The sequence below is a fragment of the Papaver somniferum genome, chromosome 6, assembly GCF_003573695.1.
Source record: "Papaver somniferum cultivar HN1 chromosome 6, ASM357369v1, whole genome shotgun sequence".
Classification (NCBI taxonomy): Eukaryota; Viridiplantae; Streptophyta; class Magnoliopsida; order Ranunculales; family Papaveraceae; genus Papaver; species Papaver somniferum.
Genome location: NC_039363.1, coordinates 71,221,211 through 71,293,299, shown reverse-complemented (window position 1 = coordinate 71,293,299; position 72,089 = coordinate 71,221,211). Strand labels below are relative to the sequence as shown.

The window sequence follows — 72,089 nt, the reverse complement described above, 5'->3', positions numbered from 1 at the left end:
TTGTTTGAATGATTCTTGTTAAGCAATTATTATTTCTTTTGATAGAGCATGCTTGGACCTAGGTTTTTGATGTTCTATGCTTCGGATTTACACCTGTTATTTTGAGAATCTACTTGTTGCATAGTTTAGAATCAAATTGAACGAAAAAATTGCATGAATATAAATATTAGATTAAATCATTTTGAATTTGGAAAATAGTGGAATCTTAGCCTCAGTATTTATTTTAGTATTGATATCATCTTTGATTGAGTTTGTTATAATTTTTAGTGAGTTTTCTATTTTAATATTAGGATTTAAGTCTAATTAATATCCTTCACAAGTCTGAGAATCGAATCACTTTTACCACTATCTACAAATCACATCAGCTTCTTGTGAACCATCTTCTTCATTTCCTTCCACAAGTCCTTTGCATTTGGATCTTCAATTTTGTCTATCTTTTCCTCGACTGTCTTCGTTTCTGCCGGGGTCAGTACCTATCCTTTCTTGTTCTTGCATTTAAACCAGTTTCCCAATTTTCCTAGCCGCGAACGCTGTTGTCATATTATTCCATTAGTATGTTAACTTTTATAAGTTTATAGATATACATCCAAATAATAAGAAGTGAACCAGAATTACGTACCACCAATGTGAGGATCTTTTGAAGTACATGTACAATAAGTTTTTCAGGAGTTGTGGAGGGAGGTTCTGCTTGTGGAGGCACTGTTTCGGTGGCCGGGCGTACAATATAAGGATGGGAGTACCTCAAATGACCTCTGAGGAAGCTTGGTTCCGACTCGTAAGCGTTTTCCGCCAATTCCCAACCAACCCTATCCAGCACTAGTTGCTGTTCTTCCCTTTCATTCCAATGTACAAGTAGAGGAGTTGGTTTGTAAATTACCAGCGTATGTTGTTCATCTGATAGGCATTGAGGAAAGACATGAGAGAATTTGGCATCAGATTTACCCGTAAGTTTTTTCTGTTTGTACCCAAGTTGGCGCATCACACGGCGAGGGTTATGCATAACAAATCCTTTTGGATGAAACAATGGTCCGTTATAAAATGCTACATTGTCATGCCTTGCAAAGTGAACTCCTCTTTCGTTCCTATATGGGTCAAACACAACATCTTCGACAACGATAGAGTCCAAAGCCTCTCTCATGGCGGGTAACTGAGTTCTGTTATTGGGATTCGATTTATTGTCAAAAAAGTATTTCTTAGCTACAGGACGTTGTGGTTCCAAACCATACGTTGACTACTCCAAATATTTGTACTCCTTGAACAATTTTGGGAAGTGTTCATAAGCCCACACCTACGCAAATGAAAGATCGTTCCAATGAAATGTATAAGAAAAGAACTAATTGGAAAACAAAATAACTAGTTCACATTACCTGTAATACAATGAAATTCCCATTAAATTGACAGGAAGTCGCCTTAGAAGATCTATGCATCTCCGCCAAAAAATGTGCCAAGAAAGCAGTGCCCCATGAATACTCATGAACCTCGTCCAAGGGATCCAAGTATTGTAAGTGGTTCATATGCACCCTGTTACCATTCGAGTCAGGGAATATTGCGATGCCCAAGAGGAACAACAGATAATCAGCGATGGTTTGCTGAATTTGTTCGGCATTCAATTCCTTGACCATCGTATTCCCAAACAAATCTCCTAGCTTGACGACTTTAATAGTCTTTGTCATGGTATTATTTGACATGTACATATTTGCTTTTGTCGTTGCCTCGTCCCAACCAAATAACTTTTTAGTCAGCTCATAGATCTTGGACCATTCTAGGGTCTTACCATCATCTTCTTTATTAACCGCTTTTCCAAGCATCTCTAGACCTAATATTCTTTGGACATCTTCAGGGATAATGGTCATCTCGCCAAAAGGAAAATGCATGGTATCAGTTGAAGCAAAAACCTCTCCAAGAAGCAATTACCCGTCACTTGATCGGTGGCCACATAGTTTTCTACCATGGGATACAACCCAGATGCTCTTACTGCCGCTTGAACAACCCCACACTCTCCTTCCAAATCCCATGTATCCATTTGTTGATGGCGGAAAACACGGAAGGCTTTCTTGTGGTCTGATAGACACATTTTTGTGTCCGATTTGTCTCGATTCTATATATTGTTAGGGCTCATTTTTGTACTTATTATGATGTTTTATTTATTTGTAGGTATTTTTGGCTAATAAACATTTTTGGAAAAAATTGGCTCGAAAAGTTGTCGGAAAGCACCCGGAGGACATTTGCTATTCCGACCCCTAATCTGGATAAGGGGAAACCATCTTCAACATTCAAAAACCAGGATTTTGGCAGGAAAAAAGTGCAGTTAAAGAACAGTTTTGGCAATCGTGATTTAGAGGAGTTTGAGGTCGATTAAACCTCTGATTTTCATAGGATAGACTCCTTATGGGTCTAGGAATCTGATATGGGTGTTTAAATCGTTTAGATTGGGCTCAATCGACGGATTTTTCTCATAACAGAAAAATATGGAAAGTCACGTGTGTGACCTGTTTTAGGGAATTTTAGAGAGATTAAAACGTTGTAAACCTTCCCAAAGATTTGTATCTATCTAAGGAAGAGTTTAGAATAAAAAGGAAAGCTCAGAAACGCGTAGAAATCCTAAAACAAGAAATTGCCGCAACTTGTCCATGAAGAGAAGGAAAGAGATTTTGGAAGATTTGGGAGAGATTTAATCGGTATTTTTGATATAAATAGATGTCTTGGGTCATATAGAAGAGGTGTCGAGAGTTTGGGAACCTAAGGAGAGCCAGAGAAGAATAAATCAGAGCTTTACAAAACTCTGTTTCTGCTGCTGCTGCTGCTGAAGAAGAAGAAGAATGCGAAGAACATTGACGCTCGGTAAACAGTCGCAGAACATTGTCGTTGTTTAATAGGTGAAGAACATTAAGCTGTTTGGGGCATTCTTATTTTAGGGTCTTAAAATCAGCGACAAAGCAACAGTTTTTCTGTAACAGTTCCATTGTAACAGCTGTTTTGAAATACCAATACACTGTTGCAAACAGTCTGTGTTATTACTTTTCACTCTTTTAATCATTTTTTGAGCAACAAACACACGTTTTGAGATCATGATTAATATGAGGAGCTAAACCCCATTGCCGGGGCGATAGAGGAAGCTATTTTTCCAACAAAAAGTGGTATATTCTATTTTATCTTTTTATTTGCAATAATTATATGATTATTTGCCTTGAACTATTATTGAATATGATTTTTATTTGAGTGATTGTGATCTATTTTGATGGAGTATGCTTAGTTTTAAGACTTTTGATGCTTCATACTTGGTATTTACAGTTATTACTTTTGAAAATCTACTTGTTGCAATATTTTAGAATCAAATTAAACAAGAAAATTGCATAAATATAAGTATTGGTTTAATCACTTTGAACTTGGAAAATAGTGGAATCTTAGCCTCAGTGTTTCTTTTAGTATTGATATCATCTTTGGTTGAGTTTGCTATAATTTTTAGTGAGTTTTCTATTTTAATATTAGAATTTAAGTCTAATTAATATCCTTCACAAGTCTGAGAATCGAACCACTTTTACCACTATCTACAAATCACATCAATTTTTGGCGCCGCCGTCGCGGACTTATTTTTAGGGTTTTAGATTTATTTTTTTTTATTTTTTTTTATTTTTATCCCTTTTTATGTTTTTGGGTATTTATCTTGTATCTACAGGTTCTGGATCATAAAGAAAATTGAGCCAAGGAGTTTGGTGATTTCATAAAGACTTGGAGCTAAAGATTAAAGCAAAAAGAACAGAAAAGAAGACAATTTTATTTTAGACAATTTTAGTTTAGGGTTTGTTTATTTTATTTTAAAAAAACTGTATTAGGATTTATTATTTTTGTAATTTTTCTTTATTTTTTTGGACTTTGGGACTTTGGGACATTTTTTTATTACCCTACGGAAGGGTACTTTAAATATAAATTGTTTACAGAGAAGGAGGACAATTACGATATTGTCTTTGCACCTTGGGTTCGTACACTAGACACCGGAATCGGTGGCCCGAGTCGACTACAACCGATTCATCCCCCGTCTGGAACGGGAGGTAAGATTCTAAACACTCGCGAATCCCCTGTCAGCGAGTTACTGGACACCTTCGTATGCATATATGTTGAGGACTGAATACAGACATTTATTTTTCTAGTAAAGGGCAAGGCCTGGCCATACAAGATAAGGGTTCGGATTTCATCACCGTTCTCTTCTTGCCCGCTTTAGGAACACGTAACCTACGCGAACCTAAGCCTAAAATTTTGACTAGAACGAGACCGATAGGTAACGAGCTTAACATGAAAGTCATTCGAAAAATATTGGTTACTCTTTTAAGCATACTTCGAAGTTCTTGACGGTTTCTGTAAGTTGAATGCGTGACTGCGCCGCCTTGTAATACCGGTGAGGCCTTGGGTATCAAAGCTCCACCGAGTTTCCCTCGCCTTTATTCAACTTATGTTATTGGATTGATTCCAGAGGGGTTTGCTTAAATTATAACGAATTCCCGTTCGAAGGATTAGAAGCTGGTCTAGAAACAATCTAAGTGGAGCCATCATGCCTTTTGTTTGCTAGAAATCAAAAGGTTTGATTTGGTCGAGTCGGCCTTGATCTGTGTTTGCTTACCCTTCCAATTTAGAAAATTTTATTGTATGCCTGAACGTAAAAGAGACGCACTAGGTAGATTTGTTAAAGAGAAACCTAGTAGTTCGAAGCGTCTCGATTACCTTAATCTAGAAAGTTCGGCTTTTGAAGAGTCCGTTTTTGAACGTTCTTTGACTGAGGAGAGAATCCCTGTTGCTCCGATAGCGCTAGAAATGGCAACTTTGAAAGCTCTGTTGAATCCAACTAGGACCACCCGTCCTTCGTGTATTAAGTTAGCTGAAACGGATGCACCCTATGAACTGAAACCTGAGACCTTACAGATGCTCCCAATCTTTTTAGGGAAAGAAAATGAAAACCCTTATTACCATATTAGGGATTTTGAGGAAATTTGTAGTACTCTAAGAATTAGAGGCTTAGATGATTGATGCTTTGAAACTTAGGTTATTCTCATTTTCCCTGAAAGATAAGGCCAAGTTGTGGCTGTATAGTTTGGACTCCGAGTCAATTGAGACATATGAACAACTTACATCTGCCTTTTTCAATAAGTTCTTCCCTAGGCACAAAACATCGTCTATTAGGACGCAAATATGCACATTTTCATAACAAGAGGGAGAATCTTTATACAGGTATTTGGAAAGGTTCAATGATTTATTATCCCAGTGTCCTCATCATGGTTTAGAAAAGGTTAGGCTATTTCAGATCCTTTATGAGGGTTTAGATTATTCCACAACGACCATGGTTGAGTCTCTATGCACTGGTGGATTTGAAAACCAAACTGTTGATGCGGCGATGGAATTTTTTAACGAAATCGCCGAAAAAACCCAGCAATGGGAAAATAGTAGGGCACCCCAGAAAACGATTCTTTTAAGTAGAGGAAACATTAATAGGGTAGAAGGAGGCTATGAATCAGATGCCAAAATTGCTGCTATAGCTAAAAGGTTAGAAGCCTTAGAAGTGGGCCAGACTAGTGGTAGAGTGGAGCCTTTTTGGGAAGGCCAGTAATTGAAGAGCAGGCCAATGCTCTTTATAATAACACTAGATTTTATAACCGTCAAAAGATTGACCCATATTCAGAAACCTATAATCCTGGTTGGAGAAACCATCCGAACCTTTCGTGGTCTAAGGGCCAAAGTCAAGGTCAGTTTAGTAATTCTAATGCTCCCCCAGGTTTTGTCTATACTAAGAATCCTTCAGGACTAGCTCAGTTTCAGAATCAGTCAGATAAGAAAATCCTAAGTTTAGAGGAATCTCTCGCCTTGTTAACTCAGCAAACTGCAAAATTCCAGTTATCCGTGGAACAGAGTCTACAAGCTAATAACAGGATAGGACAAGAAAATAGTCAGGCTATTTCCGAGTTAAAAACCTAGGTTGGTCTGATAAGTGATTCTTTGAGAGAAAAAGGTAAGTTTCCTAGTCAAACACAACCCAACCCTAGAGGAGTTCATGAATTGGGTGCAAAACCATCGAATCAATTGAATGCTGTTAGAACCCTTAGAAGTGGTAGAGTTGTAGACAATAAGGTAACCATGCCCGATAGTGAACATACTGTAGTTCACCCCTCAGGATCTCACCTCTCAGGACCAGTAGCTGAAGAGACTGATAAAGTTTCTGATGATGTGAATTCGGTTCCTGAAAGGTCTGATTTTAGGCCTAGAGCCCCGTTTCCTCAGCTATTAGTACCAACAAAGAAGGAATCGAACTTTAATGACATAGTGGATGTTTTTAAGAAAGTTACCATAAACCTTCCCTTATTAGATGCAATTAGGCAAATTCCTGCTTATGCCAAGTTCCTTAAGGATATGTATACGCGAAAGCGAAAACTTAGTGTCCATAAGAAAGCCTTTTTAGCTAGTCACGTAAGTTCAATCATTCAGAACACCACAACTCCAAAGTACAAAGACCCAAGTTCTCCTACCATTGCTTGCACAATAGGTACCTTCCAAGTAGAAAAAGCTTTACTTGACTTACGAGCCAGTGTGAACTTACTTCCATTCCATGTATACTTACAGCTAGGACTTGGTGAAATGAAACCTACTCAGATGACACTGCAGTTAGCTGATAGGTCTGTTAAAATCCTTCGAGGTGTTATCGAGGATGTTATTATTGAGGTCGACAAGTTTATTTATCCAGTGGATTTCGTGGTTCTAGATACCCAACCTGTCCCTGACCCAGAGAACCAAATACCTGTGATTTTAGGTCGCCCATTTTTAGCTACGTCTAATGCGATCATTAACTTTCGAAATGGTGTGATGGGTTTATCTTTTGGCAATATGACTATGGAGATGAACATTTTTAATGTCAGTAAGCAACCTCATGAGCTAGATAACACATGTGTTGAGGAGGTGAACATGATAGATGCCTTAGTTCAGGAGTCATTACCAAACATCTTGTCTGAAGACCCATTAGAAAGTTGTCTATCCCATTTTGGTTTAGATTTTGACGACGATAGCACTATTGAACAGGTGAATGCTCTATTAGATTTGACCCCTGTGTTAGACACTGATAGATGGAAAGCTAGGTTCGAACTGTTACCAGTTTCTGAGACTACCCTAATTCCTTCTTTAGAAGAGCCCCCAAATTTGGACCTTAAACCGCTACCCGATACTCTAAAGTATGTGTTTTTAGGCCCATCTGAGACTTTACCTGTGATTGTAGCTTCCAATTTGGATAGTGATCAGGAAAGTAGGCTAGTAAATGTACTTCAAGACAATAAGGAAGCTTTATGGTGGACTATAGCAGACATTAAGGGTATAAGTTCTACTGTGTATATGCATCAGATTCATTTAGAGGAAGACTCCAAACCTTCTAGGGAGATGCAACGTCGACTGAACCCTAACATGAAATAGGTAGTTCGAAAATAGGTGCTTAAGTTGTTAGATGCGGGTATTATTTACCCAATTTCAGACAGTAAGTGGGTCAGACCAGTTCAGGTTGTCCCTAAGAAATCAGGTATCACTGTAGTCCAGAATGATAATAATGAATTAATCCCAACCCGAGTGACCACGGGATGGCGTGTGTGTATTGACTATAGGAAATTGAACAAAGTCACAAGGAAGGATCACTTTCCCCTTCCTTTTATCGACCAAATGCTAGAGCGATTAGCTGGACATAGTCACCATTGCTTCTTAGATGGCTACTCTGGTTATAATCAGATCGTTATTGCCCCAGAAGACCAAGAGAAAACCACTTTTACCTGTCCCTTTGGTACCTTTGCGTATAGACGCATGCCTTTCGGGCTATGTAATGCCCCTGCAACTTTTCAGCGTTGTATGATGAGTATATTTTCTGATATGGTAGAACGGTTCTTAGAGGTCTTTATGGATGATTTTTCAGTGTTTGGTTCATCTTTCGATGAGTGCTTGCATCATTTGACATTAGTGTTGACTAGGTGTAAGGAAAAAAATTTAGTGCTTAATTGGGAGAAATGCCATTTCATGGTTAAATCAGGAATTGTATTAGGGCACATCGTCTCTTCGAAGGGTATAGAGGTAGACAAAGCCAAAGTTGACCTTATTAGGACTTTACAGGTCCCAAAAACTGTAAAAGATATTAGGTCATTTCTAGGGCATGCGGGTTTTTACTGTCGATTCATTAAGGATTTTCGCTTGATTTATAGACCTCTTTGCAATTTGCTTGCAAAAGATGTTAAGTTTGTCTTTGATGATGCTTGTTTAGAGGCTTTTGAGAAGCTTAAAATTTTACTCACTACTTCCCCGATAGTCCAGACACCTAACTGGAACCTACCCTTTGAGATTATGTGTGATTCTTCAGATTATGCTATAGGCGTCGTTGTAGGACAACGAGAAAACAAATTATTTCATGTGATTTATTATGCTAGAAAAACTCTGAATGATGACCAAATGAACTACACAACTACCGAGAAGGAACTTTTAGCCATCGTGTTTGCCTTGGATAAGTTTAGGTCCTACCTATTAGGTTTTAAGATCATAATCTATACAGATCATGCTGCTTTAAAATACCTTTTATCTAAGAAGGATACCAAACCTAGATTGATTAGATGGATCTTATTGTTACAGGAATTTTCCCCAGACATTAGAGACAAAAAGGGTGCATAAAATGTAGTAGCAGATCACTTGTCTAGGCTAGTTGTTAGTTCCCCTAGTGATTCCCTTCCTATAAGGGATAGCTTTCCTGATGAACAATTGTTCTTTGTTTCACAATCACCTTGGTATGCAAATATAGTGAATTATCTTGTTACTGGTTGAACCCCTCAACATTGGGGTAAGCAAGATCGTTCTAGGTTTTTAGCCGAGGTTAAGCATTTCTTTTAGGACGATCCTTATCTGTTTAAGTATTGTCCGGACCAGATTATTAGGAGATGTGTATCTGAGAGTGACCAGTCTAGTATTATCTTCTTTTGTCATGAACATGCATGTGGGGGTCATTTTAGTGCTAAAAAGACTGCTGCTAAGATTTTGCAGTGTGGATTTTACCGGCCTTCGTTGTTTAAAGATTCCCATAGTAATTGTGTTTCTTGTGAGCGTTGCCAGAAGTTAGGAACCATTTCCCGTAGAAATATGATGCCTTTGAACCCTATTTTAGTGATTGAGGTCTTTGATGTGTGGGGTATTGATTTTATGGGTCCATTTCCTATTTCGTTTGGTTATCTTTACATACTTGTCACTGTAGACTATGTGTCTAAGTGGGTTGAGGCGGTTCCGTGTAGAACGAATGACCACAGGGTCGTAGTCGAGTTTTTGAAAGAGAATATACTTACACGTTTTGGTACGCCGCGAGCTATAATTAGTGATGGAGGTTCACACTTTTGTAATAGACCGTTTTCTCTTTTAATGAAACAATACGGTATTACCCATAAAGTAGCAACCCCATATCACCCTCAGACAAGTGGTCAGGTAGAGGTTTCCAATACGGAAATTAAACGTATTCTAGAGAAAACAGTTAATCCAAATAGGAAAGACTGGTCGTCGAGGCTTACTGATGCCTTATGGGATTACCGTACTGTGTTTAAGACACCCATTGGAATGTGACCTTATCGATTAGTGTTTGGCAAGGCATGTCACCTTCCTATTGAGTTAGAGCATAGAGCCTATTGGGCTATTAAGAACTTAAACTTTTCATTTGACAAGGCAGGAGCTCAAAGAAAGCTCCAGCTCAATGAGTTGGAAGAGATTCGTAGAGATGCATACGATAGTGCTAAGGAATATAAGAACAAAATGAAACTTGTGCATGATAGGAATATTTTACGAAAGTCATTTTCTCCAGGTCAAAAAGTTCTTTTGTATGACACTCGTTTGCATCTATTCCCCAGGAAGTTGCGCTCTGGGTGGACCGGTCCTTTTGTGGTCCGTACTGTTTTTCCTCATGGCGCTGTTGAGATTGAGACACCAGATGGTAGTAGTTCTTCGAAGGTTAACGATCAGCGATTGAAGCCCTTTTTAGAGCCTTTTCCTACAGGTGATGTTGAGGATGTCCCTCTGGAGGACCCTGTTTACCTTGATTGACCATCGAGGAGATTTTGTATGTTGTATAATATTTTTGTAGGTTTTTGGTTACACTTCGCCAGGTACTATCTTTACGACTTCTCTCTTTAATATTTTCTCATGTTACTTATATTTTTGGTACTGTTCTTTGATTAGAAATATTTAGGACAATTTTAGATTTAGGTTTGGGGGTGGGATAGAACTTTTTGTTACCTTTTCGTTGCAATAAATAAACTCCAGAGCCTAGAAATTTATCCCTATTAAGGATGGCACTAACCAATCTAAGTGGATGGAAGCATTTTGGTTGTAGGAGTTGAGGAACCAATCTGACTAGATGGCAACATCTAAAGAGTCTATTCATAAAATCACAGAGCTCAGGTGTTAGAAATAACATGATAGTTTCACCATATCTCGTTGAGTCCTTTTCACTTCTATTTTTATTTTGTTTTTAAACTATGTTTCTCTAAGTGATTAGGTGGGGCTCACGATTCAAGTTGTTACCAATGCTAGGGTGAATTAGAGTGATTGAGATAAAAAAAAAGGAGAAAAAAAGAAAGGAGAAAAAAAAAGAGACCAGACCATCAGACCAACTGGAATAAATTCAATAAAGTCGACCACTGGAACCCTTGTATATGCCAGTTGTGTTGACCTAGAGTTAGGATTATCAATCACTGGTTCCCTTGTATATGCCAGTGTGTTGATATTAGTCAGACTAGTATCTCAGTCCATTAGGATAGGTTCATTTTGGCGGAGGCCTTCAGACAGATATGAGAAACACCGTTCACCTAGTAAACATCAAAACCATTTATGTTTTTCTATATCCATCTTCTTGATCTATCCATGTGATTAGTTTTGACTCCGGATATTGATGTCCATAGTGGGACTATCTGAGTAAAGCTCTGTCACTTCATATGAATTTTAGTATGCTTGAGTGCAAACTCGTGTACAACAATTGGAATTTCGCATCAGGGTACTTCCTCCTGTAGTCAATAAGTATGCCAACCAAGGAGATTCTTTAGTACCTTCCAAGGTTCTGTGTAGATAGCTAGGGTCTGGAGTATAAAGGTTTTGTGGGTATACCTCTGGTAAGCCCTCCGGAGACAACACTCCGCCACTAGGGACACCTAGGGGTTTAAAGTCTTATTGCATACGCTAAATGCAATCGACGATGCCTGCGACAGTGAGTTAGGATTTTATTTCTATTTTATTTTTGCTCGAGGACTAGCAAATAATAGGTTTGGGGGTATTTGATAGACACATTTTTGTGTCCGATTTGTCTCGATTCTATATATTGTTAGGGCTCATTTTTGTACTTATTGTGGTGTTTTATTTATTTGTAGGTATTTTTGGCTAATAAACATTTTTGGAAAAAATTGGCTCGAAAAGTTGTCGGAAAGCACCCGGAGGACATTTGCTATTCGGACCCCTACTCTGGATAAGGGGCAACCATCTTCAACATTCAAAAACCAGGATTTTGGCGGGAAAAAAGTGCAGTTAAAGAACAGTTTTGGCAATCGTGATTTAGAGGAGTTTGAGGTCGATTAAACCTCTGATTTTCATAGGATAGACTCCTTATGGGTCTAGGAATCTGATATGGGTGTTTAAATCGTTTAGATTGGGCTCAATCGACGGATTTTTCTCACAACAGAAAAATATGGAAAGTCACGTGTGTGACCTGTTTTAGGGAATTTTAGAGAGATTAAAACGCTGTAAACCTTCCCAAAGATTTGTATCTATCTAAGGAAGAGTTTAGAATAAAAAGGAAAGCTCAGAAATGCGTAGAAATCCTAAAACAAGAAATTGCCGCAACTTGGCCGTGAAGAGAAGGAAAGAGATTTTGGAAGATTTGGGAGAGATTTAATCGGTATTTTTGATATAAATAGATGTCTTGGGTCATATAGAAGAGGTGTCGAGAGTTTGGGAACCTAAGGAGAGCCAGAGAAGAATAAATCAGAGATTTACAAAACTCTGTTTCTGCTGCTGCTGCTGCTGAAGAAGAAGAACGCGAAGAACATTGACGCTCGGTAAACAGTCGCAGAACAGTGTCGTTGTTTAACAGCTGAAGAACATTAAGCTGTTCAGGGCAGTCTTATTTTAGGGTCTTAAAATCAGCGACAAAGCAACAGTTTTTCTGTAACAGTTCCATTGTAACAGCTGTTTTGCAACACCAATACACTGTTGCAAACAGTCTGTGTTATTACTTTTCACTCTTTTAATCATTTTTTGAGCAACAAACACACATTTTGAGATCATGATTAATATGAGGAGCTAAACCCCATTGCTGAGGCGATAGAGGAAGCTATTTTTCCAACAAAAAGTGGTATATTCTATTTTATATTTTTATTTGCAATAATTATATGATTATTTGCCTTGAACTATTATTGAATATGATTTTTATTTGAGTGATTGTGATATATTTTGATGGAGTATGCTTAGTTTTAATACTTTTGATGCTTCATACTTGGTATTTACAATTATTACTTTTGAAAATCTACTTGTTGCAATATTTTAGAATCAAATTAAACAAGAAAATTGCATAAATATAAGTATTGGTTTAATCACTTTGAACTTGGAAAATAGTGGAATCTTAGCCTCAGTGTTTCTTTTAGTATTGATATCATCTTTGATTGAGTTTGCTATAATTTTTAGTGAGTTTTCTATTTTAATATTAGAATTTAAGTCTAATTAATATCCTTCACAAGTCTGAGAATCGAACCACTTTTACCACTATCTACAAATCACATCATGCTCCTATAAAAACACACCAAACAATCTTCAATTCACCGGATGTCATATAAAAAAATTATAATAACAATATGCAAACGTCTTACATAAGTTGAATAGATCCAACGAGCCCAAGAGTCCTTGTAGTCAAATAAGAGTTTCGGATCTCTAGGCCGACCCCATGTTTGCCATTATTGCGTCTGGGAATCATGTCATATGTTTTTGGGAGGTGCTTTGGTGGGTCCTTTTACTTTTTATCACCGGATTCAACTTCAGGTTGTCCTAAGCCATGTGAGGATGATCCACCTGCTGGATCAGGAGGTACAAATTTTTCCCACTCAGCATCATCATCGCTGCTTGTGTCTCCAGCCAGGGGAATCTCCCGAATCATGACCTTACCACGTTCCGGATCATCTCGACTACGTCGAGGCCGAGAAGACTTAGGTTTTCCTTTATCAACAGCTTTTCCCTTTCCTTTCTTCGTTTTTGCAGCTTTGGACCTACGTACAAAATGAGATTTAACAAAATAAGGAAATCAAAACTGGCATGGCTGGTGAACATAACGATACTTCCGACATATGTTCCGGCATTGTAATCTAAAAGGATTGTATGCCGGTTTTCCGGTAACGGCATTGTATGTAAATAAAATCATATGCCGGTAATATGGGAATTGTTTACAGAGATTTAACAAAATAAGGTAATCAAAACCGGCATGGATAATGAACATTACGGTACTGCTGGAAGAGGTGCCGGTGTTGAAATTTATAGGGTTTCTATGCCGGTAATCTAATAACTTACATGCAATAAAAAGGGGATACAAGACATATAAATCGGCATTGTATTCAAATTTAATTGTACGCCGAAACTAAATTGAAATTTCAATTCACTAAATTCAATTTCAAATTCACTAAATTGCAAATCCAAATTTCCTTTTACCTAGTACAAACAATAAACATGCAAGTTTCAATTTGTGTTTTTTATATTACGAAATAAACCCTAAGAATGCTTCAATAAACATAGACATCACTTACCTCCTCATCTCTGTTATTTCCTCCTCATCATCTTGTTCAATAGATGCTTTGACTTCGATGTACCACCAGGATTAGGTTTTCTTTTTTCAGGAAGTTTGCGAGGACCCATTCTTCTTTGGGTTTGAAGAATTGAATGGATTTGGTTAGAGGATGAAACCAAATAATGGAGTTTAGTGGTTTTGGAAGTTCGTTTGGAATTGCGAAGTGAAAACAAATAAATAGAAAGATGGAACCATTTCCATTCTATAACCGTCAATTTTATGTAATAATGGAGTTTGTAACCATCACATAAATGGAATGAGGGAGTTTGTAACAGTTACAATGGGGGATAATTGGTGCGACGGTTACAATGGAGAATAATAAGGAGTTAGAATTAGTTGTCGAACTTTCATAAGTGGAATTAAGAGGTTTGTAACTGCCACATATATTGAGTTTGTAACAGTCATAATTCCGGCATGGACATATGGTACAATTCTATGTCGGCATTCTAACAATAAGTTTAAATTGTGTCTACAATACCGGCACTTGTAACGGTATAATATTTGGTTATTTTTCAATGCCGGCACTGGAAATAAACTTAAGGGAAAAAAAACATAAACTACATAATCTTAAGGAAATAAATAACATTAACCCAAACAGGCCCTCATACTAATCTTAAGGAAATAAAATTAGAAACATTAACCGCATAAACAACGTTACACATGAAATGAAAGATCTTAAGCTAATTGCAACTAACATCATTTCTTGGGACGAGATTCAAGAAACAAAGCAGCTTCGAAATGCCTAAAAGGCTCTTTTCTCCACTTAGTATATGCGTCCTGAGCTTGATACCTATTCCCTCTGAATCTTGCGAGAAAATCGTTGTATTTGCGACATAATTTTATGAGGGCAATTGTGCGATTCGTTACAAACACATCCCCGTAATCCATTTTGCGTTTCTTGCACTTACCGTCCAAAAACTTCGGCATATAAGGACCATCCTCAACAAGACCCTAAAAAAGGTTTGAAGGGCGGTGATATTCTGGGAGATCTGATACTATATAGTAATTTTTAATCCATTGGGTTTCTTCCTCAACATCCGCTTCTATCTTCGCTTGTTTTACACGTTCGTATATCTCTTTAGTTTCTTTGCGATATTTTGCTTCTATTGCTGCCTCTTCTTCTAATCTTTTCCTTCTAAGTATCTCTTCTTCCATTGTGGCAAGTGACTTGGTGGTTTGCTCCTTCCTTCTAAGTTTTTCTAGTATCATGGGAATTGAGTTGGTGGTGGTTGATGATTGATTCCCTATCAGAGTGGATAATTTGTTCTTCTTAAGTTTTTATTTTTCCATGGCAATGATGAAATCGGTAGTTGGTGATTGATTTGCCATCAGAGAAATGTGTTGGAGCTCACCTTTTTTTTTTTGAGGTATCAAGTGCAATGGGTGTATCCACTTTAAATAGATGAAGACACAACTGCTCTTTTCCACATTATCATTCCGTCATTGTCAGTAACTTAGATCCCACGCCGGAAATGGTCTTTACTGGTTTATGGTTTAAAAAAATAGCCGTTATGCATTGAATGTTCAATTCCGGCAGTGAACAGAAGATGTTCGACCATGCCGGTAGTGCATACCGGCACAGTAATGTATATAATTTTAAAGCCGAAACATATTGCACACAGAATTTTGACACTAAATTCCGGCATAAGATAATATATAGTTTCTATGTCGGAGAAATACCAATATTTAATTATGTTAACAAAGTAAGCCGGAACTATAAAATTTATTTCAAATGTAATCCTTGTCGCAGGAAGCACGAATGTACTTAGCACTGCATCAAGCCTTTAAACCACTTAGTGACTCAAGTGGACGAGTTTAGTCTCGTGAGGGTTTACATAGAGATGTACTCACAAAAACTTACCAAAAACTACTCTAAAAACCTAACAAAATACCACTAAACCTATCAATCTTGTTAGGAAGAATCCATCTCCGATTCACCCAGATGGTGGTACTCCGTGACTTTGCTTACAATATGGTTCACGTTGGCATCAAACATGAATGCTTCTCCTTTTTCTTATAAGTAACGCGTTTTCACGGTTTCATGCTACAAAAACAACACAAAAACTTAGTTTGTTACATAAAATTTGAAAAAGAGTGGATTGTGTCGAAATAATCATAAAGATACTTACAAGTTGTTGAGGGGACAATCTATTGCGGGTAGCGTGCTCGATCCGGTGTTTCATTTTTAGATACTCGACCATCGCATTTAGGATGATGTCATGTCGTTGCTCGATTTTTTGAGCAGTTCTTCCTTTCGGGTTACCGTAATCGTGAATAAATTTGTTAAAAATCTTCAACCACATGTAATCCCGCGTGCTGTTATCTATAGTTGAAGGACGAGTTTCGGCGTACCATGCTTGGGTGATTGCTAAATTTTCCTCGGAGTCGAACGATGCCATTTGTTGTATGTGGGATTAGGTACTTGTTGATGGTGGTTTTTAGCTTAGGGTCAAAATCGTAAAACTGTACATCTGACATGACGTCACTATGACCGTTAGCACATTATTGAATCAATCAGCAAGCCTACGTAAGAATTACCGGGGTACCCTTCTTTTTTATATGGGTCATGTTCCACGGCAGAACCCTTAACACTGACTGATGCCAAACCCTAATTCTCATGCTACCGCGCCAAGGCATGCCAACCATGCCAGCCACACCACTGTGCCAATGGCAGACCATGCCAGCCACGTCACCGCGCCAAGGCATGCCAACAATGCCAGGCACACCGCTATGCCAATGGCATACCATGCCAGCCACATCTCCGCGCCAAGGCATGCCAACCATGCCAGCCGCACCACTGCGCCAATGGCTTGCCATGCCAATCGCACCTCCGCGCCAATGACATGACATGCCAGCCGCACCACTGCGCCAATGACATGACATGCCAGCCGCACCTCCGCGCCAAGGCATGCCAACCATGCCAGCCGCACCTCCGCGCCAAGGCGTGCCAACCATGCCAGCCAAACCACTGCTCCAATGGCATGCCAACCATGCCAGCCGCATCACATATGCCAATGGCATGCCAACCACCTTGATGCGCCATACCATGCCGACCTTCCCTATGCGGCTACCAAAACGAAGGCGTGCAATGATCAATGGCCACCCTTCCATATTAGATGCAAATATTAGCCGTCCAAGGTCGCCAAACAACGCATGGTAACCTTTGGCCTAAACCCTAGTTTTGGCCACGCCAAGGCATGCCATGCCACATGTGCCAATGGCATGCCAACCACCTTGTCGCGCCATACCATGCCGGCCTTCCCTATGCGGCTACCAAAACGAAGGCGTGCGATGATCAACGACCACCCTTCCATCTTAGATGCAAATCTTAGCCGTCTAAGGTTGCCAAACAACGCATGGTAACCTTTGGCCCAAACCCTAGTTTTGGCCACGCCAAACCGCGCCAAGGCATGCCATGCCACACGTGCCAATGGAATGGCAACCACCTTGCCGCGCCATACCATGCCGACCTTCCCTATGTGGCTACCAAAACGAAGGCGTGCGATGATCAATGACCAGCTTTTCATCTTAGATGCAAATCTTAGCCGTCCAAGGTCGCTAAACAACGCATGGTAACCTTTGGCCCAACGCCAAAACCCTAGTTTGGCCACGCCTAAACCCCGCCAAGGCATGTCGACCATGCCACATGTGCCAATGGCATGCCTCGCCTAATCCATGCCATGCCGGCCTTCCCTTCACGGCTGCCAAAACGAAGGCGTGCGACAATCAACGACCACCCTTCCATCTTAGATGCAAATCTCAGCCGTCCAAGGTCACCAACCAACGCATGGTAACGTTTGTCCCAACGCCAAAACCCTAGTTTGGCCGTGCCTAAACTACGCCAAGGCATGCCGACCATGCCACATGTGCCAATGGCATGCCGCGCCATCCACCTTGACGCGCCTAAGCCATGCCATGCCGGCCTTCCCTTCACGGCTGCGAAAACGAAGGCGTGCGACAATCAACGGCCACCCTTCCATCTAAGATGCAAATCTCAGCCGTCCAAGGTCACCAACCAACACATGGTAACCTTTGGACCAACGCCAAAACCCTAGTTTTGGTCACGCCCAAACCGCGCCAAGGCATACCGACCATGCCACATGTGCCAATGGCATGCCATCCACCTTGTCGCGCCATACCATGCCGGCCTTCCCTATGCGGTTACCAAAACAAAGGCGTGCGACAATCAATGGCCACCCTTTCATCTTAGATGCAAATCTCAGCCGTCCAAGGTCACCAACCAACACATGGTAACCTTTGACCCAACGCCAAAACTAGGACTGTCAACGGGTCCGGTTCCTCCCGGGTATCATACTACACGGAACCGGACCCTATTATTTTTTTCGGTTCCGGGTCCCCACGGTTCCGTATCCGGTTCCTAAATTAGTTGGCCCAGAACCAGACCCTATTAAACAGCCGGGTACCCACCTGTTCCGGGTATTAAACGGGTATTTCATTTTCAGTTTTACTGCACAATAAAAATATGCATCAATGCAATAGTATGGGTTTCCAGTGCTTTAACAAAACAAGCACATAATAATTTCATCAAAACACACATGAAAAAACAGTGGTTACAAGTTTCCAAATCCCTCTCCACTTACAGAGAAAAAAGGCCTGAGCTTTAAGCTTGCGACTTTGGACTATGACAATGGTGCTAGGACTTTGAGCAAATAAAATAACCGATATCAATTATTAGCAATGGCTAACGTAAGTCAAACAGTATATATACAATAAGCTGGTACAACACCACATAGTTTATGATTCCATTTTTTTGTCAAAGTCCAAGAACCATATTGGTGATACTGTCAAATAACTTGATGCTAATATCAACTTCATATTCATTTGCCTGTCCAAGACAACAAAAATTAGAGAATTATAATCTAAAAGTAACTGCAGTAATGGTCCAGAGACATTAACATTTAAAACTAAAACCCAAAAGTGATCATCATCAGTAATGTTACGGGATGGCCTCTCTTATGTCTCCATCCCTGTTTGTTATGGCTATAAGGAGTTACCTTGCAATTGTACTGAGCTCATTCTATCCTTCGTGCGTCCATTCTTTTTGAAATTCCCAATTCCTAGTGACTACTGTCCCAAGTTCTATAAACCAATACAATTTAAATTAAGCTTCCAGAATAAGATACAGACAAAGACATCATTCCAAAATGAATTAAAACGACATATTATAATATGTTAGACGTTGGTTTAGTATGCCTAGGAGAGATTTCGATCACAAAGCCTCAGTAATCCAATAAGCAACATATCCCATATCTAACTGATCAAATTAACAAAATCCACCAACAAATCACCCCTACAATTACTAAATAAGTAAAGAATGAAATAAAAAAATTTACCCTTTTTTTCTTAATTCAGGTTTTTCATCAAACACTCCATGTGCAATTTTATTGGTTTCAACTTTAGGTGTGTCTCTCCTTGTTGTATTGAGCTCCTCATATATCTTCTTCACCTGCAAAATCATGCTTGAATACAAGTATACATGCAAACATTTTTTAGCTTTCACAAACACCGGAACATTCTCTGTTTCTTTTAGCCATTCACTTCCCACAAAAAGGTGAAAACAACTAGTGTTCTTCAGCATTTTTCTCATTTAAAATCACTATATAAAACTCATTCAGAATTGGAATTTAGCCACAACCAATCTTTCACCAGAACTTAAATTACTTTGATTCCTCTCTATTGACTACCAACATTAACGGAAGCAAAATCAAATAATTTAGAAATGATAGATTAAGCTAGAAAAGGAATAAAATTAAACTACAAAACGTATGAGATAGTGAAGAAATTATGGGAGTTCATGGAAATCGCTTCTTTCTTCATAATTTAGGTTCTCAGTTCAGAGATTGGGAAGTGAAATTATCATGGCTGATAACTTATTTTGAGGTTTTAAGCAGATTTGGTCGGGTACCCAGGAAACGCGGGTACCCGTCGGGTAGGACCCGTTTATGAACGGGTGTATTCGGGTAAATACCCGCCGGGTCCTAAATGGTTAATGGGTCCAACTTTTGGACCCGGAACCGGACCCAAATTCAGCGGGTCCGATTCCGGTTCCGGGTAATGGGTACCCATTGACAGCCCTATCCAAAACCCTAGTTTTGGTCACTCCCAAACTGCGCCAAGGCATGCCGGCCATGCCACATGTGCCAATGGCATTCCAGCCACCTTACCACGCCATACCATGCTGGCCTTCCTTATGCGGTTACCAAAACAAAGGCTGGCAACGATCAACGGCCATCCTTCCATCTAAGATGCAAATCTTAGCCGTCCATGGTCGCCAACCAATGCATGGTAACCTTTGGCCCAACGCCAAACCCTTTGTTTTGGCCACGCCCAAACCGCGCCAAGGCATGCTAGCCATGCCACATGTGCCAATGGCATGCCAACCACCTTGCCGCGTCATACCATGCCGACCTTCCCTATGCGTCTACCAAAACAAAGGCTTGCGAAGATCAACGACCACTTTTCCATCTAAGATGCAGATCTTATCCGTCCAAGGTTACCAGCAACGCATGGCAACCTTTGGCCCGACGCCAAGCCCTAGTTTGGTCACGCCCAAACAAAACCAAAACCCTAACTATTGGCTGAGCCTAAACTAGGCCATATTAAAGCCGTACCGGCCATGATTTCATGCCACTGGATACCAAACGAAGGTTGCAATAATCAACGGCTACCCTTCCTCTCAAGATGCAAAATCTCGACCGTCGAAGGTAACCACCGAGCCGGCAAGTCTCCCAAGCTCAACTTTCCGAACAACAACATGCTACATGTTTTCCACGAAAACACTCGAGACATCAATACATGTCACAAACTGGGGGATGCTCATTGGGTATTGGTTTGGCGGTTTACAGCGTGAGGCGTACACTACGCCCGTTATAAGACAGTGTCATAAGAATGAGGCGGTTAGTAAATACAGGGAGTAATGGTAAAATGCTTTCTTTTATAGATCATCAATTCCAGGCGTTACTGGTTACCACCTCCTCCCATTTACTCCATTTTCCATTTCTTACGAGAACAGAGTACGTTTCACTTCGACTTGTATAAATAGGTCTTACCTATTTCCACCGAACAACAAGTTCAGGTCAGGAGGATACAACACTCAGAAAATATTTGCTAGCTTTCCATCTGTTAGCTTCCCACTTTCTGATACAAGTCGTGAAACAACTACTCTTCCAGAATCAACTATTCTGGTTTCAACACTCTCTTCGCTTCCCTCCCAAAAACCAACCCTTCTCCTTCACTTTGTGACCGAAGCAAGTCTGGAATGGTTATTTCTTGGTTTAGAACGGATTTGTACAAATTGATCTCTTGAATCTAAAGTACTCCCTTGCAGTACATTGTTTAGGATTTAAACTCGTTTCTCACCCACACACCCGAAATTACCAAAAAATCAGCAGAAATCATTTTCACCCTCAAACAATTGGTGACCACAGTGGGAGGTTGATCTTTCAGTCATGATGTCAATTTTCAATCCTCGATCTCATACCTCGACCCAGACGTCAGGACAGTAAAATCAAACGATCCGTTCAGGAATCGACGACTCAGCTACTAGGCGGCTCGATTACCAGTCATGACACAGCAAGGGACGACTGGGGACTTCCGAGAGGTTAGAAGAAAACGATCCACCCAGGAATCGACAACACGACAAGGAATGAACGGGGACTTTCCGCAGTCACGGTGATGTTTCCCACAAAACTCGGTCTTACATCCGGGAGATTCATTTTTCACCAAAAGATCCAAAAACCGAGTAAGTCTTTCCTAGACAAAATACGTGGTTTACTACTTCAGGTTTTCACGGGAATGATGAAACCAATATCCATGTTATGTTTCATCTCATGCTCTCTGTCGACAAGCAATGCTCACGATTCAGTGGCTTTCCTAGGATGTTTGCACCATTCGCAATCGTAACCAAAAAGTATCGTTATTCTAAAAAGAGTTCGTTCCAAATAGTAATCCAAAACCCACAAGGTAACATTTGTCTGTCAAACTAAAAATACAGGAAATCAAAACCGTAAACTAGGCGTTTCATTTGCCTTTCAAAAAAAAAAACCTAAGATAAGAAGTTCAGAAGACAGAAATGCGTTGAAGGAAAGTTTTTCAACAATGGCTTGCTCTTCTTGGAAAAAGCCTCTTTCGTTCTTTGGAGAGCCGCCCTCTTCAACTTCAGCTTCCTGCTTCTTCACCATATCCGCAGAAGGACCTTCGACTGTTTCGACCAGCAACTTTTCAACCTCAGAGAAACCTTCAACGAACCAAGGAACATTGAACTCGAAGTTTACACACGTGTCACGATGGAACCTCCAGCTCGAGACTACATCCTCAGAAACAGTATTACCAGTCACATTGCACATGTCGTCAATCGAAGACAAGGCTTACTCCACACACTTAACCAACGCAAATCGACTAGTAATTTTCTTGGTCGTGGCGATATATCTGTAGCTTTCCCATATCCTGGTGTATACCGCCGCGTGTTTGGCTGGCACGCTAAATCTCCCGATCAATACATGATCCTGATGAGGAACCAGATATGGAGGGTTGAAAGTGGCGCCCGCGACTGCATCAGCAACCGGCAAGGGATTCCTAACAACAATTGCACCTGCGGCCACTGGAGTACTCTCCATTGTCTGAGTCACAACGACGTTTTCATCTCGATCAACATCCATTTCAAGGTCGCCCGGTGCGGCTGTCACAGTTGGAGACAAAGTTGTATCTCCGCCAGTTTCCGTCTCGGGGCCATCTTCAGAAACGGCTTCCCCCTATGATATCACAGATTAGATATTTCCAAAGAGAAAGGAAGAGAGGAAAGAAGAAAAAACATGCGGGAGACTCACTGATTCGCTTTCAGACCGACTAGAGGAAGATTCAACACTGCTGCCGGAAGAACTACTCTCGCCATCACTGGACTCTGAACTTTCATCCTTCTCGGGTTCCCCATCACCATGGATAGGCTTAGCACCGCCACCCTCCGTCTCGAGAAATGATGTTTTCTGACTACTTGCAAGTTTGGTAAAGGTGTTCACGCTGCTGAGACCCTGGGCAAGATACAAAGACGGATACTAAGAAAAGAAACAAGGATATACGCGATCCAATTAAAATCAAGAGGACAAGCATACGTACCCGCATATTAGACGAACTGAAAGTTGGTAGGGCTGTCGAATCTGACTTGGAACCGTCTGCATGGCTTTTAGACCTTCGCCCATTCACTTGGGGACTATCTGCATTCGGGCTAACGGATTTTCGCTTGGTCGAAGAAGGATCCCTCAGCAGTGGGTGCTCCACTAAAACCGCGGGAGAAGGCTTACCGCGACGATTTTCTACCACATCATTTACGAATCCATGGATAGCGAGAAACTCATCCTTCCAAAATATGTTATATTTGGAGGTTGTTGATGGATTTCGTTCCGCGAGCGGAAAAGGGAGACTTTTACCCGACACAAGAACACTAGCATCGAGAACAGTTGGAAACGAGTCTTCTGGAACAACCGGCTGACGAACGAGTGGGACCCCTTGGTCAAAACCCATATGCCGAGCCGCCCTATCGATATTGTAAGAAACTTCTTTGCAATATCCTAGAAAGAAAGACGACACATGACAGGGCATGCAGCTTCGCATGAACACCATCTCTCCAACACTCATATCCTCTTTATCAGAAGACAAATACATGCTCGGAGCAGGAACAAAGGTATTAATCTGAGTTATGGACGCATGCACCGGAGCCCATGGACGAAAATTGACCGTGTGCGAGTTGTCAAGGAATCCAACCAGGTTTGAACCAATCTTTGGGCGCCTATTCGACCAGAGCAGTATCCTAGAACCACCACAAGACTCGGAAAGTACGGCCAACGGTTTTGGAGCATACCTTTCGAAGTGCTCCCACAACCACGCTTGGATAAAGGCGGCATGAATATACGAATCCACTTTCATGTAGCCATTTGAAGTGCACATGTCCGCGACCAGATGATCCAAGTGTGTGTACAGAGAACCAAGAAACAAGCCGCCAATAGGGAGAACGACACCTTTTGCCAATTTTGTGGCAAGCTTGATAAGTTCCTGTCTTATCTCCTTATTACCAGAGCCGTCATCGAAAATATCTCTGGATAACCAAAGAGCCAAGAACGTTGCGACATGAAGTGTACTATTTTTATGATTTGGCTCCAACTCATCAGGAAACCATTGAGACACCCACCAGCCATAGAAGCACCTTGTATCGTTTTCTTTTCGAACGAATCCTTTTGATTTCGCAACCAGAGCGGCGCACATTTCTTCTTCATCTGCAGACAACTTGACATCGAGGTTTCCTATTACGGGAAGGTTCAGCAAGACGGTCACGCTCTCTAAAGAGATAGTCATTTCACCCCACCTGCATATGGCCGTGTGAGTGTCCAGACACCATATGGAAATAAAAGCAACCAATCCTGGAATATCTTTCCTAATTTGAAGCACCGCGGAATCCGCGACAGCATCAATAATCCGCGCCTTGGTCAAACTGGCTTTTACACACTCCTGGATCATCATGAATCACATCCATTTCTCAAAAGGACGCAACGGACTCACACAGATTTTAAAGTCAATGGGAGAAGCAAAATACTCTTTTCTCTGAATACAAAACCTTATTACACCTCCAGGCCAAACTGACCGGGCCTCTCCTTCACTTTCCGGACCAGTCAGAAGAATCGACACATACTTGGGATGATTTTTCCTAATTGTGGCGGATGTTGTAAAGAACTCATCATCTATGTTTGGCTTGGAATTGCCAACATCTTTCGATACGGCATAACTTTTCTCAAATAACATCCTAACGAAATTCTCTCACGCTACTTTCACCTTCGAAATAACTACAATGGAACAATACAAAGAGAAATTATTACGGAAAGTGCATGGAAATTATTTTATCAGACACAAGAGATCCATCCTGGACGCGAACCAATTTGTTGCAAATTCATAATGCGCATGAGCAAAGAAATGGGGACTGACATACCCTGCAGCAGGAAATTTGCGCCCGGACGAGGAGGCGCCCACCATGGGAATAATACACACGGCCACACCAGGAAAATGGAGAAAATCCTAGGAGCTAGGTTTTCACGGGAAGGGAATGAAAGTTACTAGATCATGCATGCCTACTTTGCACAGTAATTGAGGCGGCCAACATTACTACGGTATTCACGCCTAAATGTTACTACAAGTTCACGCAAAGCATATTTACGGCTAGGATTCATACCAACAAAAAATAAAAATATTTTTACAAGTTCATGAAAAGGTACGCCTATAGGTAGGGTTTGCACTAACACAAGAAAACAAGAAAAACAAGTTAAAGAGCAAGTGCTGGAAGACATACCTGGGATTCGCTCGTCTGCTTTACTGTTACCACACGACCATAATAAAAAAAATATATAAATGTATGAGATAAAAGGAGAGGCCGACTCCGTTTTATAGGCGTGGTACTTGGGAGTTTGAATAAGGAAAGGACTTACTATTTGAGTCAAGTAAGGAAAAGAAGCAACCGGGCCCGCGAAGACAAATCACCATGCCAAGCCGTCCGCGCATGCTTTGCCTCACCAAACCGCGCCATTGACTTGGCCCCACCATGCCAAGCCGTCCGCACCATGCCTTGGCCCCACCACGCCAAGCCGTACACATGCTTTGCCTCACCAAATCGCGCCTTGCCTTGGCCCCACCATTCCAAGCCGTCCGCGCCATTGCCTCGGCCCCACCATGCCAAGCCGTCCGTTCCATTACCTTGGACCCACCATGCCAAGCCGTCCGCGCCATGACTTGCCGCGCCAACACCAACAACTCTCCAAGCCAGCGTCATGATGTTCCCTAACCCAGCTAAGGTGATACATGGCTAGACTAAGCCGACGATCTTCATCTCACCACTTCACGGTATACACCATAAATAGGATCCACGCAAGGCCGCCAAACATGAGGATCATGAACTCTCCCTACCTCTCGAAAAAGGTTAGTTGGACTTTCCTGACCATCTTTTCACGAACTGTCATTTCGATTTTTGTCATCGCCTGTTACCATCTTATGATTACCTCGCAACAATGCTCATGTTCCGAGCTAAGCAGGGGACTTAATGTTGATGGTGGTTTTTAGCTTAGGGTCAAAATTGTAAAACTGTACATCTGACATGACGTCACTATGACCATTAGCACATTTATTGAATCAATCAGCATGCCTACGAAAGAATTACCGGGGTACCCTTTTTTTTACATGGGACATGTTCCACGGCAGAACCCTTAACACTGACTGACATCATATATGCCAAACCCTAATTCTCATGCTACCGCGCGAAGGCATGCCAACCATCCCAGCCGCACCACTGTGCCAATGGCAGACCGCGCCAAGGCATGCCAGCCACACCACTGTGCCAATGGAATACCATGCCAGCCACATCTCCGCGCCAGGGCATGCCAACCATGCCAGCCGCACCACTGCGCCAATGGCATGCCATGCCAGCCGCACCACAACGCCAATGGCATGCCATGCCAGCCGCACCTCCGCGCCAAGGCATGCCAACCATGCCAGACGCACCTCCGCGCCAAGGCATGCCAACCATGTAAGCCGCACCACTGCGCCAATAGCATGCCATGCCAGACGCACCTCCGCGCCAAGGCATGCCAACCACCTTGCTGCGCCATACCATGCCGGCCTTCCCTATGCGGCTACCAAAACAAAGGCGTGCCATGATCAACGGACACCCTTCCATCTTAGATGCAAATCTTAGCCGTCCAAGGTCGCCAAACAACGCATGGTAACCTTTGGCCCAAACCGCGCCAAGGCATGACATGCCACATGTGCCAATGGCATGCCAACCACCTTACCGCGCCATACCATTCCGACCTTCCCTATGCGGCTACCAAAACGAAGGCGTGCGATGATCAACGGCCACCCTTCCATCTTAGATGCAAATCTTATCCGTCCAAGGTTGCCAAACAACGCATGGTAACCTTTGTCCCAAACCCTAGTTTTGGCCACGCCAAACTGCGCCAAGGCATCCATGGCACATGTGCCAATGGTATGTCAACCACCTTGTCGCGCCATACCATGCCGACCTTCCCTATGCGGCTACCAAAACGAAAGCGCGCGATGATCAACGACCACCCTTCCATCTTGGATGCAAATCTTAGTCGTCCATGGTCGCCAAACAACGCATGGTAACCTTTGGCCCAAACCCTAGTTTTGGCCACGCCAAACCGTGCCAAGGCATGCCATGCCACATGCGGCAATGGCATGCCAACCACCTTGCCAGCACCATACCATGACAGCCTTCCCTATGCGGCTACCAAAACGAAGGCGTGCGATGATCAATGACCACCCTTCCATCTTAGATGCAAATCTTAGCCGTCCAAGGTCGCCAAACAACGCATGGTAACCTTTTTCCCAACGCCAAAACCCTAGTTTGGCCGCGCCTAAACCACGCCAAGGCATGCCGACCATGCCACATATGCCAATGGCATGACGCGACATCCACCTTGTCGCGCCTAAGCCATGCCATGTCGGCCTTCCCTTCACGGCTGCCAAAACGAAGGAGTGCGACAATCAACGGCCACCCTTCCATCTTAGATGCAAATCTCAGCCGTCCAAGGTCACCAACCAACGCATGGTAACCTTTGACCCAACGCCAAAGCCCTAGTTTGGCCGCGCCTAAACCACGCCAAGGCATGACGACCATGCCATATGTGCCAATGGCATGCCGCGCCATCCACCTTGCCGCGCCTAAGCCATGCCCTGCCGGCCTTCCCTTCACGGCTGCCAAAACGAAGGCGTGCGAAAATCAACAACCACCCTTACATCTAAGATGCAAATCTCAGCCGTCCAAAGTCACCAACCAACACATGGTAACCTTTGGCCCAACGCCAAAACCCTAGTTTTGGTCACGCCCCGCGCCAAGGCTTACCGGCCATGCCATATGTGCTAATGGCATGCCAGCCACCTTTTCGCGCCATACCATGCCGGCTTTCCCTATGCATTTACCAAAACAAAGGCGTGCGACAATCAATGACCACCCTTCCATCTTAGATGCAAATCTCAGCCGTCCAAGGTTACCAACCAACACATGGTAACCTTTGGCCCAACGCCAAAACCCTAGTTTTGGTCACGCCCAAACCGCGTCAGGGCATGCCGGCCATGCCACATGTGCCAATGGCATGCTAGCCACCTTGCCGCGCCATACCATGGTGGCCTTCCCTATGCAGTTACCAAAACAAAGGCTGGCAACGATCAACGACCATCCTTCCATCTAAGGTGCAAATTTTATCCGTCCAAGGTCACCAATCAACGCATGGTAACCTTTGGCTCAACGCCAAAACCTTTATTTTGGCCACGCCCAAACCGCGCCAAGGCATCCATCCATGCCACGTGTGCCAATGGCATGCCAACCACCTTTATGCGCCATACCGTGTCGGCCTTCCCTATGCGACTACCAAAACAAAGGCTTGCGAAGATGAACGACCACTTTTCCATATAAGATGAAGATCTTAGCGGTCCAAGGTTACCATCTAACGCATGGCAACCTTTGGCCCGACGCCAAGCCCTAGTTTGGTCGCGCCCAAACAAAGCCAAAACCCTAACTTTTGGCCGCGCCTAAACTAGGCGATATTAAAGCCGTATCGGCCATGCTTTCACGCCACTGGATACCAAACGAAGGGTTGCAATAATCAACGGTACCCTTCCTCTCAAGATGCAAAATCTCGACCGTCGAAGGTAACCACCGAGCCGGCAAGTCTCCCAAGCTCAACTTGCCGAACAACAACATGCTACATGTTTTCCACGAAAACACTCGAGACATCAACACATGTCACAAACTGGGGGATGCTCATTGGGTATTGGTTTGGCGGTTTACAGCGTGCGGCGTACACTACGCCCGTTATAAGACAGTTTCATAAGAATGAGGCGGTTAGTAAATACAGGGAGTAATGGTAAAATGCTTTCTTTTATAGATCATCAATTCCAGGCATTACCGTTTACCACCTCCTCCCATTTACTCATCTGTTTTCCATTTCTTACGAGACCAGAGTACGTTTCACTTCGACTTGTATAAATAGGTCTTACCTATTTCCACTGAACAACAAGTTCAGGTCAGGAGGATACAAGACTCAGAAAATATTTGCTAGCTTTCCATATGTTAGCTTCCCACTTTCTGATACAAGTCGTGAAACAACTACTCTTCCAGAATCAACTATTCTGGTCTCAACACTCTCTTCGCTTCTCTCCCCAAAACCAACTCTTCTCATTCACTTTGTGACTGAAGCAAGTCTGGAATGGCCATTTCTTGGTTTAGGAAGGATTTGTACAGATTGATCTCTCGAATCTAAAGTACTCCCTTGCAGTATATTGTTTAGGGTTTAAACTCATTTCTCACCCACACACCCGAAATTACCAAAATCAGCAGAAATCGTTTTTACCCTCAAACAATACTATATTAAGCTATTTATAGATGATTATTCTAGGGTTTAGGGTTTCTAAGTTGAGAGGCTCAAGGAGATATATAAGAACACACGAGTTTTGGGATTTTGGGTCCAAGTATTAGCTCTCCTTATATAGAGAAAAACCTCAACAACTAGTTTTTTTTAAATCACCCAAACTCCGGCATTGAAGTAAATGTGACATAGGATGCCGACACCCAGTTCCGGTATAGTTTACCGTCAGATGTTCATGCCGGTATAAGTGAATTTCTTCACAGAGAAATACACAACTAATTCTGACATAGTTGAACAACATGGTTCAGCACCGGTACATTATACCGGCATTGAATATATTATAGCGACCATGCCGGTATTTGTGAATTTCAAAAAAAACAACGGCTAGATTTTTGAAAAATAAGACCGCTTGAGATTTATTTCTATATAATACCCCCCCATTCCTTTGGAAAAATCTACACAAAGCACCCACCAAATAACAAAAATCCTTCTCTCAAGAAAGCAAGCACCAAAAAATAGATCAATCAAGCACGGTTAAAGCTTCATAAGCGATGGGAGATTCATCATCAAGATCTATTTGTAAAGTAAGTAGATTGAACATTACTAACAATATATGGACAGTTAAAATCTTCACTACTATGACACATAACTAATATAATCTTCTCTTACAGAATCATCATTGCAGGTGTCAAATTTGCAAGTCACCTTCTCATCTAGCCATGGACTGTCCTTTTATTTATTCAAAGTGTAGAAGCTGTGATGGGACGCGCCGATTTTGGATTGCAAAAACTGATGATGTTGAAAATGGAAGAATGTTTCTAAGGTGTTTGAATTACCCAAAGTGCGATGAGTTTCAATGGTTTGACAAAGCTGTTGAACTAGCAGAATCAAGAGAAAACCACAAGGGCTAATGCAAGCCTATTGATGGGTTTGATGGGTGCTATATGAAGGGAAAGAAATATGACGAAAGAGAAGATGAACCAATGAAGATGGTCCTTGACACCGAGATTCTAGACGATGTCTTCGAAGATATTCGAGAAAGGCTCAAAGGTTCCGCAATTGTTGAAAAAGGATGGCTTACTAAATAGGAGATCATTTTAAACAAAAGTGCTCAATTACCATGTTTTAGTATGTTTTAATTTAAAGTTTGAAATCTAATGTAATAGATTATTTAGGAATGAAATAAATAGAGCATTCGTAACCCATTTATAAACGATACCGGCATAGTATATTTATCAAAATCCAATGCCGGAATTATGCAAAACTATGCAAGAGTAAGAAAATCAGAATTACGGCGTAGATTCAATAATTTCTTTAATGTCGGAACTACCCATAATCTACACAGAAACTTGGTCATTTTCATCCATTGTGCCCGGCATGGTTTTGGAGTAAATTGTTCCGTGCTGGTACAAATGGTGGCATAGACTTTAAATTGCTTTTAATGCCGGAACCAATACCGGTGCTGGAACTTAAACATTTGAATGCCGACGCTTCTCGTGTAAAGAAAACTTACAGAAATAACATTTTACTAGAAATCTAAACATGTTCAACATAAACCAAACAAATAAAAAGTTCACCAAAAACACAACTATAGAGTTCAAAAAAGTTAGAAATTGTTCAAAACATAACAACCACCATCCAAATAACGAAACACAACTATAGAGTTCATCACTTGGTCTTTTGCTTCTTGGAAACGGGCACCTTCCTTGTTTCCCCAAACAAAGTTCTTTCACTTGGGTCTTCAATTTTATCAAGCTTTTCCACGACTTCCTTCATTTCTTCAAGTGATAGCACCTCTCCTTCCTCTTACTTGTAACCTAACATCTTCTTCAACTTGCCAAGCCGACGCCGCTAGTTTCATACATACAACACATAATTAGTATATATATGCTAATATAAAATTATGTGTACATTAAACGAGTAAGAAATTAACAATACTTACTAGCAATCCAACGGTCTTATTAAGTTGGGTCATCGTAGGTGGTGCCTCTATAAGAGTTGGAACGGGAGGGTTTTTATGGGGTGGAACTTCGACGTCTTCCAGGCGCACGGCAAAAGGATGTGACCATTCCAAGTAATTACCAATGTAGGCGGGATCGGCTTCATCACCGTTGATTACAAGCTCCTAATTACTAGTATCTACCAAACGACGCGGTTCTCTATCCCTCCAATGTGTTGGTTCTCTGGAATTGGATCATACTCTACTCTCAACCTTGTGGAACTTGTCATGGACACAGAAAGGTCAAGTTGATACCTTTCAGTAGAGGCTGTCATGAAGGAGGGTAATTGCTTGTACCCAAGCTGACGCATCACACTTCGAGGATCAACCATAACGCATCCCTTTGGGTGGAACAAAGGCCCATTGTAAAATGCAACGTTATGAAACCTCAAATATTGGCGGTTTTCTCTAGCCTCCTTGTAAGGATCGAACACAACATCTTTGTTAGTCATTGCGTCCAGAGCCAATCTCATTTATGTCAGTCGATGATTGTTACCGGGCTTCGGATGGCTGTTGAACTCGTATTTATTGGCTCTAGGCTCCTCGGGGTCATCGACGGGAATAAACTTCAAGAAGGGGTTGTCCTTGAACAATGTTGGAAAATGTTCATAATCCCACACCTATACAAATGTTAAATGATACATATAAAAATCAGCAAATTTTGTTTCTAAATTCATGATAAGGGTACATGTGTACAATATAAATAAGAACATAAGTTTAAAAACAAAAATACCTGGAGTAGAGTGAAATTCCCAACAAATTGGTTTGCAACCGCCTTAAAGGCCCTTCTCATTTCCGTCATCAAATGTGTCATCGCCACGGTGCCCCATGAATAGGTAAAGACCTCTTCCAACAGATCCAAGTACTGAAGGTAGTTTGCACTATCCCTATTGCTACTAGTGTCAGGGAATACCCTAGTGCCCAAGATGAATAACAGGTATGCAGCGGCTGTATAACGAATCTGTGCGGAGTCTCATCCATCCTTCAAACTTCTTTCCTTTGTATTTTCAAACTTCTCCTTAAGCATGGTCAGCTTGATGGTCTTTGTCCTACTAATCTTAGATACATAGAAGCTTTCCACGGAAGTTTTGTAGTCCCAACCAAATAACTTGTTAGTAAGCTCGTGCAACTTCGTCCATTCTAGCTCAAAAGAATGATTATCTCATTCTGCAATTGATTTGCCGGTAACACTCAAGCCTAGAATGTTATGAGCATCATCAGGGATCAAGGTCATCTCTCCAAATGGGAAGTGCATGGTATCAGTTTCACCATGATACCTTTCGACGAACCAATTGACTGTCACCATATCTGGCTTCACATAATTTTCAACCAAAGGATATAGAACAGAATCCTTTACTATTGCTTGGACCTCTTCATGCTCCTTAGACAAATCCCAATGAGTTTCGGCTTAGTTTCGGAAAACACGCACAACCTTCTTATGATCCTACAATTAGGAGATAATACGATTAGGAGATTTTGCATAAATACAGAACAATACAAATGCATGAGATATAAATTCTTACATAGGTCTGATATATAGTACGAACCCACGAGTCCTCATATCCAAATAGATACCCGGATCATGAGAAGATGCGCCCAAAATTCTACCACCATCAAGGTCAGGTATCATGTCATCAACATGAGGAAGGTGCAAACCTTTAACTTTTACTTTGCCTTTCCCCTTGCCTTGTGTGGGTTGTTGACTTGGACCACCTTGTTCCACTACTCCCTGGCTTTGGTTTTCTAATTGAGTTGGATCAATCTCATTATCTTCCTCCTCACTTTCCTCTTCATCTTGCTCATCTTCCTCCTCAACAGCTCCGGTAGATTCACAGATTACGATTTTACTACGATCACGACCACTCTCCCAAATTGCCCCTCTTGTATCAACACCCAAACGCTTTTTGTTTTTCCCTCGAGAAGGCAGAGACTGAGGAGTATCAAGACCATCCTTCCTTCTTTTCTTAGTGACAACATCTTTAGCTTTTCCTTTGTTAGCCTCGTTTGCTTTAGCTTCCTTTGCTATAAATCTATTTCAAAAGAAGCACGAAATAAATATAAGATAACTAACTTTCATTTCTAATGCCAGCATAGATACACCGCATTACGGCATAGAATCATCACTACCGGCATACTGAAAAAAGTATCGCACATGCCGGGAGCTAATACCGGCATTGACAAGTAATTTTCGAGGATGCTGGTACACTTTAGGAAGTTCCTGGATATAAAAATACCAGTACCGGCAGATAAGGAAAATAAAAACTCATGCCGGGAACTAATACCGCCATTGACAAAAAATTGTCGAGGATGCCGGTACTCTTTCGGAAGTTCCTGGATACCAAAAGTCCAGTACCGGCATGGAATCTAACCTAAAACGTATACCGGTACCAGTAACAAAATCCTAGGGTTTTCTGTTTATTAGAAGCTCACTACCGGCGTATTCGTAAAAGTTCAAATCAATGCCGGTACTTGGTTCCGAAGTGGTCTTCAACCTAAATAGAATGTTGAAACTATGTTCTGGTGTGGTATTCAACCTAAATTAAATGCCAGGAGACACTACCGGTGTGGTCTTCATCCTAGATCGAATGTCGGTACTTATTTACGATGTGGGTCTCATTCTAAATTGAATGCCGGAAATACTGAAACTCAACTGTTTCACTAAGGGTCTCGCGATTTTAACCTAAACCCATAGCTACAAATCGATTGAAACACTAATTAAACAGTTTTAAATGACTTACCTTCTCACATAAGCCATATTTCTGAGTAGTTGATCGTCTGATAACTCTTGTTCTTCGTGTTCTTGCTCTTGAGCAATCAAAGCAAGCCTTTTCTCTAATTTCTGTTGAGCAATCGATTTTGATTTCGATTGGGCATATGATTTATTTCGTGGAGGCATTCTTATGGGTTAGTTTTAATCGACGAAGAAATTTTTGATTTAACAGTTAATCGTAGAGTATATGAAGAACGATGAAGAAGAGGAGAGGAAGATGGAAGATTTTTTTTTTCCAAAACCTAAACCTAACACACGAGTATGCCGGTACTCAAATGGGGGATAACTGATTTTGTGTTTGGTTTTGATTTTAAGTTTTTTATTTTGTGGGAAGGGTATAACAGTCTTTTCATAATGTTTTTTAATTAATGAAAGGGTGTTTTAGTATTTTCGCCCAAAAAACACCCCTTAGCAGACACCTTTGGTTGGGGGAAGTAATTCATATCCCCCAATTAGTTTTGATATCCCCCGATCTCGCGTTCATATAAAATATAATTTGAAAGTGAAAATAATAATCTTTAAAAAATGTGATATGGAGAATAAGAAATTAATTATCAAATATTTAAGGGAAGTTTTGGTCATTTATAAAATATAATAGGGATATAGAAGAAAATTCATACATCAAAATTAAGTGGGACCAAAGCTTATGCTTTTATAACTTTTAAAAGCTCCTCTCCCTTAACTTTTAAAAGTTTGGGAATTTTGGAAGTGCTTTGGGTTAAAAGTACTTTGAAAATATTTTACTAAACAATAATATGAAGAATAATTACTATATTTGTATTTTGAAAGGGCTTTTTGAAAAAAATAAGCATTACCAAACCCAACCTTAATGTTACTTATCATTTTGTTTCTGTAGTATTGGTTATATTATTATTTTCATATTTTGGTTCCCACAATTAAAGACAACCCAGGTTTAGAAGGATGAATGGCCCAAGATGAAGGTATTCAACAAGGATGAATTTGATATAGTTCAAGAAGATTTAGGTAGAAACTCAAGATCCACCTCTCATAAGCAAGCAAACCTTAAATCAATAGAAAGAACAACATGACAACCATGGGAGGGAAGTGTGCATTCCAATTATGAAGCCGTCAATCGTAGTTTGAAGTTATCAAGAGGAAGATATGTTTTCTTGAACATCGAAAACAAAAAAGGTTATAGGTGCTTGGGGGAGAGATATTTGCACCAAGTTACCCGGGAAATTTCCATTCCTCATAATCCACCTCCACAAGCATACGTGCGAGATATAAAATAAGATTCCTACAATGAATGCCAAGGTTGAGAGAGTTGTGAGAACCATTACACAATCACATATGTTGAAGACTATGTGGGTTGGTGGACGAAAGTCTCGGTTGGGTTATACAAAGATATATAAATCGACTCCGAAATCCAAAGCAAGTTGATTAGGAAGCGAAATTGCGATGACATAGCTTCAATATCACATGATCTACCCACTATTCTATATCCTCCTCCTATGCAAGTAAGATCATATGCATATGCAACAGATGAGAGTGATTGCTCACTAAAAATAGATAGTGAGATGTTACGAAGACAACTTCAAGATTAAGAAAGACAACTTCAAGAGTTGAAAAGAGAAAATGAATTACTACGAAACAATTTCAATTCTCAACCATGTTATGATCCGATGACATGCAGTCCTTCTTATCAAGATTTTTATGGCACTAATTCTTCACAAATTGCTGATGAAACTCAAGTTTCCCAATCACTTGAGAACAACCAAGCTTCCAACATGACTATAAATGATATTATGGACATGATAGGCAATGCATCAAATGTTGTTTTGTGAACTTGTTTTTTAAGATGCATTTTGTGTATGGTGAAGTTGTTTTATTTTCTAAACATGTAGTCTTGGTTTAAAGGATTTTTTTTTTTGTATGGTGAAATTGTTTATTATCATTTTCTTTATACTTAAGTTTATGTTTGAGTATCAATGTCACTAATATTTCTGGTTATAAATATATTTTTTGTATTCATGTGGTTTTAGATATTTTTCTTGTATGATTATCAATTTACTAATTTTCTAAAACATTTTGTTTAGGTACAATGCGCGATTCACTTGAAATTGTCATTCATGGACGTCGAAAGAGGAGAGCACAGGGGATGCAGACAATTAGAGTGGGAATGTTATTGTGGCAATTTGAGCGACTGTTGCGCAAACTGCAGATTTTTTGTTCTTCTACTATTGCCTCTGGACCTACTTGTATGAAAAGTATACCAAACAATGTCGGAATCATTTTTTTTTTTGTGTGAAAGATATATTTCTGTAGGTTCCAGATTGGTTGAGTTTGCTCAATTCCATTATGCGTTGAATCCTAGGGAGCAATTTGAGTGACTGTTGCGCAAACTGAATATTTTTTGTTCTTCTAATGTTGCCTTTGGACCTACTTGTATGAAAAGTATACCAAAAAATAGTGGAATTTCAAAAAACAAAATTTTGGGTATGAAAGTTATACTTGTCTAGATTCCAGATTTGTTGAGATTTCTAAATTCCATTATGTATTGAATCCTATGGAGCAATTTGAGCGACTGTTGCGCAAACTGAAAATTCTGTCAGAATATTTGGAAAATATAACAACCTTCTTTCAATTAAACCTTGCAACATAAAAAAACAAAACATGAACTCAAAAAACAACAAATACTACCACTTACTCTCTACTTTGTTGACTCGCGTTCTTCTCAAATATCTCTTGAATTTTCTTTTCAAGCCATTCTCGCCCGCCCGGAGATAAATTAGACTAATTGGCCATTATCACTCTTTCATCGCGCTCTTTTAGTTTATCTTTCCTTCATTGCTCGATCATTTCATTCTTTTATATTATTTGTTGCGCTTGAGCGGCTTCTTGTTCTTTGAGATAGTTTATGAATTTGTCATTGCTTTCGCTAAAGATAGATTCAACCGAATCGGAAGTGGCATTGTATTTTGCTTGTTTTTCGGCTTTGAGATTTTTTTGCCGGGTCCCCTTTGATTCTTAGTTTGATCATCATTGGTATTATTTGTACGAGTACCGCCTTCCATCTCATCATTGTTGTCAACATCTTCAACTATGATCAGTGGGGTTGCGGTCCACCGGTGAATTTTGTGTAATCATAACCTGGTTCGTATTTGTATAATTCATAGCAGGCATCAAGATTGAATGATTTCTTATAAATCCTCAAGTACGCAATCCGAGCATGAATCATCGACGATGCAAACATATAAAATTAATCCAAATTCTTAATAACAAACATAAGTAAAACAACAAATTGAAATACCTACTAGGTCTTCGGGCCCCAAACACTCTTCCCTCCATAGAGTTTTTCGAGAACTCCGGCAAATTGTTTCACATCTTTTTTAATTGGACATATCCGGTTTTCTAAACTATCTTTTTCTCTACCATTTGGATTACCTTTTGCCTTCTCTACAAATAAAGGAATAATTCGATTCCAATATTTGTTTCTCGCTTGGCTTACACCTACACCATCACCCGTAATTACAAGATGTGCTTCACAAAGTGCCATATCTTTCTCTGTGGTATAAGTAATTTGTTGCTTTCTAGTTTTTTTCGTCTTTGAGGTAGACATAGTTGTAAAGAAAGAAAATGGGTAGAAGAATCGAGAAGAAGAAAAGTAGTTGGTGTGAACTTGGTGTTGTGAATGTTGGTAAATATAGTGGAAAAATAGAGTCGTTAGTTGCATAACGGTCATTTTTGTTTTTGAAAAATTATGTACGGCGGCTGATGTTATGCCTCATGTGTTCAAAATTACTACAAACGGCTAATGATTTGCCATTTTTCTATTTTTTCTTTATGAGCGGCTGAAGTTCAGCCGTATATATGCTGCAAACGGCACACTTCAACCATTCGGTGAAGACTTTCCAGCGCTCACTCGTTTGAATGAGTGTATGAGTGATTCAAGGGGAAAGTGCACCTATCACTGCCCACAAATGGCATCAAATTAGATAAAATGGAATGAGACTCAGACAAATTGAATGAGAATTCTTACTCCATAACCCTTGCGCTAATGGTGAAGGCCAGAAACACCTACAACACAGACAATAAAAATATAAACCCATGATATGCAATGTTGCACCGGCCTTAACCATAGGTTCAGTCCATGGCGTTTCCTAAGCTGTTCCATTGACCTTGACAAAGTTGTGGTCAACAGAGTGTCGGAGAGGTATATCCTCGCAGGAGCATGGTATTGGGCCAATGGCATCGGCTTGCACCGTGCTGATGTGGAAGAAGTTGAAACGATGAGTGAGGAGGAGTAGGAGCCGAGGAGGTAGTGTCATGATTCTTTCATAACACCACCACCTAATATACTAATTTTAAAGACCTCTTCTCTTCTCTTCCTCAGTTCCTCTCAAAACATACATAATTCGTGTTTTTTCCATTTCAGTCCTTTCCATCCCCATTCACGAAGAAACCCACAGACCTGTTCCAGAGATCATCACGAGTTAACCGTCGCTGTTCTCCACTAATCCAATCAGCCTCTCCGCCCCGCTCTCTCTGCATTTCTAGGGTTTTCTTCATTAGCTCCACCTGAATCAGGTACATATTTCGACTCTCTTTTATATATTATCAGAATCTCTTCGAAATTTAAGACAAATTCTCTTTATATAACTTGATCCGTATCTTTCTATTTGTACGGATCATTCTAATTTACAAATTTAGACACCTTAATTGGTTTTTCAATGATTTTAAATTGTAATTCTGATGCGTATCAGAGAAGAAATATTCTGGGGATGTGCTGTTCACTTGTTAATTTTTGTAATTTAGGGCTCTTTTGGTCAAACTTTTGATTTGTTGAGTAATGTATTGTGGATTTGTTTGTTGTTTACGCAGAAAATTCTCCAGTGGTTTTGTGATTGTTTTCGTGGGACTCTGGGCATTTTTCAAAGAATGAGTCTTCGTTAGTTTGGGAGTAGTTTTGAATTTGAATTTGATTTTGAGATAAATAAGGTGGTTTGTGTTTTGATTGTAGAGATGAGTGTGGTTGGGTTTGATATTGGGAACGAGAATTGTGTAATTTCTGCTGCAAAACACCGGGGAATTGACGTTTTATTGAATGAAGAATCCAATCGTGAAACACCAGCTGTGGTGTCGTTTGGTGAGAAACAGCGGTTCATGGGAGCAGCTGGGGTTGCTTCAGCGATGATGCACCCTAAATCTACAATATCTCAAGTTAAGAGATTGATTGGTTTGAATTTCAGTGAGCCAGATATTCAAAATGAACTCCGGGTTTTTCCTTTCAAGACTTCAGAAGGTCCGGATGGTGGGATTTTGATTCATCTACAATATTTGAGTGAGAGCCTGACACTAACTCCGATTCAGATATTGGCAATGCTCTTCTCGCATTTGAAAGAGATAGCAGAGAAAAATCTGGAAACAGCTGTTTCAGACTGTGTGATTGGTATTCCGTCGTATTTCTCAGATTTGCAGAGACATGCTTATTTGAATGCTGCAGAGATAGCTGGATTGAAAACATTAAGATTGATGCATGATGGTACTGCCACGGCTCTTGGGTACGGGATTTACAGGACGGATTCATCTGAATCCGGTCCTACTCATGTTGTTTTTATTGACATAGGTCATTGTGACACTCAAGTTACAGTTGCATCCTTTGAGGCTGGCCAGATGAAGATTTTATCTCATGCGTTTGACAAAAGCTTGGGTGGTAGAGACTTTGATGAGGTTTTGTTCAATTATTTCGCTGTACAGTTTAAGGAGCAGTACCACATCGATGTCTATTCTAATGCGAGGGCTTGTATTAGACTTAGGACAGCGTGTGAGAAGCTAAAGAAGGTCCTAAGTGCAAATGCTGAGGCTCCTCTGAATATTGAGTGCTTAATGGATGAGAAGGATGTGAAAGGTTTTATTAAGAGAGAAGAGTTTGAAAAGCTGTCGATGGGTTTGTTGGAGAGGATGAGGCTCCCTTGTAATAAAGCTTTGGTGGATGCTGGTCTGACGCTAGACATGATCAATTCGGTTGAGCTTGTTGGATCTGGGTCTCGGGTACCAGCTATTACGCGAATGCTGACTTCTTTCTTTAACAGAGAGCCTCGCAGAACGCTGAATGCAAGCGAATGTGTTGCGCGTGGATGTGCTCTTCAGTGTGCTATGCTTAGTCCAACATTCAGAGTTAGAGATTATGAGGTCCGATTTTGATATAGTTTATAAGTTTTCACTTCTGCCATCCGTAGATTATCATTGGTTTACTTATGAAACTACTGGCAGACCTCTATTTTTTAGTCATTCGTTGTGTCAATGTAGTGTGTATTATTTCAATTCATTTTCAGTTAATCCATGGCACTCCCATCTTGTTATTTCATGCTATAAATTAACATTCATTTACATTTGCAGGTTCAAGATTCATTTCCTTTTTCCATTGGATTCTCAACGGAGGAAGGTCCTGTTTGCACTCTGTCAAATGGGATGCTGTTCCCCAAAGGTCAACCAGTTCCAAGTATGAAAGTTTTAACTGTTCATCGATCTAGCACATTTCGACTGGAAGCATTCTATGCTGATCAAAATGAATTACCTTCTGGTGTTTCTCCTCAAATTAGCTGTTTCACGGTATCGTTCTCTCATATATACTTCGTCGAGTCGCTGCTGTACACTGAACTGTTGTTGATCAAGTGTTTTACCATATCATTCTTGCGATGTATCGATGATGTGTCGCGTTTTGATTTATTTTCACATCTGAATAGCAGTGTGGACAGTATATCGTATCATTTAATTTTCTCGCATGCAGTTCTTTGTCAGATGCTTGAAATTAAGTAGTATGTTTTTCTCTTTTACGACCTTCTCAGCTGACGAGTGGAATATCTTCTTAGTTCGTCTTCCACCACTTTAACACAATTAATTTCCGTTGTACGCAGATTGGCCCTTTCCAAGTTTCCCATACCGAAAAAGCTAAAGTTAAAGTCAGGGTTCAGTTAAATATTCATGGGATTGTTTCTTTAGAATCAGCATGCGTGAGTAGACTTTCTTTCTGCATTGTATCTAAGCAATTAGTTTTTTTATCTTTTTAAATTTCTCTACCAATTTTCTTACCTTTGCAACTCCAACCCAATTATCCTTCTTCTTCAGTTGGTAGAGGAACAGGTAGACGATTCTGCCACCAGAGGCAACAGGCATTCGAGCGTAGACAAGGTGGAACCTGGCAATACTTCTCGAGTTTCTTCTGATGCTGTACATAGTCATGCTGAAGATGGTAGCTCGCTGCAGCCTGAATCTTCACCTATGTCCTCTGTAAGTTCCAAAGACAGCCATCATTCATACCTCATTCAGCTGCCAGTTATTTCATGGAACTAATGTGGTATCCGTACAATCCAAGCATGTAAAAGTTAATCATATCAGTGTTGAAATGAGAAGAGAGAGACACATCCTCTATCACCTTATAAGAATAGGTTTACATGGTAATGATATATGATAAGTGTATAGTCCACAATTGACATGTCATTTGGCACTCAGTCCCATTTTTTGGAGATTCAGGTTGTTAGGTCTACTACTCCAATCATGCAAGTTAACCATCTTCTTAGCTATCTGATAGATATATTTCTTAAGGTCTGGTATTCAGTACTGTCGTCATGGTTGTCACAGATCTCCTCAAGTTCTCCTTGTATATTGTGTGTGTGTTTCCTGAAACCATATACAAATGACAATGTATGGGTACACACGAATTATATAAGTTTTTCAGCTGACCTCAAGTATCTGGCTTAGGTTTATACTAGTATCATGATTATGACTTAGAAACCAGAAACTCTTGCATGGCCGAATGCAATGTAATAAAGGTACATTTAATGTAGGGAAAAACTTACAGTACCAACATTGTTTTCAGAGTGACGGGACTAGGAAAAAAAGGTCATCTAGACGGCTTGAGATACCAGTTAGTGAGAACGTGTATGGTGGGATGACCAAGGCTGATGTATTGAAAGCTCAAGAAAGAGAAGTTCAACTGACACAGCAGGATAGAATCATGGAACAAACGAAAGACAGGAAAAACGCCCTGGAATCTTATGTTTATGACACCCGTAATAAGGTACAACTTTTTCTCCGTGCCTTCGTGTCCTCCTCCACATCGTGATTTACATTGGAATTTGGCTGCTATTAAGATAAACTGTTGAATTTGAGTACTAGAAGTTTAATGCGAAAGTGTTAAGTTAAATCTCTCTCCAGATTCCATACTTAGTGTAACCAGTCTGTGTTAGATGTGGTTATGGCTGAGTTTCACTTCTAAAACTCTCATCACCAGCTGAACAGGGTTTGTCTCAGCCAAGTCATGTAGACTACTTCGTCTTTGTTTATTTAAAGCTTTTGAAACTAACACGATTACTTTTTTCTGTAGCTTTTCAATACGTATAAGAGCTTCGCAACAGATTCAGAGCGAGAAGGGATCTCTACAAACTTACAGCAGACAGAGGAATGGCTGTACGAGGATGGGGATGATGAGTCTGAAAGAGTATATACTGGAAAACTGGAGGATCTTAAAAAGGTAAGGCTTTTACCATTTGCGAAATTTGTTTTTCCAACTGTTTGCTTCTTTTATCCTTCTCCTTGTCCTGAATTCAAAATATTTTGTGTGGTCGACTATAGTTGGTGGATCCTATTGAAAGTCGATACAAGGATGAAGAAGCTAGAGCCCAGGCTACAAGGGATTTGTTGAAGTGCATTGTGGAGTACAGGATGGCTGTCAAGTCACTTCCTACTTGTGATAGAGATGTGGTAGCCAGCCTTATTTGATTGATTAACATATTTATTTATTTATTGAGATTATCGGGTTATCATTTATGTTCTCCTTGTGTTTGCAGGTCATTAATGAGTGCAACAAAGCAGAGCAGTGGCTCAGGGATAGAACTCAACAGCAGGATTCGTTACCCAAGAACACCGATCCGCTACTGTGGTCAAATGAAATCAAGGCAAAGGCAGAGGCTCTAGACATGTAATCCTTTCACTGCTCACATCACTGATTGGACTTTGCGTAATCTTTGGTTCTACCTGTCTAATAGAATATGATAGACCACCATTGTCCATTTCAACATCTAGGACAAAAAAGAGCAGACTGAGCATATGCAGTGCCTGATCTAGTTCTATGGCACTTTAAGCGGTTGGATGATTCTAAGATTCTACCGAAACCGAGTCCAAAAAGAAGTTTATTCTTGTCAATTACTGAAATTGATTTTGTTGACCTGCTTGGTCACCTGTAAGGTCAATTAAACCCCACAAGGCAAACAGTGAAAGCTGCAATAAGTAACCATGCTGGCATGAAGTTGACCTACATCATGCACGGGTTAACTAAATCATGCACACACACACACACATTGGTTTATTCTGACAGCCCTCCCCATTAGGTTGATTTTCCACCTGCATCATTGCTGGCTAATGCCTTCTTGTTTTTGTTATTATCAGGACGTGTAAACACATTCTGAGATCAAAGGCTTCCCCTCCAAGGCCAGAAGACAACCAAGGCCCGGATGTACCACATACAGCTGATAACATGCACACGGATTAAGGTGGTGGTGCCACCACTCTTCCCTTAGTAAATTCTCTTGCCCTTTTCCGTTGACATAAATACTAGTGATTGTTACATTCATATTTTTGTAAACACTGTTGAGATAAAACACTAACCAGTTGATATTGATATTTCACCTGCGGTTGCTTGTTTGAAATCAAGATTTTGGCCTTGCTATGGCTCTTTATATGATGCAGGAAATGTACATGCCTGTTGTTAGAATCATATCATTGAGGGCAATTAGTCTATCAATAAAATTTTTCTCTTTTTGGGCACTATAATATTCCTAACATTAGGGTAAGAAAAGGTAGAATCAGATTTTTTTTCCAACGTTATGATATATTGTTGTATCAGATTAGGCACACACATTTATGAAATTGTCTTCGTTCCTCGTATTTGTGAAGTGCTCTGCACTTTTTGTGTGCCACAGTGGGTTTTATACACAAATTTTATAGGCTGTATTTGCTACTAACCAGTTCTTCTGAAGCTAAGCGTGAAACCCATATTATGACTTATGAGGTATGCTTTTATTATTTGTGATCGACAACAAGACTGCCACTAGTATTGTAATGTTAGACACCAAAAATTTCCCAGTGGTCTAGCTAGGGTCTTTTAAACTGTGGACTGCAGCACTGTCAAACTTAACAACTTAACCATGTACGTGTCTTGAAAGATTTGAAACTGATGTATACAGAGTTTGAGAAAGTTGACCGACTGGTGATATCAAATTAAGCTAGTTCAAGAGATCTTAATATAGCTCAAAACATCATTATTTACGATCCTGGTGGCAGCACCGCCTAGAATCTATACATGTCTTGGCGCCAGTGGTTTCTGCAGCATCACCACTGATTAATCTTGAGTGGTGGCATTTGAAATGCCTCGAGTTTGGGTCTTAAACTGAGGCGACTCTCAACTGGCATCCGTTGGTCAACATGGGGGTGCTTGGACAGCCTCTTCTTCGGAGCCGTTTGCCTTCAAGAGGTGCTCCACTTTACCTTCCCACTTGTCCAATCGCTTCATGGCTTCCACCACCTGTGGAGGGTAAGTAAAACAAAATCGATGTCACGGTAATCTTAAAAGGCAGTCGCATATCACAATCCTGTTACGGGAGCTAAAAGACAGCCCTGAGACACAAAGGTGGGTTGTGTTGGCCTCGCACTCTTGTATAAGATTTGTTAGTATGCATTAGCAGGCGGAAAACTAAGATAACTTGCACTCTTAGAGACTTGGACATTATAAAGTATTGGCTGCTCGACATGGAGACTGAAAGCGTAACATCACGGTGTCACCTCACTTCTACATTATAAATCAGAGATCAATTGTGTCCGTCAAAAAAGAAATTTTTATTAAATGACTGGATACCATCATCCCCCATCCGACTACTTAGGATTTGACACATTGAGAATCTTTGAGAAGTTCCATAAAAAAAGAAGAGAAATTTGTAGAGAAGTTAGAAATATTGAAAAGGAAAATGCTCCCTAAAGTATGAAGTGTGGTCACAGGTTTGCGGAAGTGGCAGAGTCAAGTTTCATTATCAACTAAATTGAAATGATTCTCCATTATGCGTCGAGCAATCGAAACAAGAGGTACATTACAAAGAACATTGTTACCTCTTTGCTCCAGTCAGTTCGATATGTGATCCATAGGAGAATGGCGGTTTGCATCGCTGTCCCGCATATCATCCCTGACCATATTCCCTGGTGAACCCAAAATCAAAAAATAAATCAACCTTTTGTTTGTTTGCATCTCAAATGGCAATTGCTCCCGTCTTACTAACAGTTGGATGATGATATCACTCTAGAAAGATAAGGCGATTCTATTTATTTGGCTACTAGGCTTCTAGCAGATTGCTCAAAATGGAAAAGATATTACGTAATCAATTGCGTATATTTGAAATAGACATCTCCCTATGTACTCCCTAAACATGTTTGCTTTGGCCAAAAGTACATGGATTAATGCCTGTTTCATCGTAAACTATAATTACCATGAAAAAACACAAGCACTGCCCGGATGGGAAAGTTTTACCTTAGCACCAAGCTTGAAGGTAAAGCTGAGAAGAGCACCTAAAGGTACCCCAACTACGTAATAACATCCTACATTAATATACGCAACCAACGTTTGCCATCCACACCCAACCGCGACACCTTCACATTTCAGTTCAGAACATGCAAACAATCATAAGAAACACGGTATTAATGAGAAATACGTATGTCCTGGCCATGGCATTTATGAGAAGAAATGCATAGTCGTATACAGGTAAAAGAAGTACTACAAAACTAATGTGCCTTGAATAATGTGGGCCGGTACCCAGCATAAAAGATTACCACTGTACTTAACGACTACTCATGCGCCAACCAACTTGTGAGTTTATGAAAACACATGGTACATTTGTCTGTAAGATGGTTCTTAAAGAACAGTCCCAGTAGCTAACAAAGTTTGTTACGGCTTTACTGCAAGTCTGGTCAACAAAGTAAAATAGACAATTTTGGCAAGTCTGGATTACCAGAAAGAACGGGTTGAATGCCGTTGAGGATGAGGGTGAGGGAAAGGAGTGGACAGAGGTCGGAGACAGCAGCAGCAACAGTTTCACCATCAGTAAATGCATAGCTGATGACGTCGCGCAATGACAAAACTATGACAGCGGCTATAGCAGACATAATGAAGGAGATTGTTGTCACTACCACCACTGAAAACCCTGCCGATTTGGGATTACCATAACCAAGCTCATTGCTTACTCTCACACTGTCAAAAACATAAACAGTATACTGTCAAAGAGACAACGAGCTATAAACAGAAAAAAGATACACTGGTTTAAATGGGTTTGGTAAGGAAATAAAATGTGCTCACCTTGCAGCTGCATTGAACCCAACAGAAATCATGAAAACCCAGCCTGATATTGTCGTGCTGCACATATATAATTATACCAGTACCACCATATTAGTTCATTAAATAATTCCTAGGACATGAGAAAATAACAAATTAACCAACTTGTTTATCTATATTTTAAACTTGTACTGAGAAAATACCAAAAGGTGTAGATCCATATGCAATTATCAAAACACACAACTGTAATCGAGACAAATACTGATTTTATTGATTAAGAATGATAATCAATTTAAATACTTAAAGACTGATTATAACTTCAGCACACAAGGTAAATAAATCCTAATATTGCAGTCGAATATGTTTCAGCATCTTCGTCAAAAACAAGTTCGTCCTGGCTATACTAAGGTCCCACGGAAGCCGTGTTTTTTGTTTTTTCAGTGTACTTAAAAAGTTGGATCAATGGTTAGACGGGGAAAATAAAATGACGTTTTTATGAATTTGACAGTCTCTTCAAGTTGTTGCTACTTACCAAATAGACAGAGAATCCAACGCAATTTCAGGGTTTGGGAGCAAACCAGCAATTAAAACCAGTATCTGATAATACCAAGTCTCCAAACACAACATCACAGCTGATGCTGTAGACAATTTCAAGAACTCTGGCAATCCAGAAAAGGCTCGTACACTGAACCCTGTCCAAGTATGTCTACATCTCTCACTCTTCATAATGTACAAAAACTGAGCACCCACTACAATCCACCAAGATAAACTCAATACCAGTGAGGCACCCAGCAAACCGAGTCCGATCTTGTATACCACGAGCCAACTTAAGAAAAGATGTACAATTAAGGTAGCTGCTGATATGTATGCACTGGGAGATACAATGCTCTGAGCCTGGAGGAACTTTTGTATAGGGAAGTTAGCTGCGTAAGCGAATATCTGGGGAATTAGTCCATAAACGAAAACTGCTGCTGCTGATGCTATGGCAGTTGATTCACCAAGAAATACCAAAATGGGTTCTGAGAATATGTAAGTTATCGTGAGTGGGATTCCGGTCGCCATCAGAAGGATCATCGATCTTTGAAGATAAACTCCCAACATTTCATATTTTCCAGCTCCGTATGCTTGGCCACATAGAGTCTCAACTGCACTTCCCATTCCAAGCTGACAATATGTTTCAAAATGGTAATAAGTTATACATTACCTCTTGCTCTTGCAAGCTCAAATTACAATTCGAGAGAAAGTATATTCAGTAACAGAAAATCAACAGACAGAGAGAGAAAGAGTACCATAAGACCATAGGCGAAAAGTTGAATACCAGTATTCCCAAGTGATGCAGCAGCCAGTTCAAGATTACCAAGATGACCGGAAAAGATTTGAGTGGACATGGACATAATATAATTGATCATGTAAACCATAACAGTGGGTGCAGCAAGGAAGAATAAGAGCTTTAGTTCTATACAAGTAGCCGAGAAGAAGCGATCAAATCCTTTCTGCTTGGTATTTGATAATATTTTTTCTAGTTCAGCGGTCACTTTATGTGCTCCCATCAGCGAAGGCTGACTGCTGTGCAGTATGTCTTGTTGTTCAGATTGCTGACCTTGATGATTATCGTGAGCACTAGAAAGCTGTTTAGATTTGATCAATGGTGCTAGTGGTGGCTTAGAAACTTGAGGATTTAGGAGAGCTTGATGGAGCTCTTCTTGAAGTTGTGAGCTCTCCATTTTGTTTTATGTTTTTGGTGGAGGATATGAAGGAAATATATTTCAACTTTGATTTCCAAGCTTATATAGGGTAGAAATGTGAGATGAGTGGCGGAACACTGGAATTGTACACTTGAGACATCAACCTTTTTTTTTTGTTCTCTTTAATGGTCATGCATCAGCTGGGGTACTAAAGAAAACAATTAGATCTGGGGTGAGTTGAGTCCAGATTTTTCCCAGTAAAAAATAGACTTAAGTACAGAATCTGTAAGAACAAATGGTGTCACGTCAGTTCTCATCTCACATGGATTTAGATAGAGAGGTAAGAATCTAACCTATGTTGTTGTTTACGTGAGACAATTTAACATTATACCACGCCGGTAGTTTGGTACCTCTACGTAATAACAGCAAAAATAAATAAAAAACACTAATGATTAGATATAATGGCTACAGAGAAGCGAGTGATTCCTAAATGTGTCTGTAGTTAGTGGGTTTTCTTTCAAGGAACCCACTAACAATTTAAGGAATCAAATCCAAATGATTTGCTTTTCTAACCGAACAAAAGAACAATCTAAAAGCATTCAGGTTATTACTTCTAATAATTATGATGTTAGAAATAACAGTTCTCCATTTAGGAGCAAATGATTGCGATAGATATGTTTCTTGGATTTACTGTAACATAAGCAGACATGAATTCAGTTAACCGTACCATTTTTATATTTCCCATAAAAATCACTCTACTATTTCGAACTTTCTGGCTTAAAACACTTCTTCGTGATGATACTAGTTTTCATAACTAGAATCTTGTTTTGGTAACTACTGCCGCCGATTGGTTTCCCTTGTCATTGTTGACAACTGAGATATGGTAACCGTAAAGCAGAGAGAACTGTCTGAAATTTGGGGTGGTGGAAACATGAAGCAACATAAATATAAGAAAACACAAAACAGAAACGAGAAGATGAAACAAAAATATGACTTATTGAATAAGTTTATCATGACATTACAACTTAACATATCAATATGACATGGCCAAGTAAAGCAGAACATCATATGATTACATGCCTGAGTTTAATCTTCAGCGTTTCGACTTCTTCTTTGGACTAGTTTTCTTTCTTGACTTTTTAAACCCACAATTCTCCTGTTAGCAGAAAAAGAGGCCTATGAGATGCACTAATCCAATTCAGATTAAACAACAATTACTGAGAAAGTGGCCATGAGCAAACAAATTCGAGCTTGGTCTTTTATATGGTATTAAGGTTTACTGGTGAGATAGATAACTACAGGCACGCCACTTGTTCATGATTTAAACAAGAAAAGAAAACAGTTCCGGATTGAGCGAGTAAAAAGTGAAGAATCAAGTTCCACTAGAAGTACCTTTTTGTGATGCCTATAAGCAATCTGACCAGATAATTCTTGCCCATTTTTATTGACATAAATCTGAAGAAAGACTGACAAAGAATGTGAGAACAAATACACAATTATGGATAAAGACAGACTATACATAATTCAACTACTACTATACCTGGTTCAAGCATATCAGCAAAATAACATCACAAACAAGCGAATGAAAAGCAGAGATAAACAGGTATATACACCAAAGGATTTAACTGAGATTTATTTATAGGACCGTGTTCGTTTCTCTAAGAGAGGGCAGCATTGCATAATCTATATTCAGCCAGAGACGCTCCTGTTTAAGGGGCGAGGTACTGTAATGTAACAGGTGAGTCTGCCATTTCGGCTACCATAATAATGTAGTCCATTGCCCCATATTCCTGGAAACTAGTCACTTCCTGAGCTACAGAAGATGCTTTTTGACCAGTAGCAGCATAAACACATACTACATTTCACCCTTTTTGAATAGAACAGTATCCGTGGCTACTGCTGTTTTACTTTACATTCTACACAATTTATGAAACTGCCATAGGCTCCTAACAGAGAGAAGCTATCAGATCTCGAATCACTAATTAATGATTATCAACAGCCAATCAGTGGAAACAAATTTCTTCAGTCATTTGTTTAAATCCGATGTATACAAAAAGATGTCCTTGGTCGTAACTGACAGGTAAGACAAGTGAGGTTCCCAAGTGTGTGAGAAGTTACCAGAAGAATAGAAAAGGTTCAAATTTCTGAATAATACAATTGCTTCCGGTTACCTTTTTTCCATCTGCATTCGTATACCAGTGACCAGTAGCACGATTATTCGCCTGAACTCTCCTCTTTCCAGCATCCTTTGGGATGTTAGCAGAGCTTTTAGGATTCACCCAGTTTGCAGAATCTTGTACTGCCTCTTTAGCATTTGATTTTTTCGCATTCTTCCTGCTTCTTTTTGGTGTCTTCTCAAGGATTTTCTTACCCTTTCCAGAAATTGGAGTGGCAGCTTCTTTGTGGCCAAATTGACTCCTGAAGTGAGATAGACAAAACGTTATAACAACCACACCATTAATTCTTCTAAACTGGAAAAGAAAAATCACAACAAATAGTGAGATGAGTTTACATGTAGTCAATGGCTGCTACTTCAGATTCCTTGTCAACGTGGTTCTCCTTTGCAGCAAGGGGAGAAAAATAAGGTAACCGTTCACGAACTAACCTCTGGATTCTCGGGTCATCATTGTAAAAGTACAGGTAAGCAGGAGGTTGCCCATCTTTATTGAAGGTTTCTCTAATGGCCACTTTCTGAAAAAAAGGTCTGGAGGTGCCGAGATGTACACCTTTGTCCTTTGCCTGATTTACATTACTATTCTCCGCAGACTTGAAGTACTCTTCACAGAACTCATCAAGAGCAGGTGTAGAGATTTTGGTAGTAAAATCTTTCCACAAATCCTCAATTTTACCTGATTTTGCCATCTTTTGCTGCCCTGCCACAGGTTGGGTGGAACTAAATTGTCTCTTTCTACTAGATGAATCAACCACAGGAGCATCTTCATGTTGATCTTCTCCACTAGACACATCATCTGAATCAAAATCAGAATCAAGTATCGGGAATCTTCTGACAGGACCGAGTGGAAACTTTACTTTTTTCTCGCTTGCATCCAAACTCTTAGAAGTTGAAGCCTTCGAACTTGGTATTTCTTTGTTGGCTTTGGGATTAGTCATCCATTGTCTGGGTAACGGTCTGCGAGCAGGTAATGCGAGCTTCGAAGTGCTTGCCACAGAATGATTTTGTACAGCTGAACGTGTATCTGTCATTCACCAAGAAACGCAACAGGGAAACATCAAGGCATTAATATATAGATTCATACATGACAACCCATAAAAAGGGAGAGATAATATTATCAGCAGTTTCACAAATGAAATCCAAAGTTAACCATAAAGCAGCTGCAATATCCAGTGATGAACAACAAAAGTAGTCAAGGTAATAACCCGCAGCTTTACAAATGAGAAACCACTGTTTACCATAAGCGGCTGCTACATTTATCAATAATCAAAAAGACATGAATAAACCTAAGTTCGTAGTTAATTTAACCTAATGTGAATTTATTAGAAACTAATACCATTTTCCTAGGTTCATTTTACCCTAAATACTATTTTCCCTAGTTCAATGCTCCTATTAAACCCTAAAAAAAATGAAAAAAAATAATTAAAAAAAAAATCAAATCTTCAACTATCCAGAGAACTTTCATGAGACGCTTTTACCTCAGAGAAAAAATCCCTAATTTTTATTCGAATTCTTGATATTCTAATTAGAACCATAAAAAATTAAATGATTTTTTTATACCTCTGGGGATATCTTCTTGCGAAGAGAAATCCTCGATATCATCATCAACAGTTGAAGATATAAACACAGATTCTTGTTTATGCTGATTATTAGACGAAGATCCTCCTCGTCTAAGGCGCTTCAGAACAGGACGAGACTCTTCAACATCAGGAATTGGGGTTTGCTGTTGGATATTTACTTCTTCCTCTTGGGAGCTCAATTCGATTGAATCAGGAGGTGGAGGTTCGTATGGAGCTTCTAGTTTATTGTCTTGAGGAGGTATCTCAGAATCGAAATCTAGATCTAACCCTAAAGAGAAAGTTGGAGCTCCAAAATCCGCCATGAGAGAGAAATTTCGTTTGAATTTTTTTGAGAAATGGAGGGAATCGGAAGAAATTTGGCGTATTTAGACACGGATTTTTTTTCTTCTGCGGGAGAATTTTTTGGGTCGTTTCGGCGGGACGCGAGAGAGAATTTCGGGGTATAGTCGAAATGGGCCCATGGCCGCCTAGCATCAATGGACACTAAAGATCAGCCTGTTTCTCCTTTGTCTCTTGTGCTAATTCTTTAGCTCAGAACGTCTGCAGTAGCTTATATGCAGTGCCATCTCTGGATGAAACAGTGGGAATGTTGTTTTGTTTATACCCCTAGTATGAGTGGGCTTTACTCTATTACCCTCCAGGGGCATTTGTTTAATGGGCTGAATATTCATTAAGAAGTTGATTTCCGTTTTTAACCTCAATTAAATGCGATATTTCTGAACGTTATAGGGTTAGTTTATTCTGTTTTCTCGAGAGAGAAAGAAATCTCAGAGCTGAGAGCAGAGACGAGAGCTGAGATCAGAGTTATCAATTTCTCTCTGTTAATTATGGTTTTTTAAACATGCAATTTTGAATCTTGTTGAAGATTGTTCGTTCTTCTTTCATTGATCGAAATCGTTGAAGCATTTCTAGTAAGATTTATTTATTCTTCATCGAAATTGGAAAACGATTGTTTCAGAGTAATTGTTCTTCAACTGAGTAGTTGTTTCGAAATCGTTTTTCAATTCAACTGAAATCAGAAGTTTTTGCATATTTGACTCATTGAATCTGAAGATCTACTTCAGTTTTTGCAGTGTTACGAAGCTTGATTCATTATTTGATTTTGATTGAGTCATCGACTGCATTGATCTTACGAAGCTTGATTCGTTCTTTTCGGAGACCAGACGAGATTTCTTCTCATTAGGCAATAACATGTACAATTTACTTTTTTGCTTTAATTTTTGTTTAGCTTTTACATTTTTTTTCTGAATAATGTAATGTACAAATTGTTTATTGTTGTTCATATCGTTTGTGATTAACCATGAATTTGACATGTTTGTACCTTTTGAATAAATCGTTTTTTCAATTTTATGATTATCATTTTGAAACATAATGAAATTGATTTATGTTTTTTCATTTTTATGATTATGTTTTTCAAGTTTTTTATGTAGTGATTTAACCATGATTTATAATGACCATGGTATTATCCAGATTAAAATGAATTTTTATCTATCAAAATCGTTCAATCAATTACTACTTTTAGGTAATATTGTTAGTGAATATCAAAACCATTCAAAAACTGATTTTTAGGTCATATTGCTAGTTACTGATGTGTATTGTTAGTGGTTTTTGTGATACAACAATGTAATAGTTGAACCTGTTACATATGGTGTATATGAGGAATGTAGGTTTTCATCTTTTTTCCACTGATCGCCTTGAATATACTTCTCACGAGGGGCGCAACCCCTAGTGATTTGCGTCGTGACCAGAGTTTAAGCTACATGACATTGTTTCTCAGTTTTATGTTTTCATATTGAACGTCGTCGTTGCTTCATGTTATTTTAAGGATTACTTGTCAACTGGATATTTTACGTCAACTGTCTTATGTATCACAATGGAATTCATATTATGGAGATTACTTGTTACAAACTTACCAAGTTGTTTTTACAATATACTTCATAATATGGAGATTACTTGTCGCAAACTTAACTTTTTTGTTTATGTTTCTGTTTTACGATGATGTTGTTGTAGGTTACGTTTCTTTTCGGTTTCCAAATTTGCAAACAACTAGAACTAGTTGTTGTCATCATTGGAGACAATTTGTTCTAGTTTCTTCTAATTCTGAAAACAACTTGTGGTGGTTGCTTCCAATTTTGTGGAGATAAACATAAACTTGTCCTAGTTGTTTTCAATTCTAGAAACAACGTTGTGGTGGTTGCTTCCAATTTCTGGAGACAACTTTTATCAGTTTGTTCTTGTATTGAGTTTCAGTTTTATTTCATTTACTGAGTTTGTGTTTTTGTCAGGTAAATATGGCTGTTGCAGAGATTATCTTTTGCAACTTGAGCATGTCTCATGCTATTTCTGACTCAACTTCCGTTCGGGAGTTGAAAAGTGTTGTGTTATATTCGTGGAGTTTTCTTTCTGAAGCTCCTTTTGTATTTCTTTCTGATGTTAATGGTATACTTCAAATCCTTCGGTCTGATTTGGATTTGCATTGTCTTATGATATACTTCCAATCAAAGAGAATGGATGTTTTGAAGTCCAATTTTCAATTCGAAACTCCTTCTTCTTCTTCATCTTGTGCTTGTTCTTCGGCTTATTAAAGTTGTGTTTCAAGTGACAGTTTGTCTCTTGTAAAAGACACGACCGATGATGTTTCAACGAACGAACTCTCTAAAAGGTAGCCAAGAAAGTGTGATACTTGGGCTGGTATCCTAACCTGTGTTGGACAGATGTTTGAGGGAGGGATTGAGGAAGTCCGTAGTGTCATGATGAAGTATCAAGTGCAGAGTGGGTACAAAGTGAAACCTTTGAATGGTAATCAGAAACATTATACCATCGAATTTTTTTACAAAGGAAAATGATGTAAATGGAGGTTTCACTCATCTTTGACAGTTCCAAATGGTCGTGCTTTTCAGTGCAAGTCCTTTATATCGGAGCATTCTTGTGGGTTGGCATGATCTGATCCTTCAAAGCTTCGAATAACGAATACTTTTATTAAGGACATCATAATAGATGATCTTAGAGTTTCAAGCAAGCAGACTTCAGCTGCTGACATTCAAGATTTATTCTACATAGAGTATCAAGTTGACCTTACGTACCATCAAGAATATTGTGGATTGAATTATTGCAAAGAATGCATTTGGGATGATGATGTTAAGTGGTATTCCAACTTCATGTGGTATGTTGATGCTATGAAGCGTCATAATCCTGGAAGCGTCATCGACTTTGAGTTTGATGCTGAAACCCAGCAGCTTCAGAAGTTTTTTTTTTCACTGGGAAGATCAGGGGTGGTCTTATGGTAGCTTGTGAAAACTGGTAATCAAGGTATTATGCATTTCTTTTTCCTTTTTTCTTCTTTTTATGATGTGTTTTTTCATTTTTTTGTGTTTCTATCTGTCGTTATACATTTTTTGTTTTCACATTGTGGACAAAAAACTTTGGTAGAAAACTTGTAGCCAACATACCTTGTTTGGTTTTGAGTTATATCTAGCATGATGTTGCTGTAGGTTCAGATTTTTGGGAACAACCTTAACAAGTTTCTTCCAAATTTGGAAACAACTTGGCCAAGTTGCTTTCATTTTGAAGACAACTTTGTGCTAGTTGGTTTCATCTTTCTAGAGACAACTTTTCTTGGTTTCTTCCACTGTGTAATTTAAGTTGCTTCCATTTTTTTAGACAACTTGTGCTAGTTGTTTCCATCTTTCTGGGAGACAAATTGTCTTGGTTTCCTCTATTGTATAATTTGAAACATGCTACCATTTAAAGTATCAGATTTTATTTGTTTCTTTTTCATTTGCAGAGATATTTCAAGTTGCGTTTGGATTTGTTTCTTGCGAAGATGGTGATAATTGGCGTTGGTTTCTGAAAAAGTTGAAGGGAATTGTTAGTGCCGATCGTCCATTAACCATCATATTTGATCGGGGATCTGGTCTTTTGAATAATGTTCCTGATATTTTCCCAGATGCTTCACACTTGTACTTCTCCTACCACATGAAAGGAAATATTCATGTTAGCAAGGGAATAAGTTGTATGACCAATATTATAATGCAGTTATCGAGGAACAATTTTTGAAGGCAGTATCAAGTATGCATAACCTGAAGTTGTTCTCTGTTATTGAATAGATGAAGAATATCCCACTGAAGAATTGGGATGGTCATGTTTTTCAAGGGAGAAGTTTTTGAGAGAATACTCCAATATAGTTGAAAGGTTCTGTTAGAGCATAGCTCGGTTTAACTCTCCAAGTGTTGGTATGTCAAGTTTGGTTGTCATATTTTAGTATCAAAACTTATCTAGAGTCGTTTTATTAAATACTAGAGTCAAGTTCGTTTAGGTTAGACTAGAAAGTCTAGGAATGTTGAGACATACAAGTATTACTCCGAAGACCTAAATAATGTGAAGAAGTATCGAACTACAACGACGATATCATGCTTCCACTTGAGGTTAGTAATATTGACTTGAATTGTTTCATTCCTAACGTATATTTCAAGTCGTGCTATATTGAAAACATAACTGCAAAGCTGTATATACTGTACATATTGTATAATACTCTAGTGATGTGGCATGGTCATAATTGTATGATCATAGTATTAGGAAATTAGACTACGAAGTATAACGCTTATCTTTTGAACTTTGTATATATGACATCGACATAATCTTGTAATCTGAAATCAAAAGAGACAAAAGTGCTAAAAGAAAAACAAACTAAGGAATTCAATTAAGTAAATAAATTCAGATGATCATAACCTACGGCTTAACATCCCTACTTATACTACTACTATCAAGACATAACCTTCCTAAAAAAAAACTTCTAGAATCAAAACATTGACTTCCAACAATAGCTTAATATCCTATTATAACTTAATAACTTAAAATAGCTTGGACTTCCATAAACGATCTTTGTTAGTCTTGGTTAGACTTGATTTCCAACAACCTCCCTCGAACCAAGACCCTGTAAAGTGACCATTCCCAACATCCTTCGCAACTTGATAAATGTTTCAGTCTTCAAAGGCTTTGTAAAAACATCAGCAACTTGTTCACCGCTTTGACAAAATTCCATGACTATCTCCTTATTATTAACTAGCTCACAAATGTAGTGATACTTGATATCTATGTGCTTACTTCTTCCATGGAAAACTGGATTTTTTGTGAGTGTTATAGCGGACTTGTTATCACACACAATATTTGTAGGAAATTCTTGTTCACGATTGAGTGACTTGAACATCTTCCTTAACCATACAGCTTGAGTAGCACAAGAAGCAGCAACCATATATTCTGCTTCTGCAATCGACAAAGAAACCAATTGTTTTTCTTAGATGACCATGAGAAAAAAACCTGATCCCATATGAAAAGCGTAAACTGAAGTGCTTTTCCTTGTTTTGATGTCACCTGCCCAATCACTATCGGTATAACCAACCAAATCAGAATTTTAAAAGATGTATACATCATTCCCAAATCTGTCGTACCGCTAATGTATCATAAAATACGCTTTGCTGCCTGTAAATGTGATTGGCGTGGAGATTCCATAAAACGGATGATTATTCCAACACCGTACACAATGTCAGGCCTTGTAGAGGTCAAGTATCGAAGGCTACCAACCAAACTTTTATAATATTTGGAATTAACAAGCTCACTTGCATCTTCCTTTACTAGATTAAACCTGTCTTTTATTGGAGTTGAAGAAGAATTGCACCCTTTCATATTAAAACGTTCCAAAATATCCTTCGCATACTTTTGTTGTGATACTAAAATTCCATCATCTGTTTGTCGCACCTCAAGACCAAGGAAATAACACATTAGTCCAAGGACTGTCATCTCAAATTCTTTAACCATAGCCTCCCTGAATTCTTTGATCGTTGTTGAGCTGCTACCCGTGAAGATAATATCATCAACATATAAACATATTATAATATGATTGCCAAGAAAATCATCCTTCATGTATAGAGTATGTTCATATGGAAACTTTTTGAAACCATTATTCACAAAATAATTGTCAATCCGTGTATACCAAGCTTGAGGCGCTTGCTTTAATCCATATAAATCCTTTTTTAACTTGTATACTTGGTTTTCTTGCCCTTTTACTAGATAACCAGCAGGTTTCTCCACATAAAACTCTTCCTCAAGAACACCATTCAAGAACGCAGACTTCATATCCATTTGAAAAATCTTCTATTTATGTTGTGAGGCTAGTGCAATAATCATTCGGACAGTGTCAAGTCTAGATACAGGCGCAAACACTTCAAAATAATCAATACGCGGTTTTTGCTTGTAACCTTTTGCCACCAATCTTGCCTTAAGACGATCCAACTCTCCGTCAGGTCTATGCTTTGTCTTGTACATCCATTTTACACCTATTGCTTTCTTACCTTGTGGAAGTGTAGTAAGCTCCCATGTGTTTTTCTTCTCGATTGCTTGAATCTCGTTATCCATAGCTTGTACCCACCCTTCCTTTTGAGAAGCTTCATCAAAAACTATTGGATCACAGTCCCCAAAAAGCACAAAATTAACCAATTCTTCATCGGTATCATCATTATCATTGGTTAAAACACAATCTTGTAAACGGGAAGGTAAAACACGATTACAAGTAGGACGAGACAATGCTTCTTGCTGCAGTGATGGTTCTGTATCAGTACTAGAAGTACTAGCCTGATTTGGTGAAGGAAATACTCCTGTAGAATTTTCTTGCACATCTGCTTCTGGGTTTTCAACAACAATACTCTTTGCAGTTGATATTTCTGTATTCCAATCCCACTAACATTGTTCTTCGAATATCACATCTCGGCTAATTATAATCTTCCCTGTCTTTGGGTTGAATAACTTGTATCCCTTTTTTGCAGTACTATAACCTACAAAAATACATTTTTCACTCTTGTCATCAAGTTTTTTACGAATCTGATCCGGTATATGGGCATATGCTATGCAACCAAACACCTTAAGGTGTCGAACACTTGGTCTTCTACCTGTCCATGCTTTCTCTGGAGTCTTATCAGACACACTCCTAGCAGGGCACCTATTTAGTAAATAAAATGCACAAGAAACCGCTTCACCCCAAAAGTTTTTCGGCAAATTTTTAGTTTTCCTCATTGTACGGACCATCTCTATTACAATTTTGTTCTTTCTCTCAGCCACACCATTCTATTATGGTGTATACCTTGCTATCATTTGATGCTGAATACCAAACTCCTCCATAAATTTATCAACCACAGTGTATTAGGTACCTCTGTCAGTACGCAACACCTTAATATGATTACCAATCAGATTTTCGACATGTGCTTTGAATTTGAATGCATCAAAAGCGTCATTTTTATGTTTTAACAAGTAAACCCAAGCTTTTCGACTGAAATCATTAATAAACGTAATAAAGTACCTGTTACCAACGTGAGATATTTCTTCTATTGGACCATATAAGTCAGAATGAACAAGCTCCAATGCTTTTTCTGCTCTCCTAGCTTTTCCTACAGGGAAGGGATCTCTATGTTGCTTTCAGAAAATGCAATTTTCACACTTTCCTTCAGGAAAATTAATAATCGGAAAGCCTGAAACCATCTCTTTATTCGCGAGTAATTGCAGACCACTAAAGTTAACATGTCTTAACCTCATGTGCCATAACCAAGAGTCATCATGAACACTAGAAATATAACAATGTTCTTTCGGGTACTGAATGTTTAATGGAAATAAACGATTTTTGGTCATCCTTACCTTTGCAATTTGGCCCCTTTTCTTGTCGTGAATGGTACATATTCCATCAGAAATATTCATAGTGTATCCTCTTTCAGAAAGTTGACCCATACTTAACAAGTTTTGATGCAAGCTAGGAACATAAAACACATCCGATATATATGCCCGGGAGCGATCTTTCAGAATGATGCCAATTCTTCCCTTTCCCATCACTGGAACTGTGGTATTATTCCAAAATTTCACTTATGAATGTACTGTCTCATCCAAATCAACAAATAACTCTTTTTTTCCACACATGTGATTGCTGCACCCAGTGTCTAAAAACCATATGCGATGACTTTTGTCAAGTATACAAGACACATCGAAGTAAAAACAATTTTGATTCACTCGAATGGATTCATGAAAATTATAGCCACGGTTTGCAAAGATTGCATTCCTTAATTTATAAATGTCTTAGTTTACGAATAAACCGTTTTTAGAAAATAACCCACTTAAGTACGCATACGGGTACACATACTTAAGTACCCAGATTGAGCTTGTTTTTGGCTCACAAACTCCAGCAAAAATTCACGGGATGTGAACTTCCGATAGTACGCATACAGGTACGCGGACTTGGTTCCGGTCATTCTAAACCAGTAAAGTACGCATACTTTGGTTCAAGGATTTTGGACTTACACAAGTATGAGTTCACATATAATGTTTACATCCATTCAAAGTTATATATTCTAACCTCTCATTTCAACCATTGAAACATTCTTAGAGGATGTTATATAGTTGTTATTCACAAACTATTTTTCATCAAAGTGATTTTCAAGATATTGAAATGTTCAACATGACTTCCGTCACCAGTAAAGATGAACTTGGCCAAAGCGAAAGCTTAGCAACACATATTTTGAGAAATAGATAAGCGAGATAAACTCGGCTCGAAATAGAAAATGTGTATAATCGAAGTCTATATAGCAATACGACTTTTGTCTCAAGATAGGAGATAGAATAGATAGACTTTTGAGTGATAGATAAGTTCAAGTCTCCACATACCTTTTTGTCGATGAAGTTCCACCAGTTCCTTGAGTAGTTTTTCGTATTTGCATGATGAACGCCTTGGAGTGTAGAGCTCAAATAAACATACTATCCTAGTCCGAGACTTAGCTATAAGTAGACTAGAAATCAATATTTATAGTTTTGGCAACTAAACTTGACAAACAAGCTTGAGATAGCAACGCTTGCGAGCTCGACCGAACTGTGCTCTGAAAATCTCCTCCTTTGTCAATTTTAGTGACAAAACTATCAATACATATGGAATACAAAACAAATAAACTTTGCATCTTCTAATCCACATGCTTGATCTCCTTGGTTCTTCAACATTACTCGAAATATTCGTCACTTCAGTACTTCAATGATTCCAAAGATATTCGAATCAACATCATCGTTGTTGAAGATCCATATCCATAAAAATGAGGAAACAATAGCTCTCAATCATTATTACACAATGTCATAGTATTATTACACATCATCAAAGTTCAATTGTATCACAACTTCGACAACAATACTATGGTGATATGTATCACTCCCCCTTACTCAATACTTCATCTCACATGAAAACCACTCCCCCTTACATAATGATCTGAAAACCATATGTATTTGTAGTGTAAAATACACATTAATTCTCCCCCTTTTTGTCAATAAAATTGGCAAAGGTACGAAAACTAGTGGGAACCTAATGAAATTTTCATAGAGACACTTCATGACCAGAAGAATGCACATATCAACTTTTTAGATGCAATCATATAGCCGAAACTAAATGCATTCATCAAGGAGTTTATAAATATACAAGATAACCCCTATAATATTCCACAGCCGCACTCCCAACAAAGATTTGGCAATTAAGCACAAGTTCAATTAAGAAATCCCCCCCATAAAATGTCATTCCAGAAAGAACAACAAGAGCGACCTTACTTTCACAAAAAAGAAGGATTTATTTGGACATTAAAAAGTCACATGAAACATGAATTTATATCCAAAAATCTCAATTAAATTAACTACAAGAGAACCCATAATTAATTCAATCGGAAATGCTCACATAAGAGAACTTACGGAGCCGCACAATATATACATAAAAATATGGATCAGGGAAGATCAATACTGCGGAATAAACAAAGATCCGTTCTATTTCTCATCACCATTTGCACAATGACATATAATAGACTTAATCTTTGTAGACAAAAGTTCATCCTTTCTTCCATCAATATTTGCATAATGACATAAAAGGCTTGACTTTTTGTTTACGTATGGGACAATCACAGTTCACGGACGCAAACACACATATCCTATAACAAATTGCAATATTTGAAATCATAAAGATTAATACTGCAAAATCATCTTCCAAACAAACTTTAGAATTTAAATAATTAAATTTAAGAACATTGCAAGATGAAAACGTTGGACATAGATATGTGTATTCACAATAATGGCTATTCCAAACCCTAGTTATATTCTTAAAAACACAAGAATAAATTATGATAAGAAGTTTTCTAGACATTATAGAGCTCTCTCAGAGAATCTACTGAGAATTCCTTCTCATTATTGAAAAACCCATTGATTATGGGATCGTTCAATTCCTCTAAATCTTTAGAGATATCAGTCAACTCACTGAGTTCTCTTTTTAGCTCACACAAGGTGTTCTTTGCTAGAGACAACATTTGTTCATAGTGAGATACCTTTTCTAAAGAGAAAACGATTTGAGATTTTAAATCATTTCTTTTGTTGATGAAATGTTTCACCATACCTCTAAAGTTATTACTAAAATGAAAAACTGACAAGAGGCAGTTAGAGGAAGAACCTTTTCTATTATTTGTAGATCTCTCTTTTTTCATCCTTGAGGAAGTGATTCCTTCACACAGATACACATTAAATGCTTCGACTGCATCCCTTTTTGTGGTACCTCTAGTTACAGGAGCCATGAAAAATGTATATTTCAAGGAGAAAAGAGAAGAAGGACAAGATTACAAATGATTATAAATAGACTTATGGACATCCAAACCCTAGAAGAACTTTGAACAAGTCTTACATGGTTTATTATCCATTATCTAAAATATTAGGAGAATATTTTCTTAACAAAAATAAAGAAGTCACAACTACAAGACTTGAGCCACTTTGATGCAAACCTCATTTTCTCAAGATAAAGATGAGGATGCGGACGTCCTTGGATTTAGACAGTGACGGAGTGAGCCAAATGCTCACATCTTCTACCACTTAGTGGCTTGTCAAGGTTTGTTGTGTAAACAGATTTCTTACCTCGTCGGAATCTGGAATTACTTGATTTTTTAGGAAAACCTTGTTGATTATCCAATGCCAGATTCATCCTTTGCATGTTCTCTTGAAGTTTGGCAATTCTTTTATTGTTCCTTTTGAATCTCCAACACGTGCTTTGAACATGATTTGCATATCCAAAAAATGAACAAATCAATAAAGATTTTTTGTTATGTTGAAGTGCATCATGTTTATCACAACAATCGACAACCATTGTTCCACGATCAATCGGAACAAAAGAGTTGTTAGTGCTTACACTAAAATATGACAACAAACCCTAAACCATTTGTGTTCCAAAAGGACTTTTAACCGAATAACATTGCTGAGATTTTGTCAGAACTTCCAGATAACCTTTGCAGGTCATCTTTAAGAGTATTAATCTCATTATTCTTTAGGGACATGGTTCTGGTGAATTTATCATTAAGACAATCTATCTCACTGCTAGAGCATAGCTCGGTTGAACCCACCAAGCGTTGGTATGTCAAGTTTGGTTGTCATATTTTAGTGAATCAGAACTCATGTTAAGAGTCGCTTTATTATTTACTAGAGTCAACTTCGTATAGGTTATCTTGAAAGTATTAAAATATGCGACATTATAAGTATTGCGAAGACTTGAAGATGTGAAGAAGCAAGGAGCTACAACGACAACAGTCATCCTTCCGCTTAAGGTTATTGATAGTTGATTTGAACTGTTTCGTTCCCTAACGTATCTTTCAAGTCGTGCATATTGGAAACAAAACTGCGAAGCATGTTTGAACTCTAGATAAACATAGTATTAAGGAATACAATACGAGGTTTATTGCATAACCATTAAACTTTGTAGATAAGACATAGGCATAATCATTCGAATGTTATCGTGATTATGTATGGGTATGAGGTGAGGATTTCATCCTAGTGAACAATGTTTACATGTGTTCTAAGGAAGTAAACTCATGAACTTGGTTTGTGAATCGAAAAGGAAATCCCTAGGAATTATTGGGATTGTTATTCATTGCATATCTTTTGAACATCCAATATCTGTGATTTAGTAGAACCGTTCATGACTTGTTTGTGTTCTTGGTAAAACTATTCACAGAGGCCTGACTTATGCATTGGTATGACTTTTATTAGTGAAACCGATCTTAAGTAATCACCTGAGATGGTATGATCGGGTTTGTGATTATATGTCTGACCAAAACTGGGAAAAGGGGAACCGATTCTAGTAAGAGGTGCGGTACATCACAAAGGGGAACCGAGCCTTGTATGAGGTGCAACAGGTTTATAGCAAAAAGGGGAACCGATCCTATGGACATGTGCAACACGTTCAAGTTAGATAACATATATATGTGGGCAACTGATTCTAGTACCTAGTCAACCGAATTTTGGAAAGCTAGTGTGACTATGCACAGTACTCACATGGAGGTAGAACCGAAACTTATTTTGGTAGAACCGTTAAACCCATGATTTGTGATTGAATGTTATTTGATCAATCACATAGTTCTTGAAAGTCAGATGAACCAATTTTAAAGTTGTTTGGAAGTGTGGCAAATCGGTTTCAAGGTTGTAAGTATGAAAGAGTACTTACAAAGTTAGGATATCGATATACTTTGAACACATGCTGTGAATGTTTATTATTTAATTGTTCAAAGTTATTCCTTAATAACAAAGGGAAGAGAATCCCAGGATCGAAACACAAATAAGTTAAGAATCTCTTAATTAAGGTTATTAATTTCATATTTAGAAAAATAAGAATTAGTAATGTGCATTTACTAATTAAAGATTTTCTGAGAGATTTCGATCATTATTTTTGGACAGAGCATTTCCAGGAATTATGGAAACCGAATTTGTGCTTTAATAAACATCTTGAGAATATTTTCGGTTTTGGAAATTCCTTGGTGTCCAAACTTCATAGTCTATAAATACTTGAAGTTTTCATTTCTAGCAAACTAATCCTTCGTGACAGCAAACTTCCTCGGTTGTGTTGTTACTGGTGAAGATGCCTATTCGGAGAGAAGAGTAACCTAATTAGGCGAAATCTCTTACGACCGCTCATTTTAAAGTCTTCTTTGGGATTGAGAAGCTCTACGAGTACCGTTGGTGGGAAACTAGATAATTGCGGTTTATCTTTTGTTTTAATTGATTTGATTGACCAACGGTGGTTGAACTTTGATTGCACCTAGTTTGTTTATGCTTGAGGATATTCTTTTCGATATAAGATTCACTCAAACTAGTTCAGAGTTTCGACAGGGATATTTAGACTGTTTGTAGTTCTAAAGACGATATTGTGATAATCCATTGTTAACAGACTCCATTCTGTGCGTGATTGATCACAAGAGATTCAAGAGATTGTTTGCAGGTGTTTATTGAAGATCTAAGGAGATTTGAAGACGAAAAAGATATTGAAGATTTCTGATTTGTGGGTTCATAATCGTTGGTGTGCACAATACTTGTTTCGGTAAAAAGATGATCCAATTAATAATCAGTTTTATCCTTGTGATAGAATTGGATTAATTAATTGAGTAGATCGTCGTCAACAAAATTCTTTGGATTAAGAGTGTTGATCGCAAAATCTTAACGATTACTTTGGTAATTGAACATAAGATAGATCTAAGGACCTGACGAAAGAGTTTATGTTAAGATAAACAGAAGATCATTTGTCCGACTCATATCACTTGGTTGAAGAGAGTTGATACCAAACATATTTGTTATTCCTTTAATGTTTGGAATACGAACCAAAGGAATTGTTCCAAGTACGTGACTTATTTATAAGTTGGAGGCGTGGGAATACAGACGGAACTAGGTGAACTATAGGTTTGGTTGCTTGATCTCAACTATATGAAGTTATGTGTAATTTTGTGTAGCGGCTTAATCCTGAGAGTATTTAATTTTGGACAAGGTCCCGGGGTTTTTCTGCATTTGCGGTTTCCTCGTTAACAAAATCTTGCTGTGTCATTTACTTTTATTTTCCACATTATAATTGTTTTATTATAACTAAAGTAAATCACCCAAACGTTAATTCCTATTTATTTGATAAGTTGATCCTATTATGTTTGGTTAAGTCCGAAACTTTTTATCAAGTAAACTACTTCGTTATTGTATTGTCTCGATCTCGTATCCATAGACGATCACACGAAGTATGAACCGATTAGTTGTATTGTCTCGACTAAGTCCATAGACAATCACTTTCGGCGAAAGGACTTATAGGTAGGAAAAGTTTTAGATTGAGGTATATTTGGGTATCTCGTCTTTTCAATTAGTATCAGAGCAGGGAAAGACGAAAATATCTAACAATCTGTGTTTGGTGCGATCCAACCTATAAGAATTGAATCCAATGGATGATTCTTTTAACGTGTCACAAGGTCTGAGAAAAACTCGTCCTGGGTTTAACTTCCGAAAATGCTTAGAAGGGATGTCTTCTATAAGCCCCACTTGCTCTTCTGAAAATATGTCTGTATGTTCTCAAGAAGAGGTTAAGTTAAGTCCTGTACTCACAGTCGATGAGTCTGATTCTGAATCACTTGATGATAAAGAAGATATTTATTATGTGAACATAAAAACATCTCAACTTGATGAACTAAAGAAAGAATTTCTTTCTTGTGCAACCGAGATCACACTTGCATTAAGAAGAGAAGGAAAACTTCTTAAAGACTAGGTCATATGAAAGCTAAAAATGATCAGCTCAAAAGTGATTAGTCATCATGTAAAACTGACTTAGAATCTTGTAAGATCAGTTCCTCCTCAAAGATCAATTTCTTAGAAACCAAGCTAAAGTAAAGTGTTGATCACGAAAAGAAAACTCAGCTCTTAAGAAAAAAAGCAACAAATGATATAATGCCTTAAAAATCTCATATGACTCTGAGATAAAGAATGTCACCGAACATGTCAACAAGCTAAAGGATGATATGTGTTCATTAATGTCTGAAAATCAGTTGGATACATCCTTCCCAAAATCCAACAAGTCTGGATTGTACCATTCTCCAGGAAGAAAGAAGAATGTCAACCTTAAGGGAGTTCAAAAGGAGGATCCTTCCTGTAAAAAGGACATGGCATGCCCAGGAAATAAAAAGGTCAACTACTCTCATCATAGATCTTCACATCATCTTAAACATCATGATAGACGATGTTTTTATTGTGGAAACAAAGGTCATGTAATTAAGGCCTGTCGATGTTTATCTAACTCCAACCCAAGGCTTAACATGAGAAATTCATCTAAACAATCCATACACAAACATGATCATCTCGGATCAAGGTATTCTCGAAAGAATTCTACAACAGTTCATCACAAAGGGAAGAAAGACCAGAAGGCCACAAACTCCAAGAAGTGGATACCAAAGAAGATCATGAACTACAGAAAGAAGAAGTTGGCCATGTCTCCAGATCATCAACACTAAAGGTAATTCCTAAATATCTTGATGATAGTAATTTCTATGATAAATTTTGTTTGTCGTTAGAAAGTATCAATGTTCCTAATAAATCAGGTAAGAAGAAATTTCCTGATAATCGTGGAAAAGTTAATATGTCTCATTCAGATACTTAGTATCTGAGAGAAATACACTGACTCATAAAGTGCTCAAATTTGGTTTGATGAGTTCAGTGTATATTATGGAATGGTTCAAAACTTGCGAGAATTATGAAAATATTCACTGGGACGCACTTTCCTAAAAATCCTTAATATTAAATACTCAAGGGAAGAGTATTTGATTTCCATAATCAATGAACAAGTTTTTAGTAACCATTGGTGTATAAGTTTCGGCAATATATGAGTGTCTCGGTCTTCTGTCTGAAACTAGGAATCATGAAAAAATCAGATTTGTATTCGAAGCTTTCTTCAAAAGTTTCAGAAAGGTATGCTGAAAAATTGGCTAGTGACTCTTTCGGTCACCTAAATTTCAATGGAAACGGATCCGCTTCCTATATGAATATGAATCTTTCATCTTGTATGTTATGAAAAAGAGTTTTACCAGATGACTCGAACTTGTGACGAAACCAAGTTGGAAGTTATGATGTTAAAACGTAGCCTTGAAAAAACCTTACTAGTTCAATCTCAAATTCTCAAGCGACTAGATTTACTCACCAAAAGAGTAAACGAGGAGGAACCCTACTTCCACAAGGTTGAGGAATTAGTCTTAAATCAAGGATCGCTTCAGGGAATTAGGAGGGTCATCCCTATCAAGTGCAAGAGATTTCAAAATTATGAAGGATTCTGAAATCCAGTAAAATATACATCAATTTTTGATTTCTTTCGATGATTGTATTGGTCTATTATGAATAAAATTATTTGATTTATGATTTTTCTTGTGATAGCTTTCGGTTTACATAGCCTGTGCTTGAATGCTTTTATATTATTGCTATATATGTTTGTGGGATGTTTGATTTCAGTTTTACTACCTTAATATGCGATCTCATATGTTGTGAACCCTTGTGGTTTGGGTGACTTTTTGATTTAGCAGGATTAAGTTCTAGCCCATGTTGGTAGGCTTTAGCATAAAAGCATATGTGTTTCAACGGTTTTCAACTTTTGCTTGCAATTGTTAAAACCGATTTTCAACCTTTCTCTGGTAAAGGTTGGTTGTTGTTATTATTTTGTTTTTGCATAAGGATGACAACATGATGATATTTCGATATCAATTCTCCCTGGACGAAGAAGCAAACTTATTGGAGAAGTGGATGCAAAATTTGAGGTAACAATGTTGTTAGTTAATTGTTTTCCTGTTTAAGAAAAGCCTGAGTTTATTTCATATATATTTATTGCTTTTGCTTAACAAAATTTCGGTACAATTGATGTTTATTCCATTATGTGTGTATGGATGTATGTGTGATTCAATTGGTTCCGGTTAAGAAAAACTATTGTTATCTTGCTTTAATGTGTGGTATCAATTGTTTATGCTTACAAAATTTCGGTGCAATTACGGTGCTTTATTGTCTACCGGTTGAGGTGAATAATTATGCAAGTTGATTTATTTGGTTTATATGAATTATTTATGGCTTAACGAAATAAAAGGTTTTTACAGAATGCGTTGTTTAGTCCAATTCGATTCCGGATAAGAGAAACTGAGTTAATTCTGATCTTAGTTAGACTTATCGAAGTGAGGTTTCGGTTATTCAAGTCTAATCGAATGCCTTAACAAGAAATGCTAGTTAACTAACCTAGTACTTGTCTTGTTTAAAATTGAAAGGTCTAAGTTTATGGATAATTAGAACCTGATGAGAAAAATAGAGTTATCTTTATTTTGGTCTTATCAAATAAGCGATTGTTTTTGTACAATCGGTTTAACAAAGGGACTAAGGTGCTTAGTTTATTTTTGGTTTCCTAAACTAAAATGAAAAAATTATTTCAGACAATTGTTTCCTTGGTAATATATCAAAATAAAACTACTTGTAGTTTCGTTTTTGATATTGGTTATCAGAACATGATGTGTGGTACCCTTGTGCCTAACTCTACAGGTTGCAAGTTTATTTTGAGATTTGTAAGATTCTTTTCGTGTTGTCCTTTATTTTTTCGTTTCTTTGTCATTTTGTGACAAAAAGAGGGAGAAATATATGGAGTAAACAAGTGATACTGGCATTGAGTTTATATTGATTGGTATCGCTAAGGAAAAGAACATTGGTGCTTTAACGTTTAATCTAAAAGAAAGAGTGAAAGAACACACTAAGGGGGAGTAACATATCATATTAAGTGGTATAACAAAGACGTGCGGATTGAATATCTACCTATCTTCCTTAATGGGAGTATTAGCTTTGTTATTATAATGTTAACAACGACATTTTTGAGGATTGAATGTATGCAGTTTACTGTGCTGTTGAATTCAGGAATCAAGCGTATATGTAATGAATTCTTGTAATTTGTTTATCCATATGATGTAAGAGTTTTTATACTAAAATTGACAAAGGGGGAGATTGTTAGAGCATAGCTAGGTTGAACCCACCAAGCGTTGGTGTGTCAAGTTTGGTTGTCATATTTTAGTGAGTCAAAACTCATGTTAAGAGTCGCTTGATTATGTACTAGAGTCAACTTCGTATAGGTTAGCTTGAAAGTATTAGGATATGAGACATTACAAGTATTGCGAAGACTTGAAGATGTGAAGAAGCAAGGAGCTACAACGACAACAATCATCCTTCCACTTGAGGTTAGTGATATTTGACTTGAACTGTTTCATTCCCTAACGTATCTTTCAAGTCGAGCATATTGAAGAAAAAAACTGCGAAGCATGTTTGAACTCTAGATAGACATAGTATTAAGGAATACAATACGAGGTTTATCGCTTAACTACTAAATTTTGTAGATAAGACATCGCCATAATCATTCGAATGCTATTGTGATTATGTATGGGTATGAGGTGAGGATTTCATCCTAGGGTACAATGTTTACATGTGTTCTAAGGAAGTAAATTCATGAACTTGGTTTGTGAATCGAAAAGGAAATCGCCTGGCATTATTGGGATTGTTATTCATTGCATATCTTTTGAACATACGATATGTGTGATTTAGTAGAACCGTTCATGACTTGTTTGTGTTCTTGGTAAAACTATTCACAAAGGCCTGATTTATGTATTGGTATGACTTTTATTAGTGAAAACGATCTTAAGTAATCACCTGAGATGGTATGTGATCGGTTTGTGATTTTATGTCTGACCAAAACTGGAAAAAGGGGAACCGATCCTAGTAATAGGTGCAGTACATCAAAAAAGGGAACCGATCCTTGTATGAGGTGTAACAGGTTTATAGCAGAAAGGGGAAACGATCATATGGACATGTGCAACACGTTTTTAGGCAAAGGGGAAACGATCCTAGGGACATGTGCAACACATTCAAGTTAGATAACATATATATGTGGGGAACCGATCCTAGTACCTAGTCAACCGAATTTTGGAAAGCTAGTGTGACTATGCACAATACTCACATGGAGGTAGAACCGAAACTTATTTTGGTAGAACCGTTAAACCCATGATTTGTGATTGAATGTTATTTGATCAATCGCATAGTTCTTCAAAGTCAGATGAACCAATTTTAAATTTGTTTGGAAGTGTGGCAAATCGGTTTCAAGGTTGTAAGTATGAAAGAGAACTTACAAAGTTAGGATGTCGACATACTTTGAACACGTGCTGTGAATATTTATTGTTGAATTGTTCAAAGTTATTCCTTAATAACTCAGGGAAGAGAATCCCAGGATCGAAACACAAATAAGTTAAGAATATTTTAATTACGGTTATTAATTTCATTTTTAAGAAAATAAGAATTAGTAATGTGCATTTACTAATTAAAGATTTTCTGAGAAATTTCGATCATTATTTTTGGACAGAGCATTCCCAAGAATTATGGAAACTGAATTTGTGCTTTAATGAACATCTTGAGAATATTTTCGGTTTTGGAAATTCCTTGGTGTCCAAACTTCCTAGTCTATAAATACTTGAAGTTTGCATTTCTAGCAAACTAATCCTTCGTGACAGCAAACTTCCTCGGTTGTGATGTTACTGGTGAAACCGCCTATTCGGAGAGGAAAGTAACCTAATTAGACGAAATCTCTTACGGACGCTCAGTTTAAAGTCTTCTTTGGGATTGAGAATCTCTACGAGTACCGTTGGTGGGAAACTAGAGAATTGCAGTTTATCTTTTGTTTTTATTGATTTGATTGACTAACGGTGGTTGAAATTTGGTTGTACCTAGTTTGTTTATGCTTGGGGATCTTTTTTTCTGATATAAAATTCACTCAAACTAGTTCAGAGTTTCGACAGAGATCTTTAGACTGTTTGTAGTTCTAAAGACGATCTTGTGATAATCCATTATTTACATTCTCCGTTCTGTGCGTGATTGATCACAAGAGATTCAAGTGATTGTGTGCAGGTGTTTATTGAAGATCTAAGAAGATTTGAAGACGGAGAAGATATTGAAGATTTCTGATTTGTGGGTTCATAATCTTTGGTGTGCACAATACTTGTTTCGGTAAAAATAGGATCCAATTAATAATAGGTTTTATCCTTGTGATAGAATTGGATTAATTAATTGAGTATATCGGCATCAACACAATTCTTTGGATTAATAGTGTTGATCGCAAAATCTTAACGATTACTTTGGTAATTGAACATAAGATAGATCTAAGGACCTGACGAAGGAGTTTATGTTAAGATAAACAGAAGAGCCTTTGTCCGACTCATATCACTTGGTTGAAGAGAGTTGATACCAAACAGATTTGTTGTTCCTTTACTGTTTGGAATATGAACCAGAGGAATTGTTCCAAGTACGTGACTTATTTATAAGTTGGAGGATTGGGAATACAGACGGAACTAGGTGAACTATAGGTTTAGTTGCTTG

At 38.7% G+C, this 72,089-nt stretch overlaps 3 protein-coding genes across 7 annotated transcripts; 1 reads left to right on the top strand and 2 right to left on the bottom strand.

Annotated features, from left to right (window-relative positions):
• The first annotated feature begins 38,339 nt into the window (after nt 1-38,339).
• LOC113287942 (heat shock 70 kDa protein 16-like) lies at nt 38,340-43,847 on the top strand. Of its 2 annotated transcripts, none has more exons than XM_026536831.1 (10): nt 38,340-38,609; nt 39,043-40,214; nt 40,422-40,634; nt 40,940-41,035; nt 41,151-41,312; nt 41,902-42,102; nt 42,409-42,555; nt 42,657-42,785; nt 42,872-43,002; nt 43,470-43,847. In XM_026536831.1, the coding sequence occupies exons 2-10, from the start codon at nt 39,045-39,047 to the stop codon at nt 43,570-43,572; spliced, it is 2,352 nt and encodes a 783-aa protein (XP_026392616.1). In that variant the 5' UTR covers nt 38,340-38,609; nt 39,043-39,044; the 3' UTR covers nt 43,573-43,847. The 2 variants fall into 2 exon arrangements, with proteins under 2 accessions (XP_026392616.1, XP_026392615.1); XM_026536830.1 differs by having other exon boundaries at nt 38,341-38,609; nt 38,904-40,214.
• A 235-nt stretch (nt 43,848-44,082) lies between these two features.
• On the bottom strand, nt 44,083-48,259 carry LOC113287944 (protein DETOXIFICATION 40-like). The gene is made up of 7 exons (XM_026536832.1): nt 47,685-48,259; nt 46,928-47,559; nt 46,420-46,476; nt 46,076-46,314; nt 45,598-45,716; nt 45,183-45,269; nt 44,083-44,604 (listed from the first exon to the last, which is right to left on the bottom strand). The coding sequence occupies exons 1-7, from the start codon at nt 48,117-48,119 to the stop codon at nt 44,500-44,502; spliced, it is 1,674 nt and encodes a 557-aa protein (XP_026392617.1). The 5' UTR covers nt 48,120-48,259; the 3' UTR covers nt 44,083-44,499.
• Nucleotides 48,260-48,747: 488 nt separating this feature from the next.
• LOC113285759 lies at nt 48,748-52,241 on the bottom strand. 4 transcript variants are annotated; one of them, XM_026534538.1, is made up of 6 exons: nt 51,814-52,241; nt 50,593-51,277; nt 50,252-50,498; nt 49,473-49,546; nt 49,161-49,236; nt 48,748-48,988 (listed from the first exon to the last, which is right to left on the bottom strand). In XM_026534538.1, exons 1-5 carry the CDS (start codon nt 52,133-52,135, stop codon nt 49,167-49,169), a joined length of 1,398 nt encoding a protein of 465 aa, XP_026390323.1. In that variant the 5' UTR covers nt 52,136-52,241; the 3' UTR covers nt 48,748-48,988; nt 49,161-49,166. The 4 variants fall into 4 exon arrangements, with proteins under 4 accessions (XP_026390323.1, XP_026390325.1, XP_026390322.1 ...); XM_026534540.1 differs by having other exon boundaries at nt 48,749-48,988; nt 49,473-49,535; nt 51,814-52,239; XM_026534537.1 differs by lacking the exon at nt 48,748-48,988 and having other exon boundaries at nt 49,058-49,236.
• Between the last annotated feature and the right edge of the window lie 19,848 nt (nt 52,242-72,089).

Excerpts from the sequence above, each read along its gene's own strand:
- LOC113285759 (XM_026534538.1), bottom strand. The coding sequence starts at position 52,135 with ATGGCGGATTTTGGAGCTCCAACTTTCTCTTTAGGGTTAGATCTAGAT. Across the intron at positions 51,278-51,813 it reads GCAAGAAGATATCCCCAGAG|ATACACGTTCAGCTGTACAA; the intron begins GTATAAAAAAAT and ends GGTGAATGACAG. Across the intron at positions 49,547-50,251 it reads CGAATGCAGATGGAAAAAAG|TCTTTCTTCAGATTTATGTC; the intron begins GTAACCGGAAGC and ends ATTCTTTGTCAG.
- LOC113287944 (XM_026536832.1), bottom strand. The coding sequence starts at position 48,119 with ATGGAGAGCTCACAACTTCAAGAAGAGCTCCATCAAGCTCTCCTAAAT. Across the intron at positions 45,717-46,075 it reads CATTCAACCCGTTCTTTCTG|GTGTCGCGGTTGGGTGTGGA; the intron begins GTAATCCAGACT and ends TGAAATGTGAAG. Across the intron at positions 45,270-45,597 it reads CCTTCAAGCTTGGTGCTAAG|GGAATATGGTCAGGGATGAT; the intron begins GTAAAACTTTCC and ends TGGGTTCACCAG.
- LOC113287942 (XM_026536831.1), top strand. The coding sequence starts at position 39,045 with ATGAGTGTGGTTGGGTTTGATATTGGGAACGAGAATTGTGTAATTTCT. Across the intron at positions 40,215-40,421 it reads TCAGAGTTAGAGATTATGAG|GTTCAAGATTCATTTCCTTT; the intron begins GTCCGATTTTGA and ends TTACATTTGCAG. Across the intron at positions 41,313-41,901 it reads AATCTTCACCTATGTCCTCT|AGTGACGGGACTAGGAAAAA; the intron begins GTAAGTTCCAAA and ends CATTGTTTTCAG.